At 38.5% G+C, this 72,089-nt stretch overlaps 2 non-coding genes across 2 annotated transcripts; both read left to right on the forward strand.

Annotated features, from left to right (window-relative positions):
• Positions 1 to 40,977: 40,977 nt before the first annotated feature.
• LOC141645566 (small nucleolar RNA R71) lies at positions 40,978 to 41,084 on the forward strand. Its single transcript, XR_012545046.1, has one exon. It is a non-coding gene; the product is annotated as a small nucleolar RNA R71 (small nucleolar RNA).
• Positions 41,085 to 50,378: 9,294 nt separating this feature from the next.
• On the forward strand, positions 50,379 to 50,485 carry LOC141645499 (small nucleolar RNA R71). The gene has a single exon (XR_012544980.1). It is a non-coding gene; the product is annotated as a small nucleolar RNA R71 (small nucleolar RNA).
• Positions 50,486 to 72,089: the final 21,604 nt, after the last annotated feature.

Consider the following 72,089-nt stretch of genomic DNA (forward strand, 5'->3'; position numbering starts at 1 on the left):
GGGACGAGTAAAGGTTCGGTTTGGGGATATTTGATGTGAACATTATTTGCGCACATTTAGTCCTCTAATTGAGCCTATTTTGCATATTATCATAGCGTCTCATAGCCATTTTACCCGTCAAATGCTTCCTATTTTGCTTTCCTATTGCTTTGTGTTTGATTTGTAGGAAAGGAGACAATTAGGCGGAAATTCCCGTCTCTTGAGCTTATTTGGAAGGACATTGGCAATCTTGGTTGAACGAGTATTGAAGGAAAGGCAAGAACCGAAGGCCAACATTACAAGAATAAGGAATTCGCGAAAAAGAAACACTCTGCCAAAGAATCTGAGCGTCCAAGGGAAGAAGATTCTCGTCCAAAAGGCCTACAATCCGAGCGTCCCAACCTCTCAGCCGCTCGTCCCTCCGTGCAAGAATCCCAGCAAATTCACCCCTTGGACGAACGGACCACGACATCTTCAAGGATGCTCATCTTTCCAAAATACTTGCGATTCCTTACTAGGAACTTAGAATAGTTAATTACTATTTTAACCTTAGTTAACCTAATGAAGCTCCACTATATATACCCATCTTGTATTATTAAGAAGGGGGTCTTAATCAAGTTTTCATTAGATTAATCCAATCCTTCTTTAGATTAGGTTAAGCTTTCATTAGAAGTAGATTAGAATATATTACTCTTTAATCTTTCCACAAATCACACATTAATCTTTCCTTAATTATTGTTCAAGTTTATTATTGAGTAATTCAAGTGTATTATTGGGTAATTAGAAGATAATTTTGGTTTATTGGGAGATTGACAACCTTCCATCAATCATCAAGTACTACTATTATTCTTTGCATTATTATTTTGGAATCCCCATAGGTATAATTCTCTTAATCCTTGTTTTAATTATTGTTAATCTTTCTTACTTGTTCATCATGTTTTGCCTTGTTAATATGATTGCCAACCTTGTTAGCATGCTAAACTTGATAATGAGTGAGTAGTCTCTTAGCTAGGATTAGTGGGTAATTAGGGGAAACCAACATGGGATTAATCATGTTTAATCTAATATGTTTTCATAATTAAATTTCTTGCTTGTTGTGATGTCAACTTTATGCACATGTTATGTTTGATGAAATGCTAAGCCTATGAATCCTTGCATTTACAACCATCTCTTATCTATTCAACTTGACTTGTAAGATATAAATCAACTCGAGTCTTGTTAGACCATGCATAGAAGTGATTAGGAGGAAAGTAGGTTGACTTGTAGGTGTTGTACATGAAGGAAAATTAGATCTATATACTTACATTTTCATATATGTTATAATTTAATTTGTCATAAAATTAAAGAATGATCTTATGCATGCAAACAAATAAACAAGATAAAGAAGAAATGTTCATCTTACATTGTATTTTCGGTTTAAATGGGCACAAGATAGAACACCTTTCTCTCTTGTTCTTGTGCTTTCCTTAGTGGAAGAACTAAGATCCAAGTATAGGATCTCTCCCAAAGCTTTATACCCAAAGCACACACTTAATTAAAATTATTATTATAAATACTAGATAATATTAACTTTGTAGAAAATTGACCCAAAATAATTTTGGTTTTACTCCCAAAAACCGGTTAGGAGAGGAGAAGAGGAAGTGAAATATTTTTATCTCTCTAAAAATATTTTTTGGTGGATGAATGAATATTTTCTAATGCACTCATCTAAAAACTAGTGCAAGTAAAAATATAAAGCAAAAACTCATGGTTTGGCTCCATGAGAAACCGGGTAAGGGAAGAGGAGGGAAGAAAAGAGAGACAATACATGCTCTTGTTTGTCTTCACCATGTAAACTAGGGTTGCATGGCTAGTACGGTAAGTAATCATTATGTTCACCACTCATATTATAAACACAATATTATCCTTAATCCTCCTCTCTAATTTCGGTACCTTCATAAAATGGAACCCATTTTATTTTTGTCAAACTTGTCTTATGTCACATGTCATATGTACCATAAATTTGTTATGTATTTTTAACATATTAAAAATCAACGTATTAATAAAAATACGTCATATACAAAAATCGACTTAGTAATTCATAATTACTTGTACCAAAATATTTTACCAATTTATAAATCACAACAACTTGTATTTATAATTATTCATTCGAATTCAATTGTTTCCTTAAACAATAATTTCATCCGAGCAATGATACGATTCGATTACTCAGACTGTATCTCATTTAATCAAATTCCAATGTGATACGTAAATTTTACTTCCAAAATCGTCCGTCAATTTTCATGTAATTTAATTAACTCGTAACGTTATATGATTAATTAAATGATCAATTAAGAGTGTTGCCCTAAAGGTATGACCTAGGGGATCAACTGATCACCACCGTTGCACGACAGTAATGTCAAACTCTAGTCAACCAATCATTACCGATATATGTTGATCAGTTGACAGTAAAAATACTTCCCAATTGTATTCTTTATAATGAGACTTAAACATGTGATCATCATGATCAACAGTCGTGATCGCATTATTGTCGGAGGACACATATTTCAACAATCTCCCACTTGTCCTCGACAAGTGTGCGTCACCAATTCTCTTGTCCTATTACTATCTCTCATTCAATGCAAGGTGTCTTTCAGGTCGTATTTGCAAGTGATCATATCGAGAGTGGTTTCCTCGATCTGGAGAATAACTGATTGACCGGATTTATCCACCATGGATACATTCCGAGCGTGGCCACGCATTTCCAGTTCATTACTCCTCGAGTGGCCCTGAGATATTGTTATAACCCTGACTAGGGGTGGACAATTCCTATCGCACGCATTCCCTTCAACTAGCCACAGCCATCATAACCCAAAATATGCCAATTTGACCCCATTTACGAAGGTCGTAGTAACACAAATCAAAGTTAATCTGAAACTGTGCAATCTTAGGCGAACAGTCTTTAGTCAAAAGAATCGACTCATTTGAATACTATAGCAGCTATCGCCACGACCAGGCTATATAAATTTGCCAGAACTCTATAAGAGGTCATTAGGCCCGACAAAAAGTTCCTAACAGTTTGCCTATGTGATCGACTAGTCATTCTCATATGACTCTATGGCACTTGAACTTGCCATCAATCGCATCACACTCTAGTCACTTCGAGACGTCACCTCATGTAAGTGACTATGGGCAAATACAATGTTAATCCATGTTCACTTTAACGGAGTTCAATTGTCTCTACAACCCGTTTGGATGTAACAAAGTGTATGGTGAGTTAATAATAACTCAAACGATAAATGTCGGCATCACACTCGGGTAGTCAATACCATATTACAACCTTGTGATGTATATCGTAAGTGTAAACACTTATTGATTGCAATAGAAGTTTAACATGCCATGTGTCCATGTGTTCAAACTCCTTATACTTGTATTTTCCTTTACATTCATGTTCTCTCTCATAGCATGAACCTTACCAAGTACACATCAAGCTTCCCGACCTTGGTTTTGGTTCTTTATCTTGATAGAACTTCCTTGTCGATTATCACATAACGAACGAATTTGTGATGAATGATATGACTTGTACTGATCAAGTACTCCATCCACACACAATGCACTAGGTATATGTTTTGCAGAGTCTTGCAACAATTTGCCAAGACGATTGACCTAGCACTTCTCACAAGTCCTAGCATATTAAGAAAGATTAGTTTTGAGTAACTTCTTATTCAACTAAGTATCTTTCCAAAACTTCTTATTTCTCTTTCCAGCTTGAAAGGTTTAGGATTCTCATAAATCCTTGCATGTGCTCGGATTTTCTATAATATGTGTAACCTCTTGACACACAATAGAGCATTTCGTCAAACACCGAAATCGCTCATCGGATTCTACTCGAGAATTCATGACGTTTCTATTATGGCTTACCAATGAATCATCATGCTCTTATGCATATGATTCACCATTGGACATGTGCATGATTATTCTAATGGTGGAAACATTAGTAATTTTTAATCATGTCATCAACTATATTTAGGTTCAAGGAACGACCATGACTGCTAATGGCAATTCCATTTTCATTTAAATGAATAACCTACGTATCTCGTTGATTCGATGTGTATCTAACAATACCTATCCAACATCTCATGATATAGTTGGATTCATCATTGTCCATTTTCATCCAGAATTGAAAACTCAAATGCTTCTTTATGAAAGAAGGTATTAGCTCGTCATTCTTCAATGAGTGATGAGTTGTAAACATTCAAAGGATGATAGCTCCCACTAAATTCCATGTCTTCACATGATAATTTGTAATGCTCCCACATAATTCCACATGTTTCGAAATTGATTACTCAATTGAACACATTTCAAAATTTGGAATGTATGTTGCTTTGCAAAGTTATTAAGATGAAACCATATATGTTCCCATCATATCCTTTCAAAATTCCTATTTCGAAGACGTCACATTTTAACCTTATGGAAAGAGATTTTAAATCTCTAACACACTCATGTCATAATGATGTGTGGCAATGTCATTTATTAAATATAAGTAATATCTAATACACATCCTTCAAAATATCCCATTTAGAAGGAGGTTTAACCAATTCATTTTCATAATGAGGTTAAGTAATGACATCTGCGTGGTTTAAAACTTTGGCTATTGAAGATATCGGTATATCAATCCTTGCAACCTCTAGTCATAAATATCGCTTATTACTAGGATGTTACATTGTTTCATTTAGGCTCTTAAGTAAATCTCAAGGTTGAAACTATTGGTCAAAATTTTTCATAAACTTAGTCAAAACTCTTGTTAAGACTTTACTTTAGTCATTTTGTTCCAAAACTTTCTTTTGGTCTCCTCGTGTAGTTATCTTGAGAACATTCTCTTACGATTACTACACTTGGTCTCTTTAGTCATATAGAACTTACTTGAGACCATAGATCTCATCTATTTGGTATACTACATAAATAGATATACCTTCATTCAAATCATTCACTCTTGCGTAGATCTTCATATACACAAGTACACAATTTTATCTTGCCTTATTTGTTGTGTCCTCATTTTTCTCCCACTCTATCTTTAGAATAAATACACTATAGATTCAAAGATAGCATATGAGACACAAATAATGATGTTGAAGTTATAAGGAGAACTATCTCATAGATTGACTAATAGTTTTAGATTTCATATGCGTACTTGGTGATTGACATACCTTTAAGAGACTTCGTAGACTCAAGGTTACTTTGTAAATGATCATACACAAGCCTTAAGCATGTGGACATATAATGAATCCCGTCATTATATTTGTCTATTAGATCACTTTAAGTTATATGTTTCTAAGAACAAGCATTTAAACATGAATTTTAGAACAAAAGGATAAAATGATAAAACGGGTGACTTGGGTTGCAAACCAAGTCACCATTATCCAAAATACAACCCATTATCCAAAATACCTTTCCATGTCGAACACGGAAATTAAGGTTCTAAAATTCAAAACATGAATAAAATAAGACAATAAAAAGCGAAGCTCCATGAAAGCTATTGCTAGCTCCTTGATGGTTTCTTAAGCTTGCTTTTCTTTTCCTTTGTCTTTTCTTGGTGGAGGCCCTATTTACAATAAAAAGGGAGATACATTATCACAACTTTGTATCACAATACCATAGTTGAATTAGAAACATAAAAGAAAGGATAGTCATTTACCTACTGGAGTAATCTTTCCAGCCTTAATATCACCAAGGTATTTGGAACAATTTCTTTTCCAATGTCCCATTCCATTACAATAATGGCATTTATCAAGAGGACCCTTCTTGATTTTTGAAGTGCTAGCTTCATAAGTCCTAGCTTTGGTGAATGTGGGAGCTTGCTTCTTACCCTTCCTCCCATTCTTCTTGAACATCCCCTTACACTTAGTGCTTATGTTAAGCACATCGTTTGGGGGGTTCACATTTAATCCCATGTCCCTCTCGGCTTGCACAACTAACTTGTGCAATTCTTCAAGAGACACATCCTTGTCTTGCATGTTAAAATTCACCCGGAATTGAACATACGCTTTGACTTTGGACAAGGAGTGTAGAATCCTATCTAGGATGAGTTCTTTGGGGATTTCAACCTTTTGAATTTTCAAGGTCTCGACAAGCTCCATAAGTTTGAGCACATGAGGGCTACCCTTTTGGCCCTCTTTGAAGTCGAGATCAAAGAATGCCGCGGCCGCCTCATATTGGATGATCCGCGGAGTTTGTGAAAACATTGTCACAAGCTTGGAGTAAATTTCATTAGCATTACCCATTTTAAAGGCTCTCCTTTGGAGATCCGCTTCCATCGCAAATATCAAGACATTTTTCATTGCGGCAGACTCCTTTTGGTAAGCCTTATATGCTTCCCTAGTGGCGGTGGTCGACCTAGTAGTAGGTTCGGGTGGAGAGGCCTCGGTAAGGTAACGAAGCTTGTCGTAACCTTGGGCGGCTAATTTGAGTTGGGCACCCAATCGGAGAAATTTGACCCATTATTTTCAAGTTTACATCGATCCATGAATGATTGGAGCCATGATGAATTAGCGAGAGGCGTTGCAATGGGGGGTGGTGTTGCCATTTGTTATGAGAAAAAGAGATGGTCTACAAAACAAAAATAGAAGGAGTAAAACAAATGTCGTTTAGATAATACTCGTAAAAATTTATAATTTAAACAAGTTTTAAGCATTTTTCTAGTGACCTCTACCCAACTAGATAAATGATTCCAAGACTCAAATTCAGATCGACTTAGGCACGGTGGGGCCGATTCATCCTTTATCAATATAACTCGGCGGATTAACGTTTAATAGATTCTACTTTTAGAACTCTTGGTCGATAATATTACATTAACATTTATCTTTAGCCCAAAACACATTCAACAAGGGGACGGTGTGGCCGATAAAACCCTTATCGAAAAACTTTTGTTGAGTTCAATCCAAATTTCAAATAAATGTGTCCATGATCCAAACCCACATTAACTTGGGCACGGTGTGGCCGATTCATCCCTTATCAACATGAATTCGGTGGATAGACATTTATCACCCACTTCCCCTACGTAACAAGGTTTGTACCCCGGTGTGGCCTAGTGCACTCCCTCACGAAATAGGTTTTCATGGTTTCTACTATTTGGTAAGGCTATGCCTCAATTGATTGTTTTAGCGAGAGGTCATGTCAATTTATTATCTATCACGTTTTAAGTGAACTAAAGCGGTGAACTACGATAATTCTAATTGACATGGTCGATAAACTCGATTAGATATGGATGCATGTTTTAGTTATGTCGATTTAGCGATGTATGTGACATATAAATAAAATGCAAAGCATGAAAATAAATCCTAGTATGGCCTTCCTAAAAAATAGAAAAACTATTTAACTATTACATATTCGGAAACCAACTCCATTGGTCCCTTGAACTTCGGTTGTGGCACGCATCTCGAGGTAACACCGTCTTTATGTATTGCCATCTTGAAGAAATCCGTCTTTGTGAACTCCGAAATGAATAAAATTACATAATAAATTACATAATTTCCTATTATACATGTGTAACTAAAATAAAATAAATCTATTAAATTACAAGACGGTGATATGAGATCACAATAAAATTACAACTGAATCGATATTCCCATACATTTCGGGTAATACCAATTAAAATCTAAGGCCATACTAAGTAAAATTACATAATTAAAAAATTACATAATTAAAATTATAACAATCATAAAGAAAATGCAGCATTATAATATGTATGAACATGCCCAATTTTATGCTAAATCGCCTTTAAATAGCCAATATCGTATATTACTCGGTTTTTACGGATTTGCGTGATTTCAACATTTTATAATCACAAAATTACATAAATTCATATTTATGCATAAGTTAATTACCCTAACCTCTTAGGACTCAAAATTTAGTCTTCACTAATTATTTGACCATAATTAACTCATATTTCCAAAATTGTTCATTAATGGACCAAAAATTACAAAAATAAGCTATAAACTTCAAATAAATCACAAAATTTCAAATAAATTTGAAATTTGAAATTTAAACTCATGAACATTCTGGAAAAATACCATGACACTCATAATGTTCAAAAACTTAGGTTAAAAATTTCGAATTTTATCCGGAAAAACAATGTTGCGGTTTATCAGTTTTAACTAAAATAATCATGAAAGCATGAGAAAAATTATATTCACCAACTTTTCAATTTTAGATCTGAAAAGGATAATAAAATGCAACATTGGACGTTTTTTCTTAGTCATAGAGTATGTTTTATCAATATTTCACTAATAAAGTCACTATTCATGCTATTTTTCTTCAAAAATCCATAAATCATGCAAAATTGCATGTGAAAACATACCAAATTTCTATTACCAGATTCGAAATTTATCTCTCATTAACCTATTTTTCACCTAAATCCGAATTTAATAATGAAAAATCCATTTTTCGAGCATAAGAAGTCCAAAAATTATGAAAATTTACAGGTTATCGCAAAATAATATATGTGACAACATATCCAAAAATCACTGGAAAATTCGAAGTTTAGCTAATTTTAGTCCGAAAATGACATTTTTACTCATAAAATCATATTTTAATGCCATTATTGTATAATATGAACAATAAAAATCCGTAAATTAACCAAAATATCCTAAAAACATTTTAGGACCAGAAATTTTAACATGCATAAATTAATTTCGTGATATATCATAATAACACAAATTATACAAGTTTTATATGTTAATCTTTATTACTCAGAAAAACTTTTAACCGATTTGCATGCAAACAACCATGGCTCTTGATACCGATTAAAGGAAAATTAGATCTATATACTTACATATTCATATATGTTATAATTTAATTTGTCATAAAATTAAATAATGATCTTATGCATGCAAACAAATAAACAAGATAAAGAAGAAATGTTCATCTTACATTGTATTTTCGGTTTAAATGGGCACAAGAGATATCACCTTTCTCTCTTGTTCTTGTGCTTTCCTTAGTGGAAGAACTAAGATCCAAGTATAGGATCTCTCCCAAAGCTTTATACCCAAAGCACACACTTAATTAAAATTAATATTATAAATACTAGATAATATTAACTTTGTAGAAAATTGACACAAAATAATTTTGGTTTTACTCCCAAAAACCGGTTAGGAGAGGAGAAGAGGAAGTGAAATATTTTTATCTCTCTAAAAATATTTTTTGGTGGATGAATGAATATTTTCTAATGCACTCATCTATAAACTACTGTAAGTAAAAATATAAAGCAAAAACTCTTGGTTTGGCTCCATGAGAAACCGGGTAAGGGAAGAGGAGGGAAGAAAAGAGAGCTAATGCATGCTCTTGTTTGTCTTCACCATGTAAACTAGGGTTGCATGGCTAGTAAGGTAAGTAATCATTATGTTTACCACTCATATTATAAGCACAATATTATCCTTAATCCCCCTCTCTAATTTCGGTACCTTCATAAAATGGAACCCATTTTATTTTTGTCAAACTTGTCTTATGTCACATGTCATATGTAACATAAATTTGTTATGTATTTTTAACATATTAAAAATCAACGTATTAATAAAAATACGTCATACAAAAATCGACTTAGTAATTCATAATTACTTGTACTAAAATATTTTACCAATTTATAAATCACAACAACTTGTATTTATAATTATTCATTCGAATTCAATTGTTTCCTTAAACAATAATTTCATCCGAGCAATGATACGATTCGATTACTCAGACTGTATCTCATTTAATCAAATTCCAATGTGATACGTAAATTTTACTTCCAAAATCGTCCGTCAATTTTCAAGTAATTTAATTAACTCGTAACGTTATAAACCTATTAAAACTAACAGAAGCTAGTGGTAACAGGGTCGAACCACAGAGAGGCAGATGTAATTATTAGTTGTCTAAATTCAGTCCAAGGTAACAATGATGTGAGGCTTTGATTGAATTCGTCTATAACTAAGGCAATAAAAGTAAAACAAACTAAACAGTAGATGAAATCAAGAATTAAACGGGTGCTAAGATGGTCGGTTCACTATAGTTTCGGCTGCAGCATACTAGGTAGGTCTAAATCAAACACGTGATACGGGAAAATAAGAGGTCCTCTCGGTCCACTCTCACAAGTAGCATCTTTCGATCTCGCTACAGGTCCCTAATATCACTAAAACTAACTTTCGTCCTGAAAAGTGACTTAAAAGGCTAAACTAACTTATCTTCCGATCTCGTTAATCTAGTCGTCTTAATTAGGTAGGCTATCTCCCTTCCCTATCTTTCGATCTTTATTGGGTCGGTCAAATCCTAAACATTCAACTAGTCGAGTGCACTCGATTCGTCAAAAATAGAAATCAAATTAATTAAAACGAAGCATATCTCACAAGGCCAGTCGATCAACCAAGGTACCCAGTCGATCGACCATGGCGCGATTCAAGGTTCCGTATTCTAATGCCGCCTAACCTACAGATCCCCTACATCCTAGCACAATGAATTTAGCTACTCATAATATTGATGAAAACAATAACAATATAAACGAAATAAACCACTGAATTCATGCTTAAGTTAATTAAATAACAAATAACAATAAACGATAATTGGCTTCGGGAAATTAACTAGCAAAACTATATTATGAACGGAATATAAGCAATAAAACTGAACAAGAACAGGAGAATACCGAATGGAAGAATTGCAGGAATAGAATCCAAAAAACGAATGCAAAAAGTAAGTTGTATTGAATACGAAACAATATTCGGAACCCTAATTATTTCCTAAAGAACTGTATGCTAAAACTTGAATAAAACTCAACAAAAGGGAACTCCTTATGCTGAAACTCAAGCTACGTTATATAGGAATACAACGTAGTTCTTATTTCCTAAAACCTAATACAATGGGCTTCAAACTTCACGATCTTTTAATTCACGTCTGAAAGAGCGTCTTGGTCGATCGACCATGCAAGGCAGTCGATCGACTGCTCTTCGCCGAACAGTGGCTACTGGAACTCGTGGGTTGGTCGATCGACTATAGGCAGCGGTCGATCGACTAAAGTAGCTGCTATTTGACTTCTAACTTCTCGTGGATTTGTCTTTCGGGCCTCGAAATGCGCACCAAGCTCGTTCCTTGAGCAAATACTTCACGTCAAATGAAATGCAAGATACTCGGGGACGGATTTGGCTCAATATCTACTCATTTCCGCATAAATCTGCAATATTACATAAAAATACGAAAGTAGACGAAATGGGGCAAATAGTAGCCTTAAACTACATAGATGAGCTCTGAAATGCGTGTAAAATAGGGTGTAAAACATCATATAAATGACACGCATCAAACTTCCCCAAACCAAACCCTTGCTTGTCCCCAAGCAAGAATTAGACTCGATCCTAAAACCTAATGGAACTAGTTCAATCTCAGAGCGAAATGCACAAGTAAAGCCTAAACCAATTTAATGCAAAAACCAACAATCAATTAGAAATGTGAATCATGCAAACGAGTTATGTAGTCGTCAAAAACTGCTGAACCGTCAACTATAGAGACTTATCAAATTGGATTCTCACGGGTCGCTCAAATCACTCAATAAATACAGGTGAATATATGTGAAAGATAGAAAGAATTCATTTTATTAGTGACACTCACCTAACTATGACCTATAAGAACATGCCTGCAATATATATGAAAGTAATCTCTACAACCGTACATATGCATTCCAACCGAACAAATGACCATGACACATGCCGAGGTAAATAAGGGATATGTGAGGTAAAGGGGCCGGAAAGGCAAAACATTTATGGGAATGTGGGGGTACAGGTGATCAAGCTAGTAACGTAACAAAACCATATGACAATATCCAATTCTTGCTCAAACTTAAATCGACACGGTGCTATAGCAAGCACAAAACTCACAATCTCCGTAGTAATCAATCAACTAACTCCCCATAAGATACAAATGAAACATGGGAGCAAAAATCGCCCTTTGAATAAAGACTTGAATCATGGGAATTGATTTCTTTTCTTCTTCTCGGGCAGCGGTCGATCGACCAGAATTGGTAGTCGATCGACTGCCTTAAACAGTACTCTTCTCTTTTTCTTTTTCGAATCATTTTTCTTCTCTTTTTTTTTCTTTTTTTTTCTTTGTTCCTTTCTTTCTTTCCTTTTTCCAACTTCCCAACTTCATCTCAAAATGAGCATATGCCACCAAAAACGTAGTAACAATCCCAAAAACTAAACTACTAGCTTGACAAGGGCAGGCTAAATGTAGGATGTAGTAAACGGGACAAAAAGGCTATTTTTGGCAGTGTGGAGCTTATGGGTAAGATGAGAAAAAGGGGACCTCTACCACATGTGTCAACAAACCACAAACCGAATGCACACAGGTATTAAGCAGATTAAGTTCATATTTATGCATATTAATGAAACGTGTCTCATAAGGAGTAACTTCTCACATCCTAGATAAACTGGTCATAGATGTCACCAGTTATAAGGCTCTAAATCTCAGAAGTATAAGTAGTTTGCCAAAAATCTAAGTCAAGTTTCAAGTTCAGCAAGAAATTTAACGAAAACTCGTAGACTATGGAATTGATTCTACTAATAACATGTCAATTAGCAAGGCTTAGGCGATAAAACAGATGCAAATGCAATGTCATCATTGAAATACTACCGTTCTGACTCAACCTATATGCTAGAATAAACGTGCATTTTTAGAATTTTGTTGAAATTTTTCAATTTTTTGAATTTTCTGTGTATATATAGGAAAATAAACAACAATGCAAGACAAAAATGTAAACGTGAATGCAAGCAAGTGAAGTGCAACGCAAAACCCATCCCCAAACCAAATCACACAATGTCCCCATTGTGCAAAATCATGTAATGAAGAAAAGGAAAACGGGAATTTGCGAGACAATTAAGTAAACAAGACATGAAGTGAAGACATGGAGACTCACAAGACTTTAAAGCGCGGAAAAGGAAACCTCCCCAAACCAAATGCGAGCTAGCTAGGTTTCAGTGGCAGCTGCGATGCTACTAATAGGTACCTGAAAAGACAACAATACCACGCATAAAACCGAGAAAGCAGTGTGGGAGCGGTAATTACGTGCATAAGATGAAGAAATTGAAGAAAACGAAATTATGTCGGAAAATAAAGAGGAGGAAAGACTCCCTCAATTCTGCAAAACGACCAAACACAGCAGGGGAAAGGTCGTGAACAGATACAGCAGCGACAACAGTCGATCGACCATAGCAGGCAGTCGATCGACTGCAATGAACAGGAACAGAAGCTCCTGGTAGTCGCACCTCAGTTGATCGACCAGGGTAGGCGATCGATCGACTAGGAATACTGCTGTAATTTTCTGATTTCTTCGAATTAGCTCGAGAACTTGAGCTAATAAGGTCTATAAACCTGCAAATGCACAATAATACGCGCCCAAAAATTGCGTGAAACCCAAAGTAACCAACTAAAGTGTTTAAAATCCTAAGCAAACTTATAAAAAGGCGAAGTCTTGCGCACACAAAACAATAAAAAGTTTTAACGAAAGCAATAATGTGTAAAGTTTTTGAAAAAGTCTTAATCAACTAATAGTTGATCAAGAATGGCCACGGAATGGCTTACTTGGTCGGCTTCTGGCTACAAGAGGTAGCCTCAACAGTGCTCATCTTCACAGCTGCACTCTTCTCAGCTCCAGCATCCCCAAAACTCAACGGATCAGCATGTCCGACATCTTCCCACTCAATGACCTCTTCGGACTCGTCGGAATCCAGATCAGACTCCGTTGCTTTGACTGGCTCATCTTCGGGCTCCTCATCCGTGCCATAGCTAAGGCATCCTAGACCGCCTCTTTGAACGATTGGCTTTTTCACAGCTGGAGCAACATGTGGCTCTTCCTTCCCCAAACCAGCTCCTGCAATATCTAAAACAGAAGAATCTTCCTCCACTTTGCTCCCAGTCTGGGTGGAGGTGTCACAATAGGAGTAGGGACAGAGATAGACATATCAGGAAGTATAAAATAAGATTTCTTTTCAGAAACCGTATTGCAAGTGACGGGCCACATGGGGTCTTTCTTCCTAGCCGTCTGGGCAAAGACAATGGAGTGCTTCCCTACTTTAAAGGTCAAAGTACCCGAACCAACAACAATAACTGCACCAGCAGTGTGCAGGAATGGTCTACCTAGAATAATAGGAATGTGGGCATCTTCGGGCATATCTAGTACTACGAAGTCAACAGGGAACAAGAACTTCCCTATTTGCACGAGAATGTCCTCTAAGACTCCTATTGGCTGGACCGCAGATCGATCAGCCATCTGTACTGTCATGTTCGTGACTGCAAACCTATTAAACTTTAACTTCCTAGCAAGACTTAAGGGCATTACACTAATACTGGCTCCTAGGTCACATAAGGCTTTCTCAATAGGAAAGGTGCCAATATTATATGGGACTGAAAAACTACCTGGGTCTTCTAGCTTAGGGGTGTAGTATGGGTCAAATAAGAACATGACTCCTCAGTTAGTGCGACAGTGTGCACAGTTTCAAGTGACTTCTTTTTAGATAAGAGTTGCTTCATGAATTTCATATAAGCAGGCACTTGATTGACTAATTCAAGAAAAGGAACTTGCACATTTAAGCTACGGATAACATTTTCAAACGTATTAAATGATACATGTTCCTTCGTCGACACTAATCTCTCCGGATAGGGGGCTGAAAGTAGCAACTGAGCCCTCTCCTCTAAATCTCTCATGCCGGCATCGGTGGATTTAGGCTGAAAATCCACCACCTTCTCCTTGTTGTAGCTTGACCCTTCTTCAGACCGTCTCAAATGTGAACCATTAATCGACAAAGGGTCGTACTTCGGAACCGGAACGGACCCATCAGCAGTCGGGTCTGGCCTCAATATTTTTGGGGTAGTAGTACTCCGAAACAAGTGGTCCCTCAAGTTATTAGGCATTGGAGGACGAAAAGAATCACTTTCAGCAGCGTTGTCAGTCGATCGACCAGATTGATCAGTCGATCGACTGGGTATGTCAGTCGATCGACTGACATACCTGCTGATCGTCTTTTTCTTGTTTTTGTTCGTCATAGCCTTCTCCTTGCTTGGTTCCGCCTCATCCTTTTCAGTGATGTCCTCAACCATAATGGGCCCATCAAGGGTAGACTCACTCCTCAAGGTGATAGCATTAAGGGTCTCATTTTGGTCCGTTTGAGTCGGTAAATGTCCCGGAGCTCGAGTTGTATTCTTGCTAGCCAATTGGGCAATTTGGTGCTCTAATATTTTCATCCCGGCCTCTCTAGCTTGGGACTCCTTCAGCAACAAGTTCTTCAGTTCGGCAAACTCAGAATTTTGGGATTCTTTGTTGCTTTGCGAGGGACATATACGGGGCTTTTGGAACTGTTGTTGCTTATGAGGGGGCACATAATTCTGATGCTGCTGCTGCTGTGGAGGTTGAGTCGGATTCAAGACATTTTGGCTGTTCCACCTCAGATTAGGATGGACATTCAGCTCATAGTAAGTGTCTGTCTGCCTATAATGTTGAAAGGCAGCACATGACTAAAATGGATTAGGACAGTTGTCTGAGACATGTCCCTCAGCTCCACATCTTTTGCAGACGAAAGGACCGTCTGAAACAGCGTTTACATGGTAGATCCCTCCTTTTGAAGCTCCTCCCAACTCGTACTTATTAAATCTCGCCGTGAGAGCCTCTAATGCAGCTACAGAAGGAGATTCAACATCTCTCCTTTGATTTCCTCTGGATTTTCCATATTCAGCTTTGTGGGTGGCCAAGTCATCAATAATTTTCCACCCCTTAGTCTCTCCCATATTCTCCTGGAATCGGCCACTAGCTGCCGCATCCAGGATAGCCCTCTGATCGTCATAGAGCCCATTGTAGAACTGATTGCATAGGCTCTACTTTCCAAACCCATGATGCGGAATGGTTCGCACCAGCTTCTTGAAACGGACCCACGCCTCATGAAAGTTCTCATCCGGACCCTGTTTAAAGCTCATGATCTGAGCTCTAATAGCATTTGTCTTCGAGGCAGATAAATATTTCTTGTAGAATGCCAAGGCCAAAGAATTCCACTCGGTGATCCCATTAGCAGCTCGATCCAGGTCTCTATACCACTCCCTTGCAGCATCGTGGAGTGAGAATATAAACATTATCTCCTTCACCTGGTCCTGGGTCACACCGGTCGGCGGGGGTATAGAGCAGCAATAATCAATAAATATTTCCATATGCTTGGCTGCATCTTCATTTGCAGCTCCCCCGAATTGGTTTCTCTCAACCAAGTTGATATAAGAAGGCTTCGGTTCGAATTTCCTATCAGCTCCCGGTAATTCTAACCCCTTGTTTAAATTTGCAGCAGTCGGCTCAAAGTGACTTGCTATAGTTGCTTCTTCAGCCATCTCTAGAAAATCTGGAGAAGTGACGGTCTCGGCTGATGAAGTAGAAATAGGAGATGAAGGTGGATCCTCCTCGAACAGCTCGTTCCCGTAGTAACTAGACAGAGTACTCAGCTCTTCCTCTGTTGGCAATATCCTAGATGATCGTCTCAACTCGCGCAAAGTCTTCTCAATCTCAGGATTGAACGGTACTAATTCACCACCCTGTGACCTGCGCATAAGAGGAAACTACAAAAAGAATATGAGAATAGTTAAAGGAACAAATGTCCCCTAAACTAAGAAGCAGACTAAAATAAAACAACTAAAAATTAGAACAATTGCCTCCCCGACAACGGCGCCAAAATTTGATACCCGTCGTTGTGAGTACCAAAAATAATATTTATAAACCTATTAAAACTAACAGAAGCTAGTGGTAACAGGGTCGAACCACAGAGAGGCAGATGTAATTATTAGTTGTCTAAATTCAGTCCAAGGTAACAATGATGTGGGGGTTTGATTGAATTGGTCTATAACTAAGGCAATAAAAGTAAAACAAACTAAACAGTAGATGAAATGAAGAATTAAAAGGGTGCTAAGATGGTCGGTTAACTATAGTTTCGGCGGCAGCATACTAGGTAGGTCTAAATCAAACACGTGAGACGGAAAAATAAGATGTCCTCCCGGTCCACTCTCACAAGTAGCATCTTTCGATCTCGCTACAGGTCCCTAATATCACTAAAACTAACTTTCGTCCTGAAAAGTGACTTAAAAGGCTAAACTAACTTATCTTCCGATCTCGTTAATCTAGTCGTCTTAATTAGGTAGGCTATCTCCCTTCCCTATCTTTCGATTTTTATTGGGTCGGTCAAATCCTAAACATTCAACTAGTCGCGTGCACTCGATTCGTCAAAAATAGAAATTAAATTAATTAAAACGAAGCATGTCTCACGAGGCCAGTCGATCGACCAAGGTACCCAGTCGATCGACCATGGCGCGATTCAGGGTTCCCTATTCTAATGCCGCCTAACCTACGTATCCCCTACATCCTAGCACGATGAATTTAGCCACTCATAATATTGATGAAAAAAATAACAATATAAACTAAATAATCCACCGAATTCATGCTTACGTTAATTAAATAACAAATAACAATAAACGATAATTGGCTTCGGGAAACTAACTAGCAAAACTATACTATGAATGGAATATAAGCAATAAAACTGAACAAGAACAGGAGAATACCGAATGGAAGAATTGCAGGAATAGAATCCAGAAAACGAATGCAAAAAGTAACTTGTATTGAATACGAAACAATATTCGGAACCCTAATTATTTCCTAAAGAACTGTATGCTAAAACTTGAATAAAACTCAACAAAAGGGAACTCCTTATGCTGAAACTCAAGCTACGTTATATAGGAATACAACATACTTCTTATTTCCTAAAACCTAATACAATGGGCTTCAAACTTCACGATCTTTTAATTCACGTCTGAAAGAGCGTCTTGGTCGATCGACCATGCAAGGCAGTCGATCGACTGCTCTTCGCCGAACAGTGGCTAGTGGAACTCGTGGGTTGGTCGATCGACTATGGGCAGCGGTCGATCGACTAAAGTAGCTGCTATTTGACTTCTAACTTCTCGTGGATATGTCTTTCGGGCCTCGAAATGCGCACCAAGCTCGTTCCTTGAGCAAATACTTCACGTCAATTGAAATGCAAGATACTCGGGGACGGATTTGGCTCAATATCTACTCATTTCCGCATAAATCTGCAATATTACATAAAAATACGAAAGTAGACGAAATGGGGCAAATAGTAGCCTTAAACTACATAAATGAGCTCTGAAATGCGTGTAAAATAGGGTGTAAAACATCATATAAATGACACGCATCAATTCTGTTGTTCAGATTTAAGCTTAGAATTGCTATATTAATCTGTAGATTTCTTTGTTTAAGTTTGTCAAATTATTTTCTTAAGTTCCATGTGAATCTGTTGTGGGGATTTCAGAACATAATTATATCATTTGTGTCACCTAAATCCAAGAATAATTCTGTTCAGGCAAACTGTCAGACAATTCATCTGTCAGGCTAGTTTGTTGAATTTATTAAAACTAGTTAGAGTGATCTAAAAATCCTGAAATTTCACTCAGAGTTAGTTTTCATATTAAAGTCATTTGTCAAAAAATTTCATGAATTTAGAAGGTCATTTGGTATTTTTTTGGTGTAATTAAATGTTAGTATATATATATCAAAAAAGAACCGTCCAAATTTACAACCAAAGCACAGCTATATAGAGTACTAACAAGGAATGCTAATACTCATACAAAGCACAAAATAAGGAAGAAACAAAACACGAAGCTAGCTAAATCATTGGCCATCAATAGAAGCCATACAACCCCATTTCCTAAGCCATTCCTTTTCTCCTCTACTCAACGTCCTGCCAACCATGAATCTAATCTTGCGCTTAGCTTCTGATGCATGTCATTTATATGATGTTTTACACCCTATTTTACACGCATTTCAGAGCTCAATTATGTAGTTTATGCTACTATTTTCCCTATTTCCGTCTACTTTCGTGTTTTTGTATAATATTGCAGAAATGTGAAGAATCCAGCGGAAAATGAGCCGAATCCATTCCCGAGTGTTTAGCATAGGATTTGACATGAGGTATTGACTCAAGGAATGAGCTTGGTGCGCGTTTCAAGGCCTAAAGATAGCAAAAGCATGGGTACGTACGAGTTTAACAAGCAAAGAAGCACTTCACGTTATTGCAGCCTGCTTCAGATGACAATATCTCGAGTTATAGAGCTGATAATCAAGTGATTCCAACTGGAGGTGAATGCTTATCCTCTTAGCTTTCCAACGCCGCGTAGAACGCCTGATTTTACCAAGTAACGAAGAAATGGCAGCTGTTTTAAGATCGGTGCCCGCTGCAGAATTCGTCAGAGTGCATTATTGTACAGCACCCTTGGTCGATCTACTGATGACCTTGGTCGATCGACCATAGTGAGATTATCAGAAGCTACTCTACGACAGAGGTTTCTCTACCGACTAACCTATGTGGTCTATCGAACGCTATTTTAACCTGACGCGCAAATTTAGAATTAGAATTCCGAAGCCCATTGTGATTAGGTTTTAGGAATAAAGTTACGTAAGAACTTCTATATAACGTAACCCTATGTTTCAGAATAGGCATCAAGTCGTTAGGGGATTCATTCATTAGTTTAGAGTATTTTTCCGTCAATAAAGTTTTCTTTTGCATCGGGTTCGATCTTTTCTTTTCAGTTCTTCTTTACGGTATTCTCTGTTCCTTTGTTCAATTTCATTGCTTTGATTCTTCCGTAGTTTAGAATTGCTAGTTTAGATTTCCCAAAGCCGAATTCTTTTTTTATGTTTCTTAATTATTTAGTTAGTTTAATTATGAATTCAATTGCTTTAGTTGTTAATTTTATTGTTGTTATTATCCTCAATATGAGCAGCTAAACACCCTTTGCTAAGATTTAGGGGATCTATGGCGTAGATGGCATTTGAATAGGTGACCCCGCATTAGGGCTTGGTCGGTCGACTGGCTTAACTAGTCGACCGACTGAGCCGGTTGGTCGATCGACTAGGATAGCTGGTCGATCGACTGACTTCGTGTCTGATTAGCACCGTATAATTCGTTAAGTGCTATATTTAACAATGAGACCGAGAGGAGACTTGTTAGATCCTTACTTTTGACCAACCCATAGATCGAAAGATAGGGAAGGGCATTAATTAACGAGTTGAGACGACTAAATTGCTGAGATCGAGAGATAATGTAATTTAGGCTTTAGGTATCACTTTTCCGGGTGAGAGCTAGCATTAGTGAGACTTAGGGACTAGTAGCATAGGCTGAAAGGAGCTACTAGTTAACTTGGACCGAAAGGACTTATTTTACCCATCCTACACGACTGTATTTCGGACTTACCGAGGATTTTGTGCCATCGCAGCTATAGTGAACCGACCATCCTAGCTCCTTTCTATTATTTGTTTACATCATCTTATTTATTTGCTTATTTATTTCATTTGCATTTAGACTTAGAAAAAATCCAAACCCCCTTAAATTGTTACCTTTAGACTAAAATTGAAAGCAACTATAATCTCCCTACCTCCCTGCGGATCGACCCTTACTACCGCTTGCTAGTTGTAGTTCGAAATTTATAAATATCATTTTTGGTACTAAACGACGGTATCAAATTTTGGCGCCGTTGCCGAGGAGGCAGCGCTTGTGATTTGTTTAGTTTTACGAATAAAATTCGTAGTTGTTTAAAAAATTAAATAAAAACCCTTAGTGTGTGCTTAGTTTAATTTCCGTCTTTAGTCTGTTACAATTGGGTTTGGCGCAATTTTGGGCGCGTTTTTATGTGCATTTACAGGTTATTAGACCAAGTTAACTTATTCATTGAGTTAATTCGAAGAAAGAAGCTGTTTCGTCAGGTAGGTCAGTCGATCGACTAACCTAGTCGGGTCGATAGATCGCCCTCAAAGATCAAATACCCTCGATCATCGTGCACTGGTCGATCGACCAGGACCATCGGTCGATCGACCACTGATGCTGATGTACTTCTTTCTTCAATTTAATTCTTTGCACGTAATTTACTGCTTCATTTTTGTTTTCTCGGATAATGCGCGATATTTTCTGTCTTTTCACGTACTTTATGGTAGCTCTGTTGGCTACTAAAACCTCCTAGCTCACGCTGGTTTGGGGAGGTTTCCTTTTTCTGCGCTTAAAGTCTTGTGAGTTTCCGAGTTTAATTTCATGTCTTATTTAGTTATAATATTGCAAATTCCCGTTTCCCTTTTATTTCACTACATGATTTTGCACAATGGGGACATTGTGTGATTTGGTTTGGGGAAGGATTTTGCATTGCATTCACATGTTTTATTGCATTTTTGTTTCACGTTTATTGCATTTCAGTTTGCATTTGTTATTTCATTTCCCTTATATATACAGAAAAATTCAAAAAAATTGAAAAATTTCAAAAATTCAAAAAATTTCACGTTTATTTTAGCATGTAGGTCGAGTCGGAACGGTAGTATTTCAATGATGACATTGCATTTGCATCTCTTTATGCCTAAGCCTTGCTAATTGACATGTTATTAGTTGAATCATATATGCATAGTCTACGAGTTTTCGTTAAATTATTTGCTGAATCTTGAGACTTGACTTAGATTTTTGGCAAACTACATCATTTTCTGAGTTTTAGAGCCTTATAACTGGTGACATTCATGACCAGTTTATCTAGGATTGTGAGTAGTTACTCCTTATGAGACATGTTACATAAATTTGCATAAATATGAACTTAATCTGCTTAATACCTGTATGCATTCGGTTTGTGGTTTGTTGACACATGTGGTAGAGGTCCCCTTTATTCCATTCTTACCCATAAACTCCTCATAGCCAAATTTAGCCTTTTGTCCCTTAACTACATCCTATATTTAGCCTATCTTTGTCAAGCTAGTAGTCTTAGTTTTTGGGAATGTGTTTATTGCGGTTTGGTTATTTTACTCTTTGTTGAGATGTTGGTGAAATGGTGAAAGGGAAGGAAAGAAAAAGGTTTGAAAAGAAAGAAAAAAAAAACAGAAATAGGAATTCGAAAAAAAACAAGGGTCAATCGATCGACCGTCCCACTTGGTCGATCGACTGCTTGATACAGTAGCGAAAGAAAATTCGAAAAATCACATGTTGCAATTGTATTGAGTTGGTGATTTTGTACTCCCATGTATTATTTCTAATTGTTGGGGAGTTGACTTGTTGTTGGGTTGTGAGTTTAGTGCTAGTTATAGCCCCGTTTCATCGATTTAATTTTGAGTGAGGAAGTGGATGTTGTCATATGGTTTTTTTTAGGTACTAGCTTGATCACCTATACCTCCAAATTCCCATAAATGTTTTGCCTCGTCTTACCCATTACCTCACATATCCATATTTACCTCGGCATGTGTCATGGTCATTTGTTCGGTTGGAATGCATATTTGAGGTTGTAGAGATCATTTTCATATTGGATTGGAGGCATGTTCTTATAGGTCGTAGTTAGGTGAGAGTCATTACAATATTACTTCTTTCTATCTTTTACATATACTCACCCGTATCCATTGAGTGATATGAGCGACCCGTGAGAGTCCAATTTTAAAGGTCTTGCAAGGTCGACGGTTCAGCAATTTTTAACGACTACATAACTCGTTTGCATGATTCATATTGCTAATTGATTGTTGATTTCTAGCATTAAATTGGTTTAGGCTATTCGGTTTGCATTTCGCTCTGAGATTGAACTCGTTCCATTAGGTTTTAGGATCGAATCTAGTTCTTGCTTGGGGACAAGCAAGGGTTTGGTTTCGAGAAGTTTGATGCGTGTCATTTATATGATGTTTTACACCCTATTTTACACGCATTTCAGAGCTCAATTATGTAGTTTATGCTACTATTTCCCTATTTCCGTCTACTTTCGTGTTTTTGTATAATATTGCAGAAATGTGAAGAATCCAACGGAAAATGAGCCGAATCCGTTCCTGAGTGTTTAGCATAGGATTTGACATGAGGTATTGACTCGAGGAATGAGCTTGGTGCGCGTTTCAAGGCCTAAAGATAGCAAAAGCATGGGTGCGTACGAGTTTAACAAGCAAAGAAGCACTTCACGATATTGCAGCCTGCTTCAGATGGAAATATCTCAAGTTCTAGAGCTGATAATCAAGTGATTCTAATTGAAGGTGAAAGCTTATCCTCTTAGCTTTCCAACGCCGCATAGAACGCCTGATTTGACCAAGTAACGAAGAAAAGGAAGCTGTTTTAAGATCGGTGCGCGCTGCAGAATTCGTCAGAATGCATTACTGTACAGCACCCTTGGTCGATCGACTGATGACCTTGGTCGATCGACCACAGCGCGATTATCGGAAGCTACTATACAGCAGAGGTTTGTCTATCGACTGGCCTATGTGGTCTATCGACCGCTATTTTAATCTGGCGCGCAAATTTAGAATTAGAATTCCGAAGCCCATTGTGATTAGGTTTAAGGAATAAAGTTACGTAAGAACTTCTATATAACGTAACCCTATGTTTCAGAATAGGCATCAAGTCATTAGGGGATTCATTCATTAGTTTAGAGTATTTTTCCGTCAATAAAGTTTTCTTTTGTATCGGGTTCGATCTTTTCTTTTCAGTTCTTCTTTACGGTATTCTCTGTTCCTTTGTTCAATTTCATTGCTTTGATTCTTCCGTAGTTTAGAATTGCTAGTTTAGATTTCCCAAAGCCGAATTCTTGTTTTATGTTTGTTAATTATTTAGTTAGTTTAATTATGAATTCAATTGCTTTAGTTGTTAATTTTATTGTTGTTATTATCCTCAATATGAGCAGCTAAACACCCTTTGCTAAGATGTAGGGGATCTATGGCGTAGATGGCATTAGAATAGGTGACCCCGCATTAGGGCTTGGTCGGTCGACTGGCTTAACTAGTCGACCGACTAAGCCGGTTGGTCGATCGACTGGGATAGCTGGTCGATCGACTGACTTCGTGTTTGATTAGCACCGTATAATTCGTTAAGTGCAATATTAAACAATGAGACCGAGAGGAGACTTGTTAGATGCTTAGTTTTGACCAACCCATAGATCGAAAGATAGGGAAGGGCATTAATTAACGAGTTGAGACGACTAAATTGCTGAGATCGAGAGATAATGTAATTTAGGCTTTAGGAATCACTTTTCTGGGCGAGATCTAGCATTAGTGAGACTTAGGGACTAGTAGCATAGGCTAAAAGGAGCTACTAGTTAACTTGGACCGAGAGGACTTGTTTTACCCATCCTACACGACTGTATTTCGGACTTACCTAGGATTTTGTGGCATCGCAGCTATAGTGAACCGACCATCCTAGCTCCTTTCTATTATTTGTTTACATCATCTTATTTATTTGCTTATTTATTTCATTTGCATTTAGACTTAGACAAAATCCAAACCCCCTCAAATTGTTACCTGTAGACTAAAATTGAAAGCAACTATAATCTCCCTACCTCTCTGCGGATCGACTCTTACTACCGTTTGCTAGTTGTAGATCGGAATTTATAAAAATTATTTTTCGTACTAAACGTCGGTATCAGCTTCCTTCATCACACACTCAGCCACCCTAGCTGGTCTCATCAGAACACCATTCAGTCGTGCATTGTTCCTTTGATGCCATATATAATAGCAACAGGCTGACCAAACCATAGCATGAACATAAGATTTCAGTCCCATTCTTCCTGCCACAGTCATATTTACATCAATTCTGAACCCACACCAGTTTTTCAGACATTGCAGCATCAGTCTACTGTAATCGTCATTTGGTATTTTATTTAAATTACTGAAGTTTGTTGCATTGTCATGTTGTCAGTCCAATTTCTGTCAGAATTTCCTAAATTTCTAATAGGCCTAGGGTTTTACACTGCAGAAGCTTTTTTAGTTTTACAAAATGAACTGACCGTTTCCATTTTTACTTAATTAATTCACACTAATATACATATTATTAATGTTTGGGCCAAAATTCACTATTTGGCCTAAGCTAAGTGGCACGAGACGAGTGGGTAATTAAGTAAACAAATAGACCCATGTCATACATGGGGGAGTCGGGCACTTAGACCGAAAGGAGTGAAATACGAATAGAAGACCGAAGACGGATACGACCCGTGAAGACTAAACCTATCTTGAGGAATAAGGGAACTAAGTGGAAACCCTAATAAACCCACTGGGGTTTATTCACTATAAATACAATGAAGCAAATAAGGAGAAGAATCCATTATTCATTCACACAACAACAAACAGTGTCGTCATAACTCTTACCTAGAAAATACCGCACACTAAAGAGAAAACAAGCAAGCAAGAAGGAGCATCTAAACCTACGTACACAACCTGTCACATAATTCCACCTACAATAACCTTAATCATCATTGCATAATGATGACCTCATCATCAACATTTTACTACTCCAAACCTACGTATAAACCCTCACTGTTATTCATTCATGCGCCAAGTTCTGGTCCAGTATCAAAGAGAAGCCGTCCGTGATATATTATGTATATTGTACTCGTGCTCTGATTTTCATATAGTGGACTATTGGCGGGATACCGACTTCCCCCGCGGTTGTTTCCCACATCGGGTTTTCCGCGTCACCAAAATCTCTTGTGTCATTATTTCCTTTATTTTGCCCTTTACATTATTTATATCATTATTTCGTCATAAGTCACATATAATTTAACCCTCCGATACAAGGCTAAAAAGATTAGGTCACTTTAACCCCTAACGAGATAGAATATCGTGTTTTGACAGTTTTTACCCAAAACAGTTTGGTGCCCACCGTGGGGCATGGTGATCGATTTCTATAACCAAGTTGTAATCAAGTCAATCTCTGGTGCCATGTCTGCTAGCGAGCAAGATCTCATCGCTATTTACGAAGTCAGTAGTAGATCTGCTCCCGAGAAGTTATCCGGAAGCCAGCAGCAGAAAAGCTTACTGTGATCCTCCAGAAGTCTCGTAGCAGATATGCTTCATGGGATCCTCTAGAAGTCAGCAGTAGATCTGCTCCCTAGAATTTATCCGGAAGCCAACAACGGATCAGCTTCCTGGGATCTTCCAGAAGTCAGCAGTGGATCTGCTCTCCGGAAGTTATCCGAAAGCCAGCAGCAGATCTGCTTTCTGTGATCCTTCAGAAGTCCCGCAGCAGATATGCTTCCTGGGGTCCTCCAGAAATCAGTAGTAGATCTGCTCCCCGGAAGTTATCCGGAAGCCAACAGCAGATATGCTTCCTGGGATCCTTCAGAAGTCAGCAGTAGATCTGCTCCCCGGAAGTTATCCGAAAGCCAACCGCAGATCAGCTTCCTGGGATCCTCCAGAAGTCAGCAGTAGATCTGCTCCCCGGAAGTTATCCGGAAGCCAGCAGGTTATGTGCTTCCTGTGATCCTCCAGAAGTCCCACAGCAGATCTGCTTCCTAAAGTCCCACCAGAGACCTGCAGCAGACCCGGTCCCTAGAGTTAATCCAGGGTCTAGCAGTAGATCTGGTCCCTGAAATTCCTTCAGACGCCTGAGTCCGGCAGCAGATCTGGTCCCCGAAATTCCTTCAGACACCTGAGTCCGGCAGCAGATCTGATCCCCGAAATTCCTTCAGACGCCTGAGTGTGGCAGCAGATCTGGTCCCCAAAATTCGTTCAGAGGCCTGCGTCTGATAGCAGATCTGGTCCCGGAATTCCTTCAGATGCCTGTAGCAGAACTGCTCCCCAGTGTTCCTCTCGAGTCCTACAACAGATCTGGTTCCTAGAATTCCACCAGCCTCTGTCAGAGTAGGAATGATCAATCCACTGGAAATAAACAACAGTGTACCAGCAGTTAGTGTACAAACATCAGGTGGACTAGCAAGAATGTTCAGTACAGGACTACAGGGTCGCAGACTCAAACATATCAGGCTGACATGCATATCAGGACGTCAAGAATCTCTGGCCCAGATAGATAGATCCTGAGGAGCTAGTCACTAGACTACAACCTGGGGGTACAACATACAAGCAGTCCAATGGACAAGCTGACTCACTTGTGAGAACCTGAAACAAAAAGCTGAAAGAAACTAGAGGCAAAAACTTAAAGAACAGTTCAAACACCCTTCAACCTATTGTTCGGAGGAAAAGCAATAATAGCACCAGAGGTTCTGGCTCCCACCCATAGGTATGAATGTATGAAAAGGGAACATAACCAGGTAGAGATGACCAGGCGGAACAAATCAGCAAAGGACAACACAGTTACCTTGAAGGTGTACAACCACCTAAACAGGCATATAATCCCCTTGAAGGTGTGCAACCACCTAGACAGACATAGAATCACCCAGATGGGAATCTCCATACCAGGTTGGAGGCGTTGTTGGTCGTGGTGTGTATAAGTTAATGACCGTGCAAGGTTAATTAATAGACGAGCCATGAAACATACTCCACTTCCAAAGGTATAACTTTTGATAATAAGTAGAATTTAGTGTACAAAGTCTTGTATTCAAAAACCCACAAAAAACTAAAAAGAAAAACTACAAAAAAAAGATAGTAGGCATACTATCAGTTTTCTACTGTACATGCTTTTTAATCGGATTTCTTTAAAATCTGAAACTGCTATTTTAGTTGTGTGCTTTGTAGCTTCATGGGTCCATGGTTGCTTTAGAACCCCATAAGATAGCGTCAGGTACTTCACATCGCTTTAATAGGCTTTTGATTTTTCTATTTTGGGTTCTTTGAAATACCACTTTATACTCTAACTTTTATGATACGTTAAGAGTGTTGCCAGCAGGACTGTCAACTGTGAACGCGAGGTGCAAGGCACAATACACTCCAACATACCTAACTTAGTTCTCCAGCAGGAGCAACCTCACGAGGCGGCTTGTGGAACATACGAAATGGGGCTTGGCCGATAGCTTAAAGCTCACGCAACTACCCTGGATACCAGCTCCAAAGATAGCTATCGACACCGAGTACTCAATGTAGTCAGGGCCCCAACATGCATGCAAAAACATAACGAGCGCAGGGATTTCTGAGCAACCTAGATCCTGCAACGTTCCACTGGCCCTAGAATGACGATAAACTTGCCTAAAATACGCCCCTGTTGGCTTTAAACATGATGAACACCCCTTACGTCATGAACAAGGTTAAGTAGTCAAATGCGGCGTTAAGTCTAAATCAGTTCCCAGGGTTGACACGATAACTAGCTAAGTCTAAATAAGCCATTGGGTTGACACGACAGGTTTAAATCAGCCCCTGGGTTGACACGGCCACCTCCAGTCTAAATCAGCCATTGGGTTGACACGACAGGTCTAAATCAGCCCCCCTGGGTTGACACGGCCACCTCCACTATAAATCTGCCCCCTAGGTAGACACGACAACCATCCAAAGTCTAAATGTGCTCCCTGGGTAGACACGAAAAGCAATGTATTTGAAAACACTTACAAAGACTTGCATCTTATAAAGTCAAGTCCCCAAAACATTTCAACGGTCCTAGAACGATGATAAACTTACCTAAGGTACGTCCTAGAATGACTTAACACTTACTCCTACTCCTTGCCCAGGGGCATGTATATTTATAATTCATCAAAACATGTCTTGTCCCCGCAGATAAAGAAAAAACATATAGGCATGATTGACATTGGATTCAGAGCATACTATAGCCCCTATCATACATTAGAGGGTCCGCGTATACACATGCATTGTATTACTAACATTTTGGAGGTATCACCTACATGACAATTGCACAATAAACTTGTGCCAACTACCAGACTCACCCTTGGTGACCAGATAACAGGATGGTAAGGGCGGGTGGAAATTATTCCTCTTGAGCAGCTGTCAGCAAGATTCCTGTGTCAGGCATCTACTCCCCAGCATCTGGCAACAGGATCTCAGCATCTGCCACCTGGTCCCCAGAGTCAGCCCTCTGGTCCCCAGATTCAGCCGTCTGGTCCCCACCGCCAGCCATCTGGTTCTCAGCATCAGCCGTCTGGTCCTAGAGTCAGTCGTCTGGTCCCCAACGCCAGCCGTCTGGTTCCCAGCATTAGCCGTCTGATCCCCAGCGTCAGCCACCAGGATCCGAATGTCAGCCATCTGGTACCAAACGTCTACCATCTGGTTCCCAGCGGCAGCCAACAGTGTCCGCCTTCAGGAACCGAGAGTCTATCATCAGAATCCTTGCGTCCGCCAAGTTGAGCTGAGCATCCTTCAGGAGAAATCTGCCTGAAATCCACTAGATGGCAAAATGTGCTAGCAGAAATCTACATGTCGGCATCTTCAGAACAATAGTTAGCATATTAGCAGAGTCAAGGAGTGACATAAATCAGTCTACCAGAACAACGGAGTATGATTGAGCAGAAACGAGTAGAACGTGGCACCAGAATTACGGTGATAGAACAGGGATGCAGAATTATCTCAAATGTATCTACCAGGAGTCATAACTACCAGACTGGCAGCACCTTGCTCTAATACAGTTTCAGCAGTCTGTTCCAACAGAGTTTTAGCATCCTTCTCTAGCAGGGTTCTAGTGTCATCTTCCTGTAGGATGGCAGCATCTTGTTCCACAAAGTCTCAGTGGCTGAATTCAGAAGCGTAGCAGCTGTTTGTTCCAGTAGTAGAATGAATATAGCAGGCAGAATTTGAAGAATCAATTTTCCTCCTCAACGAAGCTGAGAAGCGAAATTGGAGGCAAACTGTTTGGGCCAAAATTCACTAATTGGCCTAAGCTACGTGGCACGAGACGAGTGGGTAATTAAGTACACAAATGGACCCATGTCATACATGGGGTAGTCGAGCCCTTGGACCGAAAGGAAAGAAATACGAATAGAAGACCGAAGACGGATACGACCCGTGAAGACTAAACCCTATCTTGAGGAAAAAGGCAACTAAGTGGAAACCCTAATAAACCCACTGGGGTTTATTCACTATAAATACAAGGAAAAAAATAAGGAGAAGGGATCCATTATTCATTCACACAACAACAAACAGTGCCGTCATAACTCTTACCTAGAAAATATCGCACACTAAAGAGAAAACAAGCAAGCAAGAAGAAGCATCTAAACCTACGTACACAACCTGTCACATAATTCCACCTACAATAACCTTAATCATCATTGCATAATGATGACATCATCATCAACACTTTGCTACTCCATACCTACGTATAAACCCTCACTGTTATTCATTCATGCGCCAAGTTCTGGTCCAGTATCAAAGAGAAGCCGTCCGTGATATATGTTAGGGATTAAAATGGAATTTTATCACCTCTGACGTGGCGCCTTTTTACTGGCAGAAAGAATGGCAAAAAAATGCTGACATGGCACATGGTTATTGGTAGATGAAAAGAAAAAGGGATTGATGAGGTGGAAGGGTGTGGACCATGGGATTAAAGGGGAAACAAACACATTTTGCAGTTTGTTGTTTCACGCGCAAGGGAGAAGAAAGAGTCAACTAACCACTCCCTAATAATAAGCAACCAACCTATTTTCCAGGAGAAGACGCAGATATTTAGCAGCAGAGGTAGGAAGGAGTTGCGGATTCAAAACCCTAACAACGAGCAGCTATAAAAGCAAGGGAGTTCACTGTGAAAAGGGGCATTCGAAATTTATCTCAAGCAAGGCATCATTCCTCAAAAATCCCGTCTATGCTTGGCAATAATTCGCTTGCTAAAATAACAATTGTATTTCCTTACTTGCATATTAAACCTTGATTATAGTGCAAAGTTGGTGGGATTCCGACACCCCCTGCGGTTGTTCCCACACCGGGTTTTCCGCGTCACCAAAAATCCTCCGTGTTATTTTCTTTCATTTCGTCTTTTCTTTGATCATTGTCATTGCTGCATCCAAATCGTAATTGGCACTAGATTAAGCATTATCACTCACATAATTAATTCGAAACCGGTAAATTTTTAACAAAACAATTTGGCGCCCACCGTGGGGCATAGAGATAATTTTCTATAGCCAAATCTCGCAAAACCGAACCAGCTAGCACCATGTCTGGAACCAGCCAGAATCCTTCCAGTAGCCAGAGCATGTCAGCGCTGTCTTCTGGAGCAGGACCTACTTCTGCATCCGCAGGATCAGTTAGTGCATCCCCAGCATCTAGTCAGATGATCCCCGTAAGCATGTCGACCAGAGCCATACCTCAGCCTCAGAAGCCACCGCAGATACCCAAGGCAGCAGGCGCACCCAGCCAATCCAGGTCAAGCAGGGAAAGCAGCCCCAGCAGAGGTGAACCTACATCCAGAAGTCCGACCCAGGAGGGATCAGGTGCAGAGGTTCTTAGAAGCAAAGGATCCCCAGCGCTTGATCCGATGCAGGTGATGATTCATGGGATGGACAATCCGCGTCAGGCCATTGAGAATCTGAGGAAGGACAACCAGAACCTGATTGCTCAGATCGTGGCAGCAGTCCAGACCAAACCAACATCAGCACCAGAGGTCCAAAACCGAACCAGTGGTGGAGGATCGGGCCGTCCAATTCCGTCAGAACTAGTCACATCACTGGATCTTGCAGGAGTAGCACCCAGTGAACCAATTGAGCCCAGAGGATTGGGATGCCTGTCATTTGACAACCCATCCAGCCTGCAGCAGACATCAGGTAATGCCTTGTTTAACACTCTGTCAGCATCTGATCTTCCACCTTTTTCAGGTACCCCCGCACACCAGACATCAGAATGGCAATCTAGACCTGTCATCAATGCAGCAGCACCATCCTGCGGCCAGTTCACCAGTGGAGCCTAGATCGGAGGACTACAGCAGACACCAGGATGGCAGTCTGGATCCATAATCGGTGCCACCCTAGTAACCAGTCACCGAGCATAAGGCCAATTTTCTGAAGTGCCCTGGCTAGGAGGTACACCTGTTGGTTCCTTCCAGCCTGTTTCTAAACCTCTTGCAAGAGCAGGTAACTCGCTGGAGCAGCAGTACCAAGAGCTGAGGGAGCTGATGTACAGGATACCAGGTGTAGCCCATCCGTTGGAGAAAGCAGCCTGAGACAGCTATGCAGACTCACCTTTTGTGGACGACATAGCCCTTATCGATGTTCCTAAGGGATGTGTGTCTCCGACCATAACGCTTTACGACGGAATCACGGAGTCGCTCGATCATATCAACCACGACAAGCAGAAAATGATGGTGATAACCGCAACTGGATCCTTAAGGAAGCTTATATGTATAAAGGATTTGGGTCAACCTTGTCTGGAGCAGCCCTGCAGTGGTTCGTCGGCCTGCCCAACAAGAGCATAGCCAACTTCGCCAAACTAGTCAATGTATTCAATCAGCAGTTTGCCAGCAGCAGAAAGCCGGAGAAGCAGACCAGTGACCTCTACTAGATAGTGCAAGGGTTTGAGAAGTTCACCCGTGATTACTTGAACAGGTTCAACAAAGAGAAGATGGCTATCCTGAGATGTGATATAGCACCCGCTATAGAAGCCTTCCGCCGAGGACTGCACCAGGATTCAGATCTTTACAAGTACCTGAGGAAGCACCCTTGCACCACCTTTGAGGAAGTACAGTCAAAGGCAATTGCTGTCATAAGATTGGAGGAAGACTCTGCACCCATCAGAGGCGTCTATGATTCAGACCCAATATCCAGAAAAGCTCCAGTAGAGAAGAGGAATGAAAGGCCCAAACCCTACATATTTCGTAGCCTGGGTGAGCAATCATCCATTGGGTTGTCATCATCGTAAATAGTATCCTTAAACCCGTCACTAAATTGGTTTTTATTCTCATTTGCATACCACCTTTCGTTCTTATTAGGGTGTTTTCCCTTAAGGTAACACTGGTGTTCCATACTGTAAGGCTCGACATAATCGTCGTTAAAAAGAACGTATGTATGAGCTCTATGTCGCATGTCAGGTGATATATCCTTCGAAACACGACCCCTTACACCTTTTCCATTCATCCAGTCACTATGACGATTCGTAGGAGCTCCAATTAACTTATCCAAGGAGAGGTACGCGTAACAATACGAAAGAGCTTCATCGATAATTGCACGCTCAGCAATACACCCCTCCGGATGATACCTATTAGATAAGTAATCCTTGTAAACTTTCATCAATTTTTTCGAATGGGTACTGATATCTCAAATACACTTGCCCGAGATACAAAACCTCCCGGACTAGGTGGATAGTCAAATGAACCATGATAGCAAAAAATGAAGGAGGAAAATACATTTCAAACTAACAAAGACTGGTGACGAGGATATCCTGCAAAGTTTCCGCTTCATCGGGATCAATGACTTTACTGTTCATTGATTTGAAGAAATAACAAAATCTAATTATAGCATGTCGAACCTTTGGAGGTAGAATGGAACGAACGGACACAGCTAGTAGTTGTTGCATTAATGTATGACAGTCATGTGACTTTAAACCAGTAAATTTAAAGTGCTGCAACAAAACAAGGCTTCTAATATTAGACGAATAGCCCTCTGGCACCTTAATACCATGAAAGCATTTGCAAAACTCTTTTTTCTCCTTTTTTGAAAGAGTATTAGATACAGGCGTAAAAAAAGTCTGATTTCCTTTTGTTTTAGCTGCCAGCTCGGCCCTAATTCCCATCTCAACCATATCATCCTTAGCTGCCTTTATGTCTTTTGTCCTACATGGAACATTAAGTAGCGTATTGATTATATTATCAAAAACGTTCTTTTCAATGTGCATAAATCTAGGCAATGTCTAACCGGGAGGTCACGCAAGTACAGAAGTTTGGTAAAAAATATAGATTTTTTTATAACCACGAGTAGACAACTTATATCCCTTCTTCCCATATGTTATCTCAATATCCTTTACTTTCTCATACACTTCATGACCATTCAAAATCTGAGGACTCCCACGCTGCTCAGGACACCCACTAAACGCCTTGTGAAGCTTATGATAATGATGATCAGGCGTAACCATCGACGATTTCCCCTGTACACATGCTTGCGAGAATGATTCAAATATTCTGATTCAACATCCCCCCCTCCCCCCCAGACACACACAATAGGCAACCCTCTTTCCCATGTATAGTATGTCCAGAAAGATCGCTGTACGCTGAAAAATCAGTTATTGTACACAATAACATAACTCTTAGATTGAAACTTTCCTTCTTAAAACTATCAAATCCCGGTATCCCTCTTTCCCACAGAATCTTTCGATCATCTATAAGTGGTTCCAAATATACATCTATGTCATTTCAAGGTTGTCGAGGGCAAGATATCAACAAAGACAACATCAGATACTTCTGTTTCATGCAAACCCATGGGGGCAAAATATAGATGGCCAACAAAACTGGCCAAGTACTGTGTTGGGTACTCATGTTTCCATGAGGGTTTATTCCATATGTGAAGAGCGCTAGACGCAATTTCCTTGCTTCTTTGGTGAAGTCAGGATATTTAGCGTCAAAATCTTTCCACTATTGACCATCCGCTGGGTGTCTTAAATTTTCATCTTCAATCCTTCCAGTATTATGCCAAGTCAACATTCTTACATCTTCTTCATTCAAATAAATCCTTATAAATCTTGGTATTATTGGAAAATACCACAACACCTTAACTATGATCCATTCCTTACTCTTATAACGCCATACAGAGCAGCGCAGACAATACGATAATTTCTCATAATCTTTACGGTACAATGTGTAGTCATTAGCCTCATATGTCCGACTCGGAAGAACATTACCGTCAGGAAGCATGTCATATAGAAAAGCTAGAAGATCGGTAAAACTCTTATCACTCCACCCAGTTGACCCCTTCAAGTTATATAACATTACCACCGCGGACAATTTGGTATACTTCTTACAACCAGTAAATAATGGCTTTTCAGATTGACTCAACTTCTAAATTAAATCATCAGCCTTTATTACCCCATCACCGGTAGCTTCAAAATTATCGAATCCATCTTCTTCAGCAAACTTCTCACCTAAAACAACTTTAGGTGTAGGTGAACGATTGTTTAGACACACATCATATCCCCCATCCCCTATATCAAAACCAGTAGCTTCAGGTGTATGATTATTAACCTCTACATCAGATTCCGCATCCTCATGCTCTAATTCTCCATGAAAAATCCAACGCCTATAATCTCTACTGAAACTATTCTTTTCTAAGTGAATTTTGACATATGGGATAGGCAAAACCCTAAAATTACCACATCTATTACAAGGGCAGGGGATTGATGAGTGGAGATGAAAATATTCACTAACGAAACTATTAAATTCAACAATTCCATATTTTTAATTGGGATCACCAATTTCACCATCAATCATCCAAGTACGACCCATATATAAGCCTATAGCTATGAAAATGAGATTATCTTTTTTAAGCTATAAAGATTAATGACGTCGGCGACGACAAAGATGACTTGTTCACCATCAGTCATTCTATTATTAATATCATTCAAATTTCATTTATTTTTAGAGTTGCATAACCTAAAACGGTTCTTATAAAAACTTTTGTAATTGTGCATGCCTGCATCAGGTGAATAATGGTCAAACAACCAATAATAATAGGGCATGGCATTGGTAAAATCAAAAACATTTAAGTTTTCATATTGGACCTGTGTTTACAACGGTTGTAAGAAAAACCGTTGTTTATTGCTGTAATACGACAACGACTATAAAATAACCGTTGTTGAGATATGTAACACGATAATGGCTTAACAAAGAACCGTTATCATTTTTTCTTATTATCTCATATGTATAAATTACCACATCTATTACAAGGGCAGGGGATTGATGAGTAGAGATGAAAATATTCACTAACGAAACTGTTAAATTCAGCAATTCCATATTTATAAATGGGATCACCAATTTCACCATCAATCATCCAAGTACGACCCATATATAAGCCTGTAGCTATGAAAATGAGATTATCTTTTTTAAGCTATAAAGGTTAATGTCGGCGACGATGACAAAGATGACTTGTTCACCATCAGTCATTCTATTATTAATATCTTTCAAATTTAATTTATTTTTAGAGTTGCATAACCTAACACGGTTCTTATAAGAACTTTTGTAATTGTGCATGCATGCATGAGGTGAGTAGTGGTCAAACAACGAATAATAATAGGGCATGGCATTGGTAAAACCGAAAACTTTTCAGTTTTCATATTGGATCTGTGTTTACAACGATTGTAAGAAAAACTGTTGTTTTTTTATGTAATACGACAACGACTTTAAAATAACCATTGTTGAGATATGTAACATGATAACGGCTTAATAAAGAACCGTTTATCAATTTTTCTTATTATCTCATATATATATATATATATATATATATATATATATATATATATATATATATATATATATATATATATATATATATATATACATGTTTTTCATTCTTTTTTATTATTATAAGTAGAAAGTTAGTCATTATAATATTTTATTTGGTGGATTGCCTTCGAGTGTAAGGAGTACCATAGTCCCGGAGGACACAAGAATTTTTCTGGTGATATTGTCTCTGAATTCCAGAGGATGAGGTAACAAAAAATGTAACAAAAAAACATAAATATTTAAATTTTAATTCAAAGAACCACCATAATCCAAATACAACTCATAATGCCGCATAATAATTAAAGACTTAATTATTAGAATCTGATGAAGTATTAGGATAGTCTTCATGAATTTCGGTATAGATCAAGTCGTAGATCAACTCTTCATCATCATCGGGCAGCGCATGTGGGATGGCCTCTTTCTCCCATGACATAGGGACGGTGACAAGAATGTGATGCCTCTTGTAACGTCTCAGTAGATGATGATCACGATGGGTCGCAACTCATAGATAAGGGCCCTTTTGTCTAGCTTCCGAATAGAAGTCCTCTTTCCCCGCTTCTTCCCCCGCAAATCTAGCCCCTAATTTTCTTGCCTAACAAAAACTATTATGGCAGTTGGCTTCGTCAAACTCAATAAAAGTAAAGCCTACAAAACCTTGCTTGTTTGTAGACAAATGGTACAATTTTTTAACCGCGGTGAAACCGCAGTCATGAAGCATTTGCGTCAACCACCAAATATCAGGGTTTAAACCTTTTCGATTCACATCATAATAAAATGGGGGATTATGGAGAATGCAAGTAAAAGGCTGTGCGTAACGAGAACGTGATTGTATCTCCAATACACCATCTATATTTTATTTAGAGAGAAATTAAAGAGTAAATGTTTGATAAATTAGATTTTGACCCTAAAACATTATGAAGACATATCTATAGAATTTTGGTCAAATTGAATATTTATTAAAGTTCCAATAAAGCTTTGCATGCAGCGGTCAAACTGGGAAATCTAATCAAATAGTGACAACAGTTGAATTGAAAAACCGTTCTTTCATAATAGAAAATGATAACGGTTACAAGAAACCTGTATCTATAACATAACAACGGGTACCACAAACCGTTGCTGGTGTTAATTTAGTAACGGTTTTCGAAATGTCGTTTTCTTAAACTGGTAACGGTTATCTAACAACCGTTGATAAGAGTGTTTTTATAACGAGCTTTTGGAAACCGTTAAACGTTTTTGATAAAGGTTTGTTAAGCAGCCGTTGTCACTTTATAATAACAACGGTTTTCGAGGGAAACCGTTATTCTCATAAGCGCAGTCTAGGGTTTCCGCCAATATTTGGAAAACGGTAATCTAAGTGTCGTTATTAAATGCATTAAACCATTGTGATACGCTCGTTATTGATTGCTATATTTGGCGTAGTGATCGTCTGGAGTAGAGTCGTGTGCTACGTTGAGTTTAGCGAATTCTTGTTGCCAGACTGAAAGACCAGTCTTTGCCTTATGTAGTTTTTTTTTACCTATGGTGGGCAGTATTTGAATCTTCATTTTTCTCTGTCGGAGATGTGGCATTCCCATTAGTATTTGAATTATTTGTTTGCACTAGGATGAGAATTTGATATGGGCGACCAGATCGAGTAAGATGATCTATGTCGATCCTCCAAAGCTTTGACCAAGGGATGTTCTTTGAGGTAAACATCTTCGTCATCGTCGGCCCAAACACCATTGATAGTGTTGAGCTCTTTCAAGCGTAGGATTTCGGATTCTAGATTAATAATCTGTTGAACCAAATCGTCAACTACTGTGATGACTTCTTGCATTGTAGATTTGTAGGATAGAGTGACGGCCATTTGCATGGGTCTTTGAGTTGAGATGTTTGACTTTCGCAGGGATGACATGACATCTCCCATTTCAGCAACCTGTCTACTCACACTTCTTGTCCACGTGACAAAATCTATAATAGTTGGTGTGATGGTAGAGTAGGCTTCTCCATGGTCGACCATATTAATCTCATCTTCTATTGGAGAGATAAGGTGTGAGCAATCCAAGGTGGATTCCTTATCCAAGATCATTAGAATTCCAAGAGGATTCTTTGTATTATTAGGCTTACTCGCGGGAGAGATAGGAAAACGTCCATCTTCAATCATGTTTTGGAGAGCATGCTTCAGCCTATACCAGTTTTTGGTGTCGTGCCCCTTACCCCTGTGATACTCACAATAAGCATTTTCATCCCATGATTTGGACTTCTTTTCTGGGTTAGGTGTGGGTCTTCTTGGTCTGATTCTACCTTATTTCATCAAACGTTTCCGTGCATTTGTATACGTGTCACAAATATCGGTGAACCTTCTTGGTGTATTGTTTTTCTTGGAATGTTGGATGAGGTTAACATCATCAGTCTTACTAGTGGAACCGTAGGAACGACTTCCAGCTGATGTTGAACCTTGATATCCACGCCCCACAATTTTGGAAAAGAGTCCTTTGCGGATATCGTCGTCAATGGTTGTACATAACACCGTTAAGTCTTTGAAAGATTTGAGGTTTTGAACCTAAAGTGATTTGCGTAGATAGGCCTTAAATTCAAGAATATTCTGACTCGGGTTTTAGACTGTTTTAGAAAATGGAAGCGCTTTTTGACCTGTATTCGAAATCAACTCTAATTACTGTTAAAACGGCCGTATCGGCGCGTAGATGACGACCATGAGGTTAACTCGAATGTTTGAGCTATCACGTCTCGACGAACTTACGAAATGTCATAAATCGCTCTGCGTGATTAAACATGTGGCCCAATCATCACTGGTGGTTACCGGGAGGTGCAGAAACAAGGTGTCTATGGTAAGAGGAATTGGGATCCCAAGGTTATGTTTAGGAACTAGTATGTTACTAATTCTTGTTTTGAACGCATGCGTCTAGGCTTTCTAAGAAAAAAGGTGTGAGAACTTCAAAAGGATTTATGGGTTTATGAACCTAGGGATATTTGGTATGGGAGCTTTCGGGTTTACGAACCTAAGGGAAGCTATTTTGGGATCTAAGAATCTATGGATAGGAATCCTAACTTTGGGTTTACAAACCTAAGGAAGTAGGCTCTGGTTTGGGATCTTCTAGAGAACGACATGTTTGCTAAACTCCGCGAGAAACAATAATATTGAGGGTAGCAGGACGTCAGAAGAAACCGCTGGGACAGAGGCAGGACTTTCTGAGAACCGTTGAGAAGTAATCAACGTAGTAGAAGCGGGACTTTCAGAGAACCGCTGGGAAAAACTTTGTTGAAGGTAAAACTTTCTGAGAACCGATGAGAAGTAATCAACTTGGTAGAAGGCGGGACTTTCTGAGAACCGTTGAGAAAAACTTGGTTGAAGGCGAGACTTTTTTAGAACCGCTGATAAAAAAACTCGGTAGAAGGCGTAGGGGCTTTAAGTGGTAATAAAATCTCACTGGGGAATACATCGACGATTAGGAACATCTTGATCGTCATGAAAGAAACCTTAAGCATCACTGCGAATACTGCTAGAGAATATTTTGGCTGCCGCTGGGGAGAATAAAAACTTAGGCGAAGCCCCCTGTTGAAGCTAGTACTGCTTCTTGACCATCTGCATGGTTTGTGGCCATACAACCAATATAACAGTAAAATAGCACATAGCCCATAAGCACGTAAAGAATTTGCACATGGACCTCGAATGAGGAAGGAAACATACAAGTTTTAAAATCTATTTTCATTATGAAATTTATTGCTTGTAATGCGTTATGCATATCCAATGGGCCCTAGTCACATTCCTTGACACGACATCAACTCACTAGGACACATGACGATAGACTGACGCGACACGGACATAGATTTGACGCGACATAGATTTGACACGACATCAAGCTCACGGACAATAGGCTCCTTCTCCTTGACCTTGTCTTCATTTTTCTTTGAAATTTCTTCCTTTGATGATTCTCCATCTTTGGAGTTTTGCACAATTTCTTCCTTATCACTAGCTTCCACAACTTCATCCTCAACTTGCTTCTTCGGTGCTTCATACCTTGTACCACTTCTGAAGTGAATGGCACTAACCGTTTCATGTCTTGGGGGATTACTTTGAGGTGGTAATTGCCCCTTTTGTCTTTGTGAGCTTGAAGATGCTAGTTGAGTTAATTGGGTTTCCAACATTTTGGTGTGAGCTAGGATGTTGTTGATGGTGGTTTCCTTTACTTGACTATCTTTTTGCATTTGAGTGAAAAATTCTTGTTGATTCTTTTGCATTTAGAGGACAGCTTTTTGAACATCAAAACCTTGGTCATTTTGTTGATTGTATGGATTTTGATTTTGGTAACCTTGGTTTTGGTTGTAAAAGGGTCTTTGATTTTGGTTTCTCATGGGAGGTGGGGTGTATGTTGTTTGAGGGTTTTGAACATTTTGGCTTTTGTATGAGGGATTTGGATGGAATTTGGTGTTTTCATTGTAATAGTTGGAATAAGGGGTACCACTCTTGTATGCTTGGAAAGCATTCACTTGTTCATTTGTTCCCCTACATTCACTTGAGTCATGTCCCAAAGTTCCACAATTCTCACATATCCCACTTGGGATTGATGAGGATGCCGTCATGGCATTAACATGATGCTTTGGTAATTTTGAGGCTTCTTCAAATCTAACCATAGCTTTTTCAAACTTCAAATTGATGGTATCAATGTGAGCACTAAGTTGAGCACCCAATTGAGTAACGGAGTCCACTTCATGCTTTCCTCCTCTAGTAGCCTTGCGAGGTCTACTATATTGTGAGTTATGGACCGCCATTTCCTCAATTTTGTTCCAAGTTTGATTGTCATCAACTTCGGTGAACATTCCATTTGATCCCATGTTGGGAATGTTTCTTGAATCTTCATATAGACCGTTTGAAAATTGTTGTACCAAGAACCACTCGCTAAGTCCATGGTGAGGACATGAGCGACAAATTCCCTTGAACCGCTCCCAAGCTTCATACAAAGATTCTTCATCCCTTTGCTTAAAACCCGTAATTTGAGCTCTTAGCATGTTAGTCTTTTCCGGTGGGTAGAATTTTTTGTAGAAAGCTAGAGCCAACTTTTTCCAAGAATCAATTCCGAGAGTGGCCTTATCAAGGCCCTTCAACCATTGTTTCGCGGTGCCAATTAGAGAAAAAGGAAATAAGACCCATCGAATTTGCTCTTGAGTTACACCGGTTTGAGAAATCGCATCACAATAGTCACAAAAGGTCTCCATATGAGAATAAAGGTCTTCACTAGGCATCCCCCCAAATTGGCTCCTTTCGACTAATTGGATAAATGGGGATTTGGCAATGAAATTTCCGGTTAGATGTTGTGGTGTGGGAGTACCATTGGGTAGGTTCTCCTTGGTGGGTACGGAATGTGATGAAAACTTAGGCATTGTGGTTGATTTTGTGTTGTATTTTGTGTTGGGTTCTCCTCACCTTCTCTTGCAAAAGGGTTGATGAACTCAATAGTTGGTTGAATATCTACAACCTCACTAATAACTCTCGAATTTCTCCTAGCAAGTCTTCTATTGGTTGTCAAAGTTCTTTCAATTTCACGATCAAAAGGTAACAAATCACCTTGTGACCTTCTAGACATGCAAAATATCAAACAACTCGAAAATAATTAGAACAAACCTTGAGGAGTTTTACTTCCTCAAGGCAAATAAAGACACAACTAATAACAATATAAGAAAATCTAAATCAAGATAACACCGTCCCCGGCAACGGCGCCATTTTTGGTCGGGACTATTTCGGATGCTATATTCTATTTTTCGGAACAATTGTCGTTGGAAGCACCTAGACCAAAACACAGTTTATAACTTCACAGACAACTCTACAATAAGTAAAGAGGCAAGTAAAGGCCGGACCCTAAGGGACGAAAATTGAAATGAGATTTCTATTGCAACTAGTGGTGTCTTAGGGGTGTCACAATTTGGGTTGATGTAGAAGGTCACTAAACTAAATAGCAATGAAAGTAAATAAGATGAATTGAAAGGGTTGTAAACAATTGATAAAAAAGCACTAGGGTGTCATGGGGTCATAGGGGATTCATGGGAATTGATCATACAAACATGTTCTCAAATTATAAGCAAGCAATTATTGTTGTGATAGATAGAGTTGGGTTATATCTTACAATCCTAGGAAAGTTTGGGTCCCGGAGCCGAATCGATTAGATTGTACAACACCTACAGGTCGACTTAGTCTTCCCTACTCAACAACATGCATGGTCTAATGAGACTCGAGTTGGTTTATGTCTTACAAGTCTCATTGAAAAGATAGGTGATGGGTAAAAAATGCAAGGATTCATAGGCTCACATTTCATCAAACATAACATGTGCATGAGTTGAGATCAAAACAAGCAAGCAAATAAACCATGAAAGCATATTAATTTAAGCATGAAACATTCCCCATGTTGGTTTCCCCTAATTACCCATTAACCCCAGCTATGGAACTACTCACTCATTATCATGTTGAACATGCTAGCAAGGTTGTCAATCATACCAACAAAGTGAAACATGATGAACAAATGAAAGTAATTAGCAATAATTAAAAAGGGATTAAGAGAATTATACCTACTAATGATTACAATAATAAAGCAAAGAATATTAGAAGTACTTAATGCTTGATTGAGAGGTTGTCAATCTCCCAATAATAACCCAAATAATCTTCAATTACCCAAAATAAAGGATGAACAAAAGAGAGATTAAGGAAATAAAACTTGTATTAAAACTTGATTAATTGTTGATTTTAAAACTAAAGAGAGTTTTGATTGATATTAACTACTCTAAGAATTGATAAGAAGAACATGCTCTTCTAATTAGACTAATGGGGTATTTATAGTACAAATTAGGTGGATGCATTAGGGTTAACTAAGGGCTTAAATGACGATTAAGTCCCTACTTAGGGAAACGCCGGTATTTTCTGAAGGAAGGGCATCTTTCTTGAAGCTTGAAGAAACGGATTTGCGCTGTCTTGGAATCCGTGCGTCTTAGGCACGTGACGGCCGGATTCAGGAGTCTCTGCCCGGGCGTCTTTGAGAGAAGACGGGCGTCTTCTAGGTGCTGCTGCTCGGGCGTCTTTGATAGAAGACGCACAGATTGTGGTCCTGGGGACGGGCGTCTTCAGGGGAAGACGGGCGGATTGCTGCTCAGCCGTGTTTCTTCTTCTTTTCATTCCTTTTCTTCATAAAATCCTTGGCGATTTCCTTGGGGAGGCAAGGATCTTTCCTCATCATTGCCCAACTACTATAATATGTACAAAGGCCTTCTAATCTTGTCTCTCCTTGATGCTTGGTCATTGGATTCAATCAATTTAGTCTCATTTTGCCATGAAAATGCAAGGTTTGCACTCCTTTCCTACCAAGGACACAAAACCTCAAAGAATATGCAAAACAAAGAACTAAAGACAATAAATGACCCAAATATGCACTAAAAAGCATGGGAACAAGGCTAATTCGGGGAGTAAATGTGCACTAATTATGGTCACATCAAATATCCCCAAACCGAACCTTTGCTCGTCCCGAGTAAAGAGTTGACAAAGACTAGGACCATTATTTAAACTAACCTAATAGCATAGCCGACATGAGACAATTAGCGGGTCTCACTCCGCCCCTTCAACTCACAACAAGACAACCATGAGGTCGGATGCCTTCTTGCAAGGCAAGGTGGGTCTTGCCAAAATGGCGACACATCCAAACATTAAGCACACAAAATCAAATAAAGGATGCATCTACAAAAAGAATAGCCACTTCCTCATCAAGTGGCGGAGGCAACTAAAAGAGAACAAATTTAAGAGCATATATTCCGTCACAAATACTAGTTCAACAAATTACTAAGGCTAAGAGGATGGCACTAAATCACCTCCAAATGGTGTTAAACTAGACTACTTTCGTCCTCAATTTCCAAATACTTTCGTCAAGAGCGATCAGATGGTTATGGAATGATGATCCCCATGATGCTAGTAGCATATGACATGACAAGTCTTGAGTTCTCTACAAAAGTAAAGGTCATGGATCGTCCCAAGCTCGACAAAGTGGCTTGACAAAAAGGCTTTTTGTGAATGAAATGCTCAAATCGTTATAAACAAGGGTGGATATGACTAGTATTCCAAATTTGACCTCATTCAACTTTCACATTTCAAAAATTAGAGATGGGGTTTGTCCCTTCCGTGCTAATGTCCTTTGCTTTCGCCAATCGCTTATTAGGCAACCGGTTAACCTCTAGACAATAGCTTTTCGGGGTGATAGTCACTCTGTCGCTGGGCGGTTGAATTCACAACCGTGTGGGGGCCCAATTCAATGGATCCCTCTCCAAAGCACATCGAAGTGGTATGCCTCCATCAAAACAACTAAAATTCTCAACATTTCAACATTTCATAACATTTGAGGTTTCCTTGGCAAAAAAATATTTCCACATACAAAATCTTTGAAATGAGCGCTTCAAACTTATTGATAGAAAGTATTTTTGGGTTGCCGTACCACAAGGTCAATCAAGGTCACCTAGACAAGTTAACCAAGTCCACATCGCATCACGGGGTTGGATAGGTGACTCACATGCAAACCCTTGACTAGGCTTTGGGTCATGGGTCAAAAGACACTAGTATGACAGTATCTAGGGTGTTTTACAACCATTCTAGTAGGCGATGTCTTAAGTTGAAAAAGTATTTATAATGGCTAGTTGCTCTTGTCAAAGTTCTCAATTAGGCACTTTTTCAAAATATTTCATCTAAATGCAACTTAATGTCATGATGCAACTATTATATACATCCTAATGCAAGCGATTCTACCAACTAATATGACTTATAAACTAAACGCAAGTCCTAAGTTCACATTGTTATACCGCATCAATCAAAATAAAGCCACATAGTCATTAACATAAAGAGGAAAAAGGAGATTGGAAAGATCATACCATGTGGTCTTCAATATCCTCTTGTCTCGGATGTGGCGTAGTCGATCAATGTGAATAAGGATAGCACAAACACAATATATACAATAATATATACTTGACTACACTACAAAGGAAAATAACATGTTTTTGGTTTTTCAATTTCCAAATTTTTATGGTTTTTTCGAAATTTTTCAATTTTTTGGGATTTTTTGAATAAAAGTCAAGTTAGAATTCCCCATCCCCACACTAATATGGGCATTGTCCTCAATGGCCAAAATGATGGGAAATTATGCAAACATGATGCATGATTTCTACACTAAATTCAAGCTACACTAATCTACACTACATGATGCATGGTTTTTGTTTATGACGGAGAGGATAATTTAGATTACCTCCCGTTGTGTATGTATGTACTTCCCCAAACCGAGTTAGACATTATTGCTAATGTCATAAGGTTGGGTGTAGTTCATGCACACACTATGCAATGCATGAAACTAAATTTGTCATTTTGGATTTTTAAAAGTGGGAACAATAAAATGAGAACACCTCAATGGGGCCGAGGTGTTAATCCTCTGTGGTGCTAGGACTACTCCAACAATGATCAAGATTAATAAAAATACAACAAAGAGAGAAGTAGACAAACCTCGAGAGGGTAGGAGCCTCCATAGTTTGCTAATCTTCCATCATATCATCACTATCATCAGCTTCCTCACTAGAAGTGGACTTATCACCACTTCCCTCTTTACTTTCTTGTTCACCTTGATCATCATCCTCTTCTCCTTCTTTACTAGCTTCTTCATCAATGTTATCATCAACCTCTTCATCAACCGCATCACCAACAACCTCATCATCACCCGGAATACCCCTAGATGCACTCCGAAAGAAGACTTCCCTATCCGCCCAACTAGGCAAAGGACATGAAGGGTCAAGTAGTCCTTGCCTAGCTAATTCAAGGAGGGGTGGATATTGTGCTAAGTAAGCATCTTCCCGGTCCTTGAAGGCTTGCTTGTGCATCTCTTGCATAAGAAGAGTCACATAATGTTTGCTTGCTACAACACCTTCGGGCTTGAACTCTTGGTACTTTAAAGGATAGGGTGGTGTGACAATGGAAGAGGAGGGCATTTCAATTTCACCCTTTTGTTGTTGGATGATGTACTCGGCCTCTTTTGAAAGGGGAAGGAGATAGTTGGTCCGGTGGACACTTAAACGACAAATCTTCGAAGGCAAAGTAAAAGATCTAGCCTCACTAGTGAGCCACCCATACTTGGTGTCAAGAGGGTTATGAGAGACCCACTTGTACTTGTTTATCATGGTATCAATATCAATGAGATGACCACTCTTCTTTGCCTCATACTTGCTATCCTTGTTGAAGTTAGGATCAAAGTATTTAGCCAAAAGAGTGACTAGACCTCCATTAACAATAACCGTAGTGCCTTGCTTCCCACAATCAATGTTTAGCCATCTATCCACCAAAAGTCTTAGAGAGTTGAAAGGCTTGGTGAATTACCTTCCAATGTTCAAGGCCGACTCAAGAAGAACAAAATCGAGTTTGGTGAAATGGTTGGTGTCTTTTCTTGCAATGATGGTGTTCCCCACAACCTTGTGCCACGCTCTAATGCCCGGATGGTGGACTAATAGAGCGCGACTAGCATGAAAGCTCTCAAATTTCCTTCCGGAAATCGCCTCCCAAAGAGGGTCGGGGTCATATTTGCCAACATTCTTGAAATAACTCGGTGAATCACTAAGACCCAAAACATTACCCATTTCCTCAAAGGAGATGCGCCTACTAACATTAGCTAGGCGAAACTCGATGGTTTCCATAGTCTCAACCTTGTTAACTTTCAAAGAACTCAAAAATTCTAAGGTAAGGGAGGGGTATGTCAATTCTTTTGTTGTAAACAATTTCTTCAACCCCATGGCTTTAAAGAAGGCTCTAGTTTGCTCAAGGACACCCAACTTATCTAAGGCATCTTCAAAAATAAACTTGGTGGATAGAAATGATTTACTAGCAAACTTGGCAAAAGTGTCCTTATGGGATTCGGAAATGAAAATTACCTCCGGATAATTCGAAAGTTGAGCAATTTCCGGAGTAGTAGATGTTGTTGCTTCCATGGGAGGTTGTTGTTGTTGCACCTCCAAGTTTGGGCTAGCTACCACCATAGCCAATGCTTTCTTTGCTTGAAGACTCTTTTTTCTTGATGAGAGTGCCTTTGCCTTTGGTGCCTTTTCCTTTGTTGCTTTTGTTGCTCCCTTTGTCTTTGCCATTGATGAATAAACCAAGAAAAGAACGAAAATCTTCAATTTCTAGTGCACCCAAATCGATTTAAAGATGAAAGGCTTTGCCTTTATGAATTCAAAATTCGACTCAAAGGTTGAAGATTTTGTGCTTGGTTTTGATTTTTGTTGAAAGAGGAGTGATTAATTTGTTGCTGAAAGGATGTTTTGATTTGATTTTGGTGAATGTTGTTGAGGAATCTTGTTTTTGTAATGGAGAGCATGAGGGTTTTGGAGTTATGGGGCTTATGGGTAGTGTTTTGAATGAAGAAATGAGGAAATGAATGTGGGATGGGGTTTATAATAAACCCGAAAAATTTGAAATGCAGGGGGGAGACGGGGGGATTTCCTTCGGGACGCCCGGATTCTGCCTGTTCTGGGTTTCAGAATTTTCGCCTAAAGACGGGCGGATTAGAACAAAGACGGTCGGATTTGAAAGCACGGGACGAGCGTCTTTCAGAGAAGACGGGCGGATTCCTTTCCAGGGATTTATCTTGTTTTCCTCAGCCAAAAAGACGGGCGTCTTTCCTTCAGGACAGGCGTCTTTCTGAAGACGGGCGGATTCTATTGTAGGCCGCCCGGATTCGTTAACAGTCACAAAATTTCAAAAATTCAGCTCAGAAGGACGGGCGTCTTTTGCCCAATATGCCCCGATTGTTTGAAGACGGGCGGATTCTCTTGAAACCGCTCAGATTCTACCCCTTTTACCCGGATTCAGTTCCATCCGTGTACGCTGCATATCCCTTGTCATTTTTCATTCTTCAAAATCTCGTGTTCTTCATTGTGGGGGCACTACTAAGGCATGAATAGCCTAGGCAATTTCTATCCCCACACTACGCTAAAACACTACACATTAATTGAAATTATTAGTCCCTCCCTCACTTCTCTCAATCATGATAATCATCTTGATCAAGGCATAAAAAAAAATCCAAAAATGACAAAAATGCAAATTAATAATTTAAAATATGAGTTAGGGAGTTAGAAATATTTACAAATGGTGGTTTAGGGAGGACTCCACCAAACTCTCATTCTGGATGAGATGTTAAGGGGGCATGTCCAAGGTGTTGTTGATGTTGCTCAACACCTTGAAAAAGTAATCAAAAGCTTGTTCATTGTCGTGATAAAGCTCTTCAATAGATCTTTGCCCTTGTTGTCGGTCTTGATTGATAGCATTACCAATGTAAGGATTGAAAATCCCTTCAAACTCATCGTCCCAAAGACCACAAACTTCATCCACTTGATCACTAAATATCTCTTGAGTTGATAGAGACAATTCTCCCAATTTCTTGTTTTGGCCAATGAGGCCATCTTCTTCATTGCTTGACTTTGGTGAGCTTTGCAAGCTCTCTTTGTTACAATTCACTTGCTCTTTGAATGGAGCATCTTCAATTTTCTTCTTCCATTGGAGTTCCGACTTCTTCCTATCATCCTTCCGGCTATAATGATCGATCATGAAACATGGTTCATGTAAACGGGGAGCTCTCATAGTCTTGTCAAGATTGAAAGTTATACTCTCATCTCCCACTTATAGAGTGAGCTCTCCATGTTTCACATCAATCACCGCACCCGCGGTGTGTAAGAAAGGTCTTCCTAGAATGATTGGAATGTTGGAATCTTCTTCCATATCAACAATGACAAAGTCCACCGGGATGAAAAATTTCCCAATTAAATGGAACATCTTCCCATATCCCTAATGGTGTCTTCGTCGATCTATCGGCCATTTCGAGTGTGATATTGGTGCATTTAAGCTCTCCCATCCCCAACCTTTTACTCACCGAGTACGGCATAACACTCACACTAGCCCCTAGATCACATAAGGCTTTGTTGATCGTGGTGTCGCCAATGCTACACGGTATTGAGAAGCTTCCCGGATCCTTGAGTTTTGGAGGTGAACTCCCTTGAAGTATTGTACTACTCATCTTAGTGAAGGCGATAGTCTCAAGCTTCCGGATCGACTTCTTCTTTGTGAGGATGTCTTTCATGTATTTCGCATAGGCTGGCACGTGATTGATTAATTCCGTGAAAGGAATTGAGACTTCCAAATTCTTCACAATTTCCATTAACTTTCCAAGTTGGTCATCAAATTTGGGCTTGGCTTGACGACTTGGAAAAGGAAGTCTAATCACAATGGGCTCCCTCTCCTTGACCTTGTCTTCATTTTTCTTTGAAATTTTTTCCTTTGATGATTCTCCGTCTTTGGAGTTTTGCACAATTTCTTCCTTATCACTAGCTTCCACAACTTCATCCTCAACTTGCTTCTTCGGTGCTTCATACCTTGTACCACTTCTCAAGTGAATGGCACTAACTGTTTAATGTCTTGGGGGATTACTTTGAGGTGGTAATTGCCCCTTTTGTCTTTGTGAGCTTGAAGATGCTAGTTGAGTTAATTGGGTTTCCAACATTTTGGTGTGAGCTAGGATGTTGTTGATGGTGGTTTCCTTTGCTTGACTATCTTTTTGCATTTGAATAAAAAATTCTTATTGATTCTTTTGCATTTAGAGGACCGCTTTTTGAACATCATAACCTTGGTCATTTTGTTGATTGTATGAATTTTGATTTTGGAAACCTTGGTTTTGGTTTTAAAAGGGTCTTTGATTTTGGTTTCTCATGGGAGGTGGGGTGTATGTTGTTTGAGGGTTTTGAACATTTTGGCTTTTGTATGAGAGATTTGGATGGAATTTGGTGTTTTCATTGTAATAGTTGGAATAAGGGGTACCACTCTTTTATGCTTGGAAAGCATTCACTTGTTCATTTGTTCCCCTACATTCACTTGAGTCATGTCCCAAAGTTCCACAATTCTCACATATCCCACTTGGGATTGATGAAGATGCCGTCATGGCATTAACATGATGGTTTGGTGATTTTGAGGCTTCTTCAAATCTAGCCATAGCTTTTTCAAACTTCAAATTGATGGTATCAATGTGAGCACTAAGTTGAGCACCCAATTGAGTAACGGAGTCCACTTCATGCTTTCCTCCTCTAGTAGCCTTGCGAGGTCTACTATATTGTGAGTTATGGACCGCCATTTCCTCAATTTTGTTCCAAGTTTGATTGTCATCAACTTCGGTGAACATTCCATTTGATCCCATGTTGAGAATGTTCCTTAAATCTTCATATAGACCGTTCCAAAATTGTTGTACCAAGAACCACTCGCTAAATCCATGGTGAGGACATGAGCGACAAATTCCCTTGAACCGCTCCCAAGCTTCATACAAAGATTCTTCATCCCTTTGCTTAAAACCCGTAATTTGAGCTCTTAGCATGTTAGTCTTTTCCGGTGGGTAGAATTTTTTGTATAAAGCTAGAGCCAACTTTTTCCAAGAATCAATTCCGAGAGTGGCCTTATCAAGGCCCTTCAACTATTGTTTCGCGGTGCCAATTAGAGAAAAAGGAAATAAGACCCGTCGAATTTGGTCTTAAGTTACACCGGTTTGAGAAATCGCATCACAATAGTCACAAAAGGTCTCCATATGAGAATGAGGGTCTTCACTAGGCATCCCCCCAAATTGGCTCCTTTCGACTAATTGGATAAATGCGGATTTGGCAATGAAATTTCCGGTTAGATGTTGTGGTGTGGGAGTACCATTGGGTAGGTTCTCCTCGGTGGGTACGGAATGTGATGAAAACTTAGGCATTGTGGGTTGATTTTGTGTTGTATTTTGTGTTGGGTTCTCCTCACCTTCTCTTGCAAAAGAGTTGATGAACTCAATAGTTGGTAACAAATCACCTTGTGACCTTCTATTTCACGATCAAAAGGTAACAAATCACCTTGTGACCTTCTAGACATGCAAAATATCAAACAACTCGAAAACAATTAGAAAAAACCTTGAGGAGTTTTACTTCCTCAAGGCAAATAAATACACAACTAATAACAATATAAGAAAATCTAAATCAAGATAACACCGTCCCCGGCAACGGCGCCATTTTTGGTCGGGACTATTTCGGATGCTATATTCTATTTTTCGGAATAATTGTCGTTGGAAGCACCTAGACCAAAACACAATTTATAACTTCACAAACAACTCTACAATAAGTAAAGAGGCAAGTAAAGGTCGGACCCCAACGGACGGGAATTGAAATGAGATTTCTATTGCAACTAGTGGTGTCTTAGGGGTGTCACAATTTGGGTTGATGTAGAAGGTCACTAAACTAAATAGCAATGAAAGTAAATAAGCAAGATGAATTGAAAGGGTTGTAAACAATTGATAAAAAAGCACTAGGGTTTCATGGGGTAATAGGGGATTCATGGGAATTGATCATACAAACATGTTCTCAAATTATAAGCAAGCAATTATTGTTGGGATGGATTGAGTTGGGTTATATCTTACAATCCATGGAAAGTTTGGGTCCCGGAGCCGAATCGATTAGATTGTACAACACCTACAAGTCGAATTAGTCTTCCCTACTCAACAACATGGATGGTCTAATGAGACTCGAGTTGGTTTATGTCTTACAAGTCTCATTGAAAAGATAGGTGATGGGTAAAAAATGCAAGGATTCATAGGCTCACATTTCATCAAACATAACATGTGCATGAGTTGAGATCAAAACAAGCAAGCAAATAAACCATGAAAGCATATTAATTTAAGCATGAATCATTCCCCATGTTGGTTTGCCCTAATTACCGATTAACCCTAGCTATGGAACTACTCACTCATTATCATGTTGAACATGCTAGCAAGGTTGTCAATCATACCAACAAAGTGAAACATGATGAACAAATGAACGTAATTAGCAATAATTAAAAAGGGATTGATACGTGCCTAATGTACGGTCTTTTTGGCCTATTTCAGCACGTATTTCCATGCATTTATATACTGTTTTCATAGTATTTTGCCCCGAATTGGCTACTTTGGTGTATTTTGTCCTTTTTGTAGGGATAATCGCGAAAGAAGCGAAACCATGCTCCATTTCGTCCTTTTTGCATGCATTTAGAGGAGACGGGATTGTCCCAGAGTGAGATGCTGCACCTGAAGTGTCGTGGCACGCATTACGAAGCGTATGGGTGGAGACGTGAGCTGAATTGAAGACCCAAGTGGTCTATCGAATTGACTGGTGGTCTATCGAGCTATTTGGAGGTCGATCGAGTGATTCCAAGGCCCCTGAGGCACGATCGAATGGTCCCTGAAGCTCCCTGAGCTCGATCGAGAGGTTCCTTCCTCGATCGAGTAATCTGCCATTGATCAAGTCCTCGATCGAGAACCTTGCTGGTCGATCGAGGAGTTCCTGCTGAGACATTGGTCGATCGAGTGGTCTAATCCACTCGATCGAGAGGATTTCGTCTGTGGGCTTTAATTAGTCCGTGTTTTATTAATTACGCATAAACACTTAGGCTTTTCGGCTATATAACCTATGTTTAACTAGGTTATTAGTCATCTTTTACTATCTTTCATACTCTTATCACTGTTTACTCTCTTTGATCTTTATTCATTCACATTAGCCTACTGTTACTTTTCTACGTTGGATTGCTTTGATCGGATTTCGTTCTCTACGCCGGATTCGCTCGGATTGTAATTCTCTTTTCTTCCTTAATAATAATTAATCTTTTATTGCTTTCAATTATTGTTGTTATTGTTATTTTTCTTCTGCCCTAATTTTTATCATCGCTTTTTATTATTATTTCGCCATGTTATCTGCTGGAAATCTATATGCTGCTAGATTAATTATTAGTATGAGTAGCTAATCTCCCCTCATGTTGGGATTAGGGGATCTGTGGTAGAATAATGACGACGTAGTAAATGAATTAGACGAATTAGTTAAAGAGACTCTGTCACTATAGCAATATAACTGTAATTCTCGACCTAGTTGAGTGCACGCTTCTATGTCACCCATTAATCTGGCTACAATTAGTCCTGGATCGAAAGATTGGATTAAATAGGCCTGCTATAAACGATGAGACGCCCTAATGAGGACGAAAGTTAAGTTAGTGGTATTTTAGGGTGGGAAGTGGACCGAAAGGACCTTCTAATATCCGTCTCGCGTTAGTTCGTCTGAGTCATTTACTGCTGAGTTGTTAAACTACCGTAGTGAACCGAGTTCCCGACATGTCCCCCTCTTATTGATAGTTAATTCGTATTTCTTGTTTTACCGCTCTTACCTTATCTCTCTTCTTTCAACTTCGTAATTTAGGACCAAAAATTCAATCAACCCCATTGTTACCATAGGATTAGAATTAGACAGCTGTAGTTGCATTACCTCCCTGAGGATTCGATACCCGACTGCCTCTACTACATATTTAGTTGAGACCGTTAGGTTTTATTTTTGACAGGTACACGACAGGCGTGTCAGGGATTAAGAGAATTATACCTACTAATGATTCCAATAATAAAGCAAAGAATAATAGAAGTACTTGATGCTTGATTGAGAGGTTGTCAATCTCCCAATAATAACCCAAATAATCTTCAATTACCCAAAATAAAGGATGAACAAAAGAGATATTAAGGAAATAAAACTTGTATTAAAACTTGATTAATTGATGATTTCAAAACTAAAGAGAGATTTGATTGATATTAACTACTCTAAGAATTGATAAGAAGAACATTCTCTTCTAATTAGACTAATGGGGTATTTATAGTAGAAATTAGGTGGATGCATTAGGGTTAACTAAGGGCTTAAATGACGATTAAGTCCCTACTTAGGGAAACGCCGGTATTTTCTGAAGGAAGGGCATCTTTCTTGAAGCTTGAAGAAACGGATTTGCGTTGTCTTGGAATCCGTGCGTCTTAGGAACGGGACGGTCGGATTCAGGAGTCTCTGCCCGGGCGTCTTTGAGAGAAGACGGTCGTCTTCTAGGTGCTGCTGCCCGGACGTCTTTGATAGAAGACGCACGGATTGTGGTCCTGGGGACGGGCGTCTTCAGGGGAAGACGGGCGGATTGCTGCTCAGCCGTGTTTCTTCTTCTTTTCTTCCCTTTTCTTCATAAAATACTTGGGGATTTCCTTGGGGATACAAGGATCTTTCCTCATCATTGCCCAACTACTATAATATGTACAAAGGCCTTCTAATCTTGTCTCTCCTAGATGCTTGGTCATTGGATTAAATCAATTTAGTCTCATTTTGCCATGAAAATGCAAGGTTTGCACTCCTTTCCTACCAAGGACACAAAACCTCAAAGAATATGGAAAACAAAGAACTAAAGACAATAAATGACCCAAATATGCACTAAAAAGCATGGGAACAAGGCTAATTCGGGGACTAAATGTGTGCTAATTATGGTCACATCGATGAACTTGGTGCGCATTTCGAGGCCTGAAAGACAATTTTATGAAGAATTAGAAGCAACTACCAGCTAAAGTGGTCGATCGACTGCCTCCTATGGTCGATCGACCAGAGCACGACATACAGAAGCTACTGTATAGCGAGGGTCAGTCGACCGACCGGTCCCAGTGGTCGATCGACCAGACTGTGACTCTGACGCAAATTAAAAGAACGAGAAGTTTGAAGCCCATCATAATTAGGTTTTGGGAAATAAGAACTGCGTTGTATTCCTATATAACATAGCTTAGGTTTCAGTTTTAATCATCCAATTTTTTATCATCTAGTTCATTATATACAATTCAATAATCATTAGTTTAGTTCATTCTTTCATTAATAACGTTCTTTTTGCAATCGGTTTTGATCTTTCCTCTGCGATTTTCTTCACGGTACTCTTCTGTTCTTATATTCAGTTTCATTGATTTAATTTGCTGATAGTTTAGGATTGCTAGGTTAGATCTCCCGAAGCCAAATAATCGTTTTATGTTAATAATTTGTGCAGTTAATTTAAGTATGAATTGGTTTGTTTTATTTGATAATCTTATTGCTGTTTTTATCATGAGTATGAGTAGCTAAATACCCTGTGCTAGGATGTAGGGAATCTGTAGCGTAGGCGGCATTAGAATAGGAAGACCTAGAACGCGCCATGGTCGATCGACTGGGTTCCCCGGTCGATCGACTGGCCACGTGAGATATGCTTCGTTTTAAATAATTTAATTGCTCTGTTTGACAAATCGAGTGCACACGACTAGTTGAATGCCTAGGAATTGACCGACCCGATAAGATCGAAAGATAGGGAAGGAAAATAGACTGCCTAATTAAGACGACTAAATTAATAAGATCGAGAGATGAGTTAATTTAGCCTTTTAAATAACTTTTCAGGACGAAAGTTAGCATTAGTGATATTAGGGACCTGTAGCGAGATCGAAAGATGCTATCTGATAAGAAAGGGCCGAGAGGACTTCTTATTTGCCCGTCTCACGTGATTGTTTCAGACCTACCTAGTATACTGCCGCTGAAACTATAGTGAACCGACCATCTTAGCACCCTTTTAATATTTGATTTCATCTTTTTGTTTAGTTTACTTTTCATTTGTTGCCATTAGTTATAGAACAAGTCAAATCAAACCCCCACATTTGTTACTTTGGACTTAAATTAGACAACTAATAATTACATCGCCTACCTGTGATTCAACCCTGTTACCACTAGCTTCTATTAGTTTTATTAGGTATTATAAATATTATTTTTGGTGCATACAATGACAGGCGTCAAATTTTGGCGCCGTTGCTGGGGAGGCAATTGTTTAAAATTATTAGTTGTTTTATTTTTAGTCTTTCTCTTAGTTTAAGGGACATATGTTCCTTAAACTATTCGCATATTCTACTTGTAGTTTCTTCTTATGCGCAGGTCATAGGGTGGTGAACTACTACCGTTCAATCCCGAGATTGAGAAGACGTTGCATGAGTTGAGACGATCATCTAGAGTATTGCCGACAGAGGAAGAGCTGAGTACTCTGTCTAGTTACTATGAGAACGAGCTGTTTGAGCAGGATCCACCTTCATCTCCTATTTCTACTTCATCAGCTGAGACCGTCACATCTCCAGATATGGTTGAAGAAGCAAGTATAGCCAGTCACTCTGAGCCGACTGCTGAGAATCTTTATAAGGGATTCGCATTACCAGGGACGGATAGAAAATTCGAGCCGAAACCATCTTACATCAACTTGGTTGAGAGGAACCAATTTGGGGGAGCTGCAAATGAAGATGCAGCTAAACATATGGAGACTTTCATTGATTATTGTTGTTCCATACCCCCACCAACCGGTGTGACCCAGGACCAGGTGAAGGAGACTATGTTCATATTCTCTCTTCGTGATGCTGCAAGGGAGTGGTACCGAGACCTGGATCGAGCTGCTAATGGGATCACGGACTGTAATTCGCTAGCCTTAGCATTCTACAAGAAATATTTCTCTACCTCGAAGACCAATGCCATTAGAGCTCAGATCACGAGCTTTAAACAGGGTCCTGATGAGAATTTTCATGAGGCATGGGTCCATTTCAAGAAGCTGGTGTGAACTATTCCGCACCATGGGTTTGAGAAGTGAAGCCTATGCAATCAATTTTATAATGGGCTTTATGACGATCAGAGGGCTATCCTGGATGCGGCAGCTAATGGCAGATTCCAGGAGAATGTTGGAGAAACTAAGGGGTGGAAAATTATTGATGATTTGGCCACCCACAAAGCTGAGTATGGAAATCCAGGGGAAATCAAAGGAGAAGTGCTGAATCCCCTTTTGTAGCTGCATTAGAGGCTCTTACGGCGAGATTTGATAAGTACGAGTTGGGAGGAGCTTCAAAAGGAGGGATCTATCATGTGAATGCTGTTTCAGACGGTCCTTTCGTCTGCAAGAGATGTGGAGGAGAAGGACATGTTTCAGACAACTACAGCATTCCCTATGAGCCATGTGCTGCTTTCAAAATTATAGGCAGACAAATACTTATTTTGAGCAGAATGTCCATCCGAACTTGAGGTGGAGTAGCCAAAATGTCCTAAATCCGACTCCCCCTCCGCAGCAGCAGCAGCAGAATTATGTGCCCCCTCATAAGCAGCAGCAGCCATATCAAAAGCCTTCGTATGTTCCACAGCAGCAGCAGTAGTCCCAAGGTTCCGATTTTGCCGAATTGAAAAATTTTTTGCTGAAGGAGTTTCAAGCTAGAGAGGCCGGGATAAAGATGTTAGAGAGCCAAATCGCTCAATTGCCTAGCAAGAGTGCAACTCGAGCTCCGGGACATTTACCGTCGCAGACGGAGCAAAAGGAGACCCTTAATGCTATTACTTTGAGGAGTGGGTCTACCCTTGATGGGCCCGCTATGGTCGAGGAAGCTACTGGAAAAGATGAGACGGAACCAAGCAAGAAGAAGGCAGTGACAAACAATGGCAAGAAAAAGACGTCTACCAGGTATATCAGTCGACCGACTGACATACCTGGTCGATTGACCAGTCCGCGAAATGAAACAGCTTCTGTTCCTGTAGAAGTCAGTCGATCGACTGACATGCATGGTCGATCGACTGACAGCGCTGCTGATATTGAGTCTTTTCATCCTCCAATACCAAATAACTTGAGGGACCACTTGTTTTGGGGTACGACTACTCCGAAAATATTGAGGCAAGACCCAAATGCTGATGGGTCAGTCCCGGTTCCGAAATATGACCCGATGACGATTAATGGTTCATTTTTTAGACGGTCTGAAGAAGGGTCAAGCTACAACAAAGAGAAGGTAGTGGATTTTCAGCCTAAATCCACCGATGCCGGCATGAAAGACTTAGAGGAGAGGGCTAAGTTACTTCTTTCAGCCCCTTATCCAGAGAGATTAGTGTCGACAAAGGAACAGGTATCGTTTAACAAATTTGAAAATTTTATTCGCGGATTAAACGTACAAGTTCCTTTTCTTGAATTAGTTAATCAAGTGCCTGCTTACATGAAATTTATGAAGCAACTTTTATCTAAAAAGAAGTCACTAGAAACTGTGCAATCTGTCGCACTAACTGGGGAGTCATGTTCTTATTTGACCCATACTGCACCTCATAAGCTAGAAGACCCAGGTAGCTTTTCAGTCCCACGTAGTATTGGCACCTTTTCTATTGAGAAGGCCTTGTGTGACCTAGGAGCCAGTATTAGTATAATGCCTTTGAGTCTTGCTAGGAAGTTAAAATTGACTAGGTTTGCAGTTACTAACATGACAGTACAGATGGCTGATCGTTCTGCGGTCCAGCCTATAGGAGTCTTAGAGGACATTCCTGTGCAAATAGGAAAGTTCTTTCTCCCTGTTGACTTCGTTGTACTAGATATGCCCGAGGATGCTCACATTCCTATCATATTGGGTAGACCATTTATGCACACTGCTTGTGCAGTTATAGATGTTGGCTCAGGGACATTGACCTTCAAAGTAGGGAAGCGTTCCATTGTCTTTGCCCAGACAGCTAAGAAGAAAGACCTCATGTGGCCAGTCACTTGTAATACGGTTTTTGAAAAGTAATCTTATTTTGTGCTTCTTGATATGCCTATCTCTACGCCTGTTTCTGCTATAACACCTCCGCCCCATATTGGGAGCAAATTGGAGGAAGATTCTTCTGTTTTTGATATTGTAAGAGCTGGTTTGGGGAAGGAAGAGCCGCATATTGCTCCAGCTGTGAAGGAGCCAATCGTTCAAAGAGGCGGTTTAGGATGTCTTAGCTATGGCACTGATGAGGAGCCTGATGAGGAGCCAGTCAAAGTGACGGAGTCCGATTTGGATTTTGACGAGCCAGACGAGGTCATTGCTTGGGAAGATGTTGAAGCTGTTGATCCGTTGAGTTCTGCAGATGTTGGAGTTGAGAAGAGTGCAGCTGAGGAGATGAGCACTGTAGAGGCTACCACTTGTAGCCAGGAGCCGAGCAAGTGGGCCATTCCGTGGCCGTTCTTGATCAACTATTAGTTGATCAAACGCGTTACAAACATTTTATTTGCTTTTGTTAAACTTTTTCTTTTATTGCTTTTGTGTGCGCGAGACTTCGCATTTTTAATAAGTTTGCTTAGGATTTTATACACTTTAGACAGTTACATTGGGTTTTGCGCAATTTTGGGTGCGTTATTGTGTGTATTTACAGGTTCATAGACCTTGATAGCTCGATTTATTGAGCTAATTCGAAGAAAATCAGAGCTTACAGCAGGTTTTTCAGTCGATCGACTACCTCTTATGGTCGATCGACTGAGCTGCGAATTCCAAGAGCTTTTGTTCCTGTTCACTCAGGTCGATCGACTGGGTGATGTAGTCGATCGACCGCCCTGCGCTGCTGTACCTGTTTTCGATCACTCCCCTGCTGTGTTTGGTTGATTTGCCGAGTTGAGGGAGTCTTTTCTCCACTTTATTCTCCGACTCATTTCTGTTTTCTTCCGTTTCTTTATTTTACACATAATGTTGTGTTTCATAAATTGTTTTCTCGGAATTATGCGTGGTTTTGTTTGTCTTTTCAGGTATTTATGGTAGCACTGCTGGCTACTGAAACCTCCTAGCTCACGCTGGTTTGGGGAGGTTTCCTTTTGCTGCGCTTAAAGTCCTGTGTGTTTCCGAGTCCTTACTTCATGTCTTATGTAGTTAATTTAACGCAAATTCCCGTTCTCCTTTTATTTCATTATATGATTTTGCACAATGGGGACATTGTGTGATTTGGTTTGGGGAAGGGTTTTGCGTTGCATTCATTCTGTTTTGCATTCACGTTTAATTTTTGTCTTGCATTGTTGTTTAATACCTCTATATATATATACAAAATCCAAAAAAAAAAAAATTGAACAATTTCAAATATTTCAAAAATTTGCACGTTTATTTTAGCATATAGGTCAAGTCGGAACGGTAGTATTTCAATGATGACATTGCATTTGCAGTTGTTTTATGCCTAATCCTTGCTAATTGACATGTTATTAGTAGAATCATTTGCATAGTATACGAGTTTTCGTTAATTATTTGCTGAACTTGAAACTTGACTTAGAATTTTGGGAAACTACATCATTTTCTGAGTTTAAGAGCCTTTCAACTGGTGTCATTCATGACCGGTTTATCTAGATTGTGAGTAGTTACTCCTTATGAGACATGGTACATCAATATGCATAAATATGAACTTAATCTGCTTAATACATGTATGCATTCGGTTTGTGGTTTGTTGACACATGTGGAAGAGGTCACCCCTTTGTTCATTTTTCCCATAAGCTCCACACTGCCAAAAATAGCCTTTTTGTCCCGTTAACTACATCCTACATTTAGCCTGCCCTTGTCAAGCTAGTAGGTTATGTTCTTGGGATTGTTACATTGTTTTTGGTAATTAATGCTCATTTTGAGATGTTGTTGGGAAAATGAAAAAGGGAGGAAAGAATTGAAAAAAGGAAAAAGAAAAAGAGAACAAAAGTGATTAGAAGAAAGAAAAAAAAATGAATGTTGTACTGTAGAGGGCGGTCGATCGACTGCCTATCTTGGTCGATCGACTGAAGCCCGAGAAAAAGAGAAAATAAAATCACGTGGTTAGAGTTTTGATCAGTTGGTGATTTTATTCCCAAGCTTTATTATCATCATTTGGGGAATTACAATTATTTCGGAGATTGTGAGTTTTGTGCTTGCTATTAGCACCGGGTTTATTGTTGAATTTTGAGCTAGAAGTTGGATGTTGTTATAATTTGGTTCCCTTAGTTACTAGCTTGGATTTTAACTCCGTTTTTATCCAAATTAGTCTTAGCCTCGTCTTACCCATTAACTGACATATCCATATTTACCTCGGCATGTGTCATGGTCATTTGATTGGTTGGAATGCATGTGTACGGTTGTAGAGATTATTTTCATATTAGACTGCAGGCATGTTCTTATAGGTCGTAGTTAGGTGAGAGTCATTACAATATTACTTCTTTCTATCTTTACATTTCTCACCCGTATTCATTGAGTAATATGAGCGACCCGTGAGAGTCCAATTTTAAAGGTCTTGCAAGGTTGACGGTTCAGCCGGTTTTTAATGACATCATAAGTCGTTTGCATGATTCTCATTGCTAATTGATTGTCAGTTGTTGCATTAAATTGGTTTAGGCTATTCGGTTTGCATTTCGCTCTGAGATTGAACTCGTTCCATTAGGTTTTAGGATCGAGTCTAGTTCTTGCTTGGGGACAAGCAAGGGTTTGGTTTGGGGAAGTTTGATGCGGGTTATTTATATGATGTTTTACACCCTATTTTACACACATTTCAGAGCTCATTTATGTATTTTATGCTACTATTCTACCTATTTCCGTCTACTTTCGTGTTTTTGTACATTGTTGCAGAAATGTGAAGAATCCAGCGGAAATCAAGCTAAATCCGTCGCCCGAGTACCTTTCATTGCATTTGACATGAAGTATTTACACAAGAAATGAACTTGGTGCGCATTTCGAGGCCTGAAAGACAATTTTATGAAGAATTAGAAGCAACTACCAGCTAAAGTGGTCGATCGACTGCCTCCTATGGTCGATCGACTAGAGCACGACATACAGAAGCTACTGTATAGCGAGGGTCAGTCGACCGACCGGTCCCAGTGGTCGATCGACCAGACTATGACTCTGACGCAAATTAAAAGAACGAGAAGTTTGAAGCCCATCGTAATTAGGTTTTGGGAAATAAGAACTACGTTGTATTCCTATATAACGTAGCTTAGGTTTCAGTTTTAATCATCCAGTTTTATCATCTAGTTCTTTACATACAATTCAATAATCATTAGTTTAGTTCATTCTTTCATTAATAAAGTTCTTTTTGCAATCGGTTTTGATCTTTCCTCTGCGATTTCCTTCACGGTACTCTTCTGTTCTTATATTCAGTTTCATTGCTTTAATTTGCTGATAGTTTAGGATTGCTAGGTTAGATCTCCCGAAGCCAAATTATCGTTTTATGTTAGTGATTTGTTTAGTTAATTTAAGTATGAATTCGTTTGTTTTATTTGATAATCTTATTGCTGTTTTTATCATGAGTATGAGTAGCTAAATACCCTGCGCTAGGATGTAGGGAATCTGTAACGTAGGCGGCATTAGAATAGGAAGACCTAGAACGCGCCATGGTCGATCGACTGGGTTCCCTGGTCGATCAACTGGCCACGTGAGATATGCTTCGTTTTAATTAATTTAATTGCTATGTTTGACGAATCGAGTGCACGCGACTAGTTGAATGCCTAGGAATTGACCGACCCGATAAGATCGAAAGATAGGGAAGGAAAATAGACTGCCTAATTAAGACGACTAAATTAATAAGATCGAGAGATGAGTTAATTTAGCCTTTTAAATCACTTTTCAGGACGAAATTTAGCATTAGTGATATTAGGGACCTGTAGCGAGATCGAAAGATGCTATCTGTTAAGAAAGGGCCGAGAGGACTTCTTATTTTCCAGTCTCACGTGATTGTTTCGGACCTACCTAGTATACTGCCGCCGAAACTATAGTGAACCGACCATCTTAGCACCCTTTTAATATTTGATTTCATGTTTTAGTTTAGTTTACTTTTCATTTGTTGCCATCAGTTATAGAACAAATCAAATCAAACCCCCACATTTGTTACTTTAGACATAAATTAGACAAATAATAATTGCATTGCCTCCCTGTGGTTCGACCCTTTTACCACTAGCTTCTGTTAGTTTTAATAGGTATTATAAATATTATTTTTGGTGCATACAACGACAGGCATCAAATTTTGGCGCCGTTGTCGGGGATCGAACCCGGGTCACCCGCGTGACAGGCGGGAATACTTACCACTATACTCCCTATTTTACACCCTATTTTACACGCATTTCAGAGCTCATTTATATAGTTTATGCTAATATTCTCCCTATTTCCGTCTACTTTCGTGTTTTTGTACATTATTGCAGAAATGTGAAGAATCCAGCGGAAATCAAGCTAAATCCGTCCCCCGAGTACCTTGCATTGCATTTGACATGAAGTATTTACACAAGAAATGAACTTGGTGCGCATTCCGAGGCGTGAAAGACAATTTTATAAAGAATTAGAAGCAACTACCAGCTAAAGTGGTCGATCAACTACCTCCTATGGTCGATCGACCAGAGCACGACATACATAAGCTACTGTATAGCGAGGGTCAGTCGACCGACCGGTCCCAGTGGTCGATCGACCAGACTGTGACTCTGACGCAAATTAAAAGAACGAGAAGTTTGAAGCCCATCGTAATTAGGTTTTGGGAAATAAGAACTAGGTTGTATTCCTATATAACGTAGCTTAGGTTTCAATTTTAATCATCCAGTTTTTCATCATCTAGTTCTTTACATACAATTCAATAATCATTAGTTTAGTTCATTCTTTCATTAATAAAGTTCTTTTTGCAATCGGTTTGATCTTTCCTCTGCGATTTCCTTCACGGTACTCTTCTGTTCTTATATTCAGTTTCATTGCTTTAATTTGCTGAGAGTTTAGGATTGCTAGGTTAGATCTCCCGAAGCCAAATTATCGTTTTATGTTAATCATTTGTTCAGTTAATTTAAGTATGAATTCGTTTGTTTTATTTGATAATCTTATTGCTGTTTTTATCATGAGTATGAGTAGCTAAATACCCTACGCTAGGATGTAGGGAATCTGTAGCGTAGGAGGCATTAGAATAGGAAGAGCTATAACGCGCCATGGTCGATCGACTGGGTTCCTGGTCGATCGACTGGCCACGTGAGATATGCTTCGTTTTAACTAATTTAATTGCTATGTTTGCGAATCGAGTGCACGCGACTAGTTGAATGCCTAGGAATTGACCGACCCGATAAGATCGAAAGATAGGGAAGGAAAATAGACTGCCTAATTAAGACGACTAAATTAATAAGATTGAGAGATGAGTTAATTTAGCCTTTTAAATCACTTTTCAGGACGAAAGTTAGTATTAGTGATATTAGGGACCTGTAGCGAGATCGAAAGATGCTATCTGTTAAGAAAGGGCCGAGAGGACTTCTTATTTTCCCGTCTCACGTGATTGTTTCAGACCTACCTAGTATACTGTCCCCCGAGTACCTTGCATTGCATTTGACTTGAAGTATTTACACAAGAAATGAACTTGGTGTGCATTTCGAGGCCTGAAAGACAATTTTAAGAAGAATTAGAAGCAACTACCAGCTAAAGTGGTCGATCGACTGCCTCCTATGGTCGATCGACCAGTGCACGACATACAGAAGCTACTATATAGCGAGGGTCAGTCGACCGACCAGTCCCAGTGGTCGATCGACCAGAGTGTAACTCTGACGCAAATTAAAAGAACGAGAAGTTTGAAGCCCATCGTAATTAGGTTTTGGGAAATAAGAACTACGTTGTATTCCTATATAACGTAGCTTAGGTTTCAGTTTTAATCATCCAGTTTTTCATCATCTAGTTCTTTACATACAATTCAATAATCATTAGTTTAGTTCATTCTTTCATTAATAAAGTTCTTTTTGCAATCGGTTTTGATCTTTCCTCTGCGATTTCCTTCACGGTACTCTTCTGTTCTTATATTCAGTTTCATTGCTTTAATTTGCTGATAGTTTAGTATTGCTAGGTTAGATCTCCCGAAGCCAAATTATCGTTTTATGTTAATCATTTGTTCAATTAATTTAAGTATGAATTCATTTGTTTTATTTGATAATCTTATTGCTGTTTTTATCATGAGTATGAGTAGCTAAATACCCTGCGCTAGGATGTAGGGAATCTATAGCGTAGGCGGCATTAGAATAGGAAGACCTAGAACGCGCCATGGTCGATCGACTGGGTTCCCTGGTCGATCGACTGGCCACATGAGATATATTAGAAATCTATATCTCATTACTTAACATATTCATATATGTTCTAATTAATTTAGTCATAAAATTAATAACAAATCTTATGCATGCAAACAATAATAAAATTGGAGAAGAAATCGTTTTCTCACCATATAAATTTCGGTCATCATATGGGCACCAACAAGATCTCCTTCTTGTTAGTTCTTGAGCTTTCCAATAATGGATGAACATTCAAAATCCCAAAGTAGAGATTCTCCTCTTGATTGCACTCAAGACTATCCCTTATCCCCACTAAATAATATTAACTATATATTAGTTTAGTAGTTTACCTTAAAATTGATTACTAACACTCATATATTACATTAATAATTTTTGGAATCTTTTTGGAACAATTTGAATCAAAAACTCATCTTTTTGATGAAGAAGAGGATGAATATATGAGAGAGAGAGAGAGAGAGTATGCATGAGAAATGAATGGTGGTGTAAGAATGATAATAAAAGGAACCAACACTACTCAATTAAGAGTAGTGAGGCCGGCCAACCCCATGCCAAAAGAGCATCTTTGCTTTTTTTTTCTCTTATCAAAAATATAGATGTGTATGAAAGTGGTGTAGGTTGTAAGGCTAGTCAAGAGTAGCCATGATTACATCTTATTTTATCTCTTAAAATAAAACAACCACAATCCATCACACATCCACCATTTTGGTCCACTTATATAAAATGGAGTACCATTTTATTTTGTCAATTTGTCATTTGTCACACAATATGTCTCATGTAGTATGCTACATGTTATTAATTAATTTTAATGCATATTTATCACATAAATATCATTTTATGAATTAATTAAATTACATCCAATAATTTGACTAGTGATACTTGATCACATAAATAAAATGGGTCATGTAATTATAATTTACAATATCTTTTAATTATAATTAACCATTCATTCCTATTTCTATTGTTTCTTAAACAATAAATAATTTTAGTAACAAAGCATTTTATTACTAAAATAAATCTTATTTAATCCCGTTACAATAAGATATTTATTCTCTCTCACAAATCGAATTGTTCAATTTTAAGGAATTGATCAACTTGCATTGTCATACAATTAATCAACTTTATAGATAAGGGCATCATATTTTAGGTGTGACCTTAAGGGATCAACTGACCACCACCGTCCCACGACAGTAACGTCAAACTCTAGCAAGCCAATCGTTACCGATTAATGTTGATCAGTTGACTATATAATTGAATCATCCCTTACGTATTCTTTATATGAGATTTAATAATGATATTTAAATCATGTGATCACAATATTGTTGAGGACACATTTCCCAACAATCTCCCACTTGTCCTCGGCAAGTGTGCGTCACCAATTCTCTTGTCCTATTACTATCTCCCACTCAATGCAAGGTGTCTTTTGGGTCGTACTTGCAAGTGATCATATCGAGAGTGGTTTCCTCGATCTGGAGAATAACTGATTGACCGGATTTATCTGTCATAGATACCTTCCGAGCATGGCCACGCATATCCAGTTCATTACTCCTCGAGTGGCCCTGAGATATTGTTTTAACCCTGACAAAGGGGTGGACAATTCCTATCGTACTTATTCCCTTCGACTAGCCACAGTCATCATAACCAAAAATATGCCCATTTGACCCCATTTACGAAGGTCATAGTAACACAAATCAAAGTTAATCTGAAACTGTGCCATCTTAGGCGAACAGTCTTTAGTCAAAAGAATCGACTCATTAGAATACTATAGTAGCTCTCGCCACGACCAGGCTATATAAATTTGCCAGAACTCTATAAGCAGTCACTGCCCGACAAAGTGTTCCTAAAAGTCTGCCTATGTGATCGACTAGTCATCTCACATGACTCTATGTCACTTGAACTTGCCATCAATCGCATAACACTCTAGTCACTTCGAGATGTCACCTCATACAAGTGACTATGGGCGAATACAATGCTAATCCGTGTTCACTTTAACGGGGTTCAATGTTGTCTCTACAACCCGTTTGGATGTAAGAAAGTATAAAAAGAGTTTTTACAGTAAAAACTCGAACGACAAATGCGATTATCACACATGAATAGTCAATGCCTGATTACTATTTCATGTTCTATAATCTAATTTGATCTTGTATGTAGTTGTTCATTTCAATTCAATTGAAATGTCATGACTCATCATGTTTAGCCTATGAGAAGGCTTTGGCTAGTAGGTATTATCAACTTCTTGTACCTTATTCAACCTTACTACATACTCGTTTTCCTTTTTAATGTATACATTTGCATTACGAAACTTTCAGGGTACGTGTCGAGATCCAATCAAGACATAGGCCCTCCAGCCTTTGAATAGCTCCCACTGTTTTTACAGTGTAGGGGACCCATCTCTCTTGCACATCCCATGATTGCAAGTGTACTCAATTTCCGTTGTAAACATTTCTCATTGTTTTTTATTGCCTAGAACGATTCTAGAAAATCTATTTCTTAAATAACATAGCCACAATGGTATCTTAACCATCCTAATGTGTTTTGATTATGGTTTTGTCGGAAACCATGCGCAATCTCAATTGTCAATTGTCACTTGTGTAACACCCTTACACAAAATTGCATCAAAAACACTTTGCATTATATCCTTAATGCTTTTGCAAGCACTTAAGGGTAATTTTTATGGCTACTTAAATTCGATTTTGAAACAATTCATCATACTCAAAGTATATGAAGTGTTATACATAATTACACATTTAATTGATCCGGCAGCGGAAGCAAATGGAATCAATCAAATATGTTCAATTTAATTGAACTAGTCATGAATCTTATCAACATAAGACTTCTTATTGACGCTAATATCATGTGGATTTATCTACATAAATCTAGATATTAAAGATGTATTATATTACTCCAAAAGTCTTAAATTATTCGCAATGATCAATATGTCATCCACATATAAGACTAATTAAAATTTCCGTAACTCCCACTAAACTCCATGTATAAACACAACTTCTCGACTTATTGAGAAACGTTTTATCACATGATCAAAAATGTTGATTCCAACTCATTGATATCCTACTTAAGATCCTTTCTTAAGTTTCACATTATCTTAGGATTTCAAGAATCTACAAAACCCAAGACATGTATTGAATACATTCCTTCTATTGAAGAAGTGGGTTTTAGATTCACTTGTTGTATGTGTATCCTCATAATGAAACACAATCCTTAAGAAGATCCAAATAGACTTAAGCATTTCAATTAGAGCAAAACCCTTTGCAACCAATCAAGCCTTGAAATCTCTCTTTATTAGTGCAAAACTCTTTGTCACTAATCAAGCCTTTTTATTTCTTATTTTCGTGGCTCTAAGCCTTGTATTGAGTATATTCATTACTTTCCAGAAATAACTTAAATCAAACAATTTCTTTGTAAGTTGTAAGCTCTTTACTTTCTTAAAAGTAATATGAATTCATCATCTTTAACAAGTGATGAGTTTAACCTCCTAGGTTTTGAAGAAACAATGTATTACACAAAACGTCTCATGTAGCCAAGAAAGACCAGTTTCTTGAGACATAACATTCTTTGTGGCATTCTTTGTGGCTCTTGAATAATTTCTCCCACTTTGTCTTCTAGAAATAAACTTGTATTTTATAAAGTCAGCCTCACGAGCCGCAAACCCGTCGTACTCGTGATAATTGAAAGGAAAAATGAGCATTTGTTTCTTGTGAAAACTTACAAACATGGTACTTTACCATTTCATATCTCATATGTATCGTTTAGGTTTAGTGGAAAAAACAATTTAGACAAAATGATAAATCCCCAAAAGGATCAAGTAACTCAAAGTAACTTGATTGAAGTCCAAACCATATCGAATAGTGTTTGATTTCTTATTTAACCACATATTATCCCATAATGTGTGTTAAGAGAGATTAACTTGTGATACTATATCACATTTCATTTGGCTTATATCAAAGTCTTCACTTTGATAATCCCATCATGATTAAATCATGATTCTTTGAAATTCTTCACATTCCCTATTTACCTTATTAAGTGAACACATTAGCGTTAACTTAAATCGTTGGTAAAAGAAAATGATCAACCTATTTTAGATCAATGATTTACAACCTCGATCTCCTTTTCAACCAAAAGGCACGAGACTTCTTGCTTTGAATACAAGATACGCATATACCATTAACAATCTAATGGTTTCATCAGTACTCGATAACCTTTTGCGTTCATCATTCCAGGATTTAATGTTTAATCTTGGGCTACCTATTTGAGTCTTACATCATCTACATGATGTGTCATTCTAGTTTGGTTTAGAATATAATCACCTTGATAATGGGCTAGCCATACATCAAATCGTGGTGTATAGGGTCACAAAAGTGAAACCTCTTTTGTATCTTAACAACTTTATATTCTTATTTAGAGTTTATGCACTTAATAGTCACAATTAAGTATAACTTTAAATCCAAAAACTAGATTGAGTACACAATTACTCTATCTCTCGACATTATTGTTGCTAGTCGTCATATTCTAATCATCTTATGCGTCGAAAACAATGATGAAAACCTCCACTGGTTTCTAATATTGACGAAGTAGTACTAGCAAAATTTATGTTTAATCAAATAAACATTTAAAGAAGAAGGTCCCATTAGATGTCCCACAACTAACTTGTTGATTCTTCAATAATTTGGGGTAGTTTCCTTTCTAGTGTCCAACATTTAAAACAGTGGAAACTTTATCGGTCGGGATTGATAGGTTTAGTATCGCTATTCTCAACAACTTTACTTTTAACATTACCTTGTATCAATTCCATTATAATCTTTACTTCTTGAACCTCATCCTTCTTTTAACGGTTTAAGAGAATGCTCCCACTCATTTCAAAGAGTCTTTACTTAGAGAAGCAAAGTTGAATCTTATGAAGATTACTCTTCAATTCAATCGTTTTAGTCTTTAAAACTTTCATTGAAGTGGTTGCGTTATTTTGGTCAATTACGAATTCTGACAAATCTAATTACCAAAACAATTTATCGCTTCAAGGTACTTAATTCAATTAAGTATATGAAAACAATCCATTGTAAGTAGATGTGTTAGTCAAGAATCAAAAACCTGTTTGATAATGAATAACTTTAATCTATACTCTTTACAATAGATCCTTAGCAATGGTTCATATGAGGTTTTAGAAGCAAATTCATATTTGTCTTTAGTTACGATGTTTTAATGGAGATTTTGAAAAATCGAAATGATATCGTATATGAATTGTGGTAAAGAAATAGAACAATATGATAACGGAATAATGAAAACAAAACATTTATCGTTATAATAACACTTGTAAATAACAAGTAAAGCATTTACATAGTGACCTCTACTCAACTATGATAAATGATTCCAAGATCCAAATTCATATTAACTTGGGGCACGGTGTGCCGAAATACCCTTTATTAATATAACTCGGTGGATTAACTCTTTAATCGATTCTACTTTTAGAACTCTTGGTCGATAAAATTACATTAATATTTATCTCTAGCCCGAAACACATCCGGAAATACGTCGTGAATACTTTCGTTGAGTTCAACCCAAATTTCGAATAAATGTGTCCATGATCCAAACTCATATCAACTTAGGGCACGGTGTGCTGAAATACCCTTCATTAACATTAATTCGGTGGATAGACATTTATCACCTACTTCCCCTACGTAACAAGGTTTGTACCCCGGGATGGCCGAGTGCACTCCCTCGCGAAATAGGTTTTCATGGTTTCTACTATTTGGTAAGGCTATGTCTCAATTGATTATTTTTGGCGAGAGGTCATGTCAATTTATTATCTATCACGTTTTAAGTGAACTAAAGCGGTGAACTACGATAATTATAATTGACACGGTCGATATACTCGATTAAATGATAATGCATGTTTTAGTTATGGCGATTTAGCGATGCATGCGACATATAAATAAAATGCAAAGCATAAATTAAATCCTAGTATGGCCTTCCTAAAATAGAAAATCTATTTAACTATTACATATTCGGAAACCAACTCCATTGGTCCCTTGAACTTCGGTTATGGCACGCTTCTCGAGGTAACACCGTCTTCACGTAACGCCTTCTTGAATGACACCGTCTTCAAGGAACTCCGAAATAATTAAATTACATAACAAATTACATAATTTCCTATTATACATTTGTAATTAAAATAAAAATAAATCTATTAAATTATAAAACGGTGATACGAGATCACAATAAATTACAACCAAATCGATATTCCCATACATTTCGGGTAATACCGATTAAAAACTAAGGCCATACTAAGTAAAAATACATAATTCAAAATTACATAAACTAAAATTATGACAATCATAAATAAAATGCAGCATTATAATATGTAAGAACATGCCCAATTTTATGCTAAATCGCCTTTAAGGAGCCAATATCTTATATTAAATGGTTTTTACGGATTTGCGGTATTCAACCTTTTAAAATCACAATAAATTACATAAATTCATATTTATGCACAAGTTAATTACTCTAACCATCTTAGGACTCAAAATTAGTCTTCACTAACCATTTGACTATAATTAACTTATATTTCATAAAATTGTTCATTAAAGGACTCAAAATTACAACAAAATGCCATAAACTTCAAATAAATCACAAAAATTTCAAATAAATTTGAAATTTGAAATTTAAACTCATGAACATTCTGTAAAAATACCATGACACTCATAATGTTCAAAAAAACTAGGTTTAAAAATTTCGAAAATTATCGGGAAAAACAATGTTGCGGTTTATCGGATTTAACATTTATAATCATAAAAACATGAGAAAAATTATATTCACCAACTTTTCAATTTTAGATCTGCAATATATAATAAAATGCAACATGTGACATTTTTCCTTAGTCATGAAGTATATTTTAGCAATTTTTCACTAATTAAGTCACTATTTATGCTATTCTTCATCAAAAATCCATAAATCATGCATGAAGACTTCATTATAGCCTATTATTTTACACACATCTTGTAAAATTGCATGTGACAACATACTAAATTTCTATGACCAGATTCGAAATATTCCTCATATTAACCTATTTTTCATTTAAATCCGATTTTTATCATGAAAAATCCATATTTCGAGCATAAAAACTCAAAAAAATCTAAAAATTTCCAGATCTTCTAAAAATAATATATGTGAAAACATATCCAAAAACCACTGGAAAATTCGAAGTTTAGCTAATGTTCGTCCAAAAATGACATTTTTATCATAAAAATCACATTTTAATGCCAATATTAAATAAAATGAACAATAAAAATCCGTAAATTAACCAAAATATCCTAAATACATTTTAG

This window comes from Silene latifolia, chromosome 2 (genome assembly GCF_048544455.1).
Source record: "Silene latifolia isolate original U9 population chromosome 2, ASM4854445v1, whole genome shotgun sequence".
Taxonomy (NCBI): Eukaryota; Viridiplantae; Streptophyta; class Magnoliopsida; order Caryophyllales; family Caryophyllaceae; genus Silene; species Silene latifolia.